General features: G+C 49.0%; 3 protein-coding genes across 21 annotated transcripts in view; 2 read left to right on the top strand and 1 right to left on the bottom strand.

Moving 5' to 3' along the window:
- Nucleotides 1–21,878: 21,878 nt before the first annotated feature.
- Nucleotides 21,879–30,213, bottom strand: PLAU (plasminogen activator, urokinase). Of its 4 annotated transcripts, none has more exons than XM_031652316.1 (11): nt 30,102–30,213; nt 27,790–27,877; nt 27,338–27,362; nt 27,085–27,192; nt 26,299–26,473; nt 26,016–26,107; nt 25,639–25,858; nt 25,267–25,415; nt 24,467–24,616; nt 23,984–24,132; nt 21,883–22,990 (listed from the first exon to the last, which is right to left on the bottom strand). In XM_031652316.1, the coding sequence occupies exons 2-11, from the start codon at nt 27,844–27,846 to the stop codon at nt 22,814–22,816; spliced, it is 1,302 nt and encodes a 433-aa protein (XP_031508176.1). In that variant the 5' UTR covers nt 27,847–27,877; nt 30,102–30,213; the 3' UTR covers nt 21,883–22,813. The 4 variants fall into 4 exon arrangements, with proteins under 4 accessions (XP_031508177.1, XP_031508176.1, XP_003903795.1 ...); XM_003903746.5 differs by lacking the exon at nt 30,102–30,213 and adding an exon at nt 28,182–28,317; XM_009214628.4 differs by lacking the exon at nt 30,102–30,213 and adding an exon at nt 28,182–28,317 and having other exon boundaries at nt 27,085–27,189.
- LOC101018959 (uncharacterized protein C10orf55) lies at nt 27,332–27,783 on the top strand. Its single transcript, XM_017962931.1, is given in 2 exon segments — nt 27,332–27,459; nt 27,461–27,783. Coding segments are annotated over 2 exon segments (378 nt in total). The 5' UTR covers nt 27,332–27,337; the 3' UTR covers nt 27,717–27,783.
- A 37,042-nt stretch (nt 30,214–67,255) lies between the features above and the next one.
- The window catches only part of LOC116269451 (calcium/calmodulin-dependent protein kinase type II subunit gamma-like), a 53,276-nt gene continuing 50,252 nt past the window's right edge, over nt 67,256–70,279 (top strand). For 11 of the 16 annotated variants that reach the window (XM_031652313.1, XM_031652312.1, XM_031652308.1 and 8 more), the window contains exons 1-2: nt 67,256–67,445; nt 68,759–68,853. In XM_031652313.1, the coding sequence (XP_031508173.1) occupies nt 67,381–67,445; nt 68,759–68,853 (160 nt within the window). In that variant the 5' untranslated portion in view covers nt 67,256–67,380. The remainder of the gene's footprint in view (nt 67,446–68,758; nt 68,854–70,279) is intronic. The other 5 variants (XM_031652301.1, XM_031652307.1, XM_031652310.1 and 2 more) reach the window with 5 other exon arrangements.

Here is a 70,279-nt window from a genome sequence, read left to right as displayed (position 1 = left end):
AAAATATTTGAAGAGATTTATTGTGAGCCAAATATGGGTGACCATAGCTTGTGACACAGCCCTCAGGAGACCCTGAGAACATGTGCCCAAGGTGATTGGGGCACAGCTTAGTTTTACACATTTTAGGGAGACATGAGACATCAATCAACACATTTAAGATGTACATTGGTTAGATCCAGAAAGCGGGGACAACTCAAAATGGGGAATGGGGGTACAGAGGGCTTCAAGGTTATAGGTAGATTAAAATTTTTTCTGGGCCCGGTGCAGTGGCTCATGCCTGTAATCCCAGCACTTTGGGAGGCTGAGGTGGGCAGATCACCTGAGATCAGGAGTTTGACACCAGCCTGGCCAACATGGCAAAACCCTGTCTCTACTAAAAAATTAAAAAATTAGCCAGGCATAGTGGCAGGCACCTGTAATCCTAGCTACTCGGGAGGCTGAGGCAGGAGAATCATTTGAAGCTGGGAGGCGGAGGTTGCAGTGAGCCAAGATTGCACCACTGCACTCAAACCTGCACTCAGGACCCCGTCTCAAACAAAAAAAATTCTCACTGGTCATGGTTAATAGAGTTATCAATAGAATGAAATATCTAGGTTATGATAAGAGGTTATGAGACCAAAGTTTTATCATGCAAATGAAGTCTCCAGGTAGCAGGCTTCAGGAGAGAATAGATTGTAAAGGTTTTTTTTATCAGACTTAAGGTCTATGTTGATGCTAATGCTGGTCAGCTTTTCCTGAATTCCAAAAGGCAGGAGGGCATTATAAGGCAGGTCCAACACCCACTTCCCCTCATGGCCTGAAACAGTTGTTCAGGTTAACTTTGGAGTGCCCTGGCCAAGAGGATGGAGTCTGTTCAGGTGGTGGGGGGTGCCTTAGATTTTTATTTTTGATTTACAGGAAACACACACACAGAGTCCCATACACACATGTGTATATATGCATATATAATGCAACGTAACAGAACAATTCACAAGCCATATGAAGATAATGAGTTTACAGCACACCATAGGGCTGGTAATGGGAGCAAGTTTAGGATGCGTATCTTCTGCTGATCCCGCAGAGCGAGGCTGAGTGTAGCTCTGACAGGTATGTGACCCCACACATTTAAGGTCTGTATCTGAGGCCCTACATAATCTGAGGCCTTAGCCAAATGCGCCCCCCTCCAGGCCACTGCCTACTCTCCACCCTCATTCTCATGGTCCAGGCCACCAAGCAATATTATACTCAATGAAGAGTGGAGAAGAAGCCGGGGAGTCCAAAGTTACTGGGCCTCTTCCTCCGGTTCCCAACCTGCCACCGCAGTGGAGAAAGACTCTCAGCTGGCTTGGGGAACACAGCTGGACAGTGAGGAGGCAGCTTCTCTATTCCTGGGCTGCTCTCTGTATCAGCCTCCACCCCAAAAGTCTCCACCTTGGTCCATTATCCCCTCTCCTTAGGCCCCAGAGCCTTTTCCTGTGTTTGTGTTGTTTTTGTCAGGGCAGGAAGTCTTCCTGGAAATCCACCAGAAATCCAATATCCTCCTCCTTCCCCAGGGGACCCTGGCCTTAGGCATACACCCCACCCCACCTCAGCTCTGGCTGAGGCACAAGGCCAGAATCACAAGAATCCATCTTCCCAGGAACCTGCCTTGCCCTCAGGCTCTGCGTCAGCCCCCGTCCTGCCTCCCCACACAGCAACACTAAGAGCAGCAACTCCCTGCAGTAGAAAACAGCAATAAGGGAGAACACGCTAATCATTTATAGAGGAAATGTGAAAAACACAGCAGTGTACACAGAAGAAAACCACCATAACCTGGATGTCCACCATGCCGCTCTTTTTGGTGTCCCTTTTCCACCAGAAGCTGACGGTTGAACCAGGACTCCCAACCACATCTGCAGACATGCACAGGCTTTCCAGCTTCTCCTCCTTGTTTGGCTGTCAGAATCTAGTCAGTGTGGGAGAGGATAAGGCTAAAGCGAGAATGACCGACTGTGTTCACTCTTCTGTGTTATAGACTAACAGCTCAGGGTGTCCTTGGAGTCCGTGAAATACCTGTCCTGCTAGATGCTCCTGGAAGAGGGAGTTCTGAGATCATCTATGTTGGGAACACCATCTACACGGCCCCATCCCGTATCCACCAGGTTGAAGTCCAAAAAGTGCTAAAAACTAAGTTTTTAAAAATAACAGTCTGGGTACAGTGGCTTATGCCTGTAATCCCAGTACTTTGGGAGGCCGAGGTGGATGGATCACTTGAGGTCGGAAGTTTGAGACCAGCCTGGCCAACGTGGTGAAACCCCATGTCTACTAAAAATACAAAAATTAGCTGGTTGTGGTGGGATGCGCCTATAATCCCAGTTACTTGGGAGGCTGAGACGGGAGAATCGCTTGAACCCAGGAGGCGAAGGTTGCAGTAAGCCGAGATCATGCCACTGCACTCCAGCCTGGGTGACAAAGCAAGACTCCGTCTCAAAAAACAAAACAAAATTTAGGGGTAAAACCTGACCTAAATTGATGTGGCTTTTCAGATTTTTTACTTAGCCTACTTAGTATGAAGATCAATACGTTTTGCTGCAGAAGTGTGGCTTGATTACAGGGCCTGCTGGCTCTTCTGGGTGCAATGGAATAATAGTGAAATAAATAGCATATTCACCATTAAACCTGAAATATTCTGAAATCCAAATACATCTGGTTCCAAGGGGTTTGGGTACTGGATTGTGAGCTGAATAAGTTCATTGTGTGGACGTTTAACCTGTTCAAAGCATATTAAGCCTTGTAGACAAGAAACTAACCTCACATAATATTCTCCAAATTTATTTGGCTACAAACCGCTGTGTTCCACTTGCTATCTACTATTAACATATCACAAAATTGCCATGTGGACCCTTGGGAAACATGGAATGTTTTGAAGACTTTAACTCTCTAATAGTGAGTTTTCAGATGTAGAAAAAGGGTAGATCTTCCACAGGGCTCTTAGATCCCAGGCCCTAAGACTGTGCAAGGTGAGAAGCTGGTATAGGGATGATTGAGGCAAGACTTCGATGGTTTACATGGGCCTGGGACAGGGCCATGACCTGCTGGAAAACCTAATTAAGACAGACACATATGTCAAACCAGAGAATCAAAGCAGAAAGTCAAACAAAAATCAGGAGGGAAACAGTTAAAAGTTGAGCTAAAGATCAGAAACTAGAACATTTTCAGGACTTAAAGCACTCGGGGCTCTACATTCCCAACAACAATGAATCTCTGAGACTAAGCCGACTTTTGCCCCATCCTGTGAGCTTTTATAAGCTTCCTGGAAACATCTGCACCCATTCTGTAGTTTACAGATAGAAAGAAAGCAAGAGCTCCTGGTTAGTGTGTTAAATCCCTGAAGAGGCAGCTGGGACCCACCTAATGTCCTCTCTTGACGCAGGCGAAGGAATTATATTCAGGCACGATATTGAGGGACTTGTGAGAAGAGCAGATTCAGGCAACAAGCATTTGAATCCATTCTTTGGGTCTCCGGTTTCTCAGCTGCTGATGTTACAATTCTTTGAAATCAGGCATTGACCAAACCTGTTGGGCTTGGGTCCTATGACTCAGCATGATCAGAGCTGGGTGCCCTGGCCTGGCAGAATATGCTGGTGAGGAGTTGGACATCTTGGCTGGTACCCTTTAACAGTCCTGGACTGAGAGGTGGCAGGAAACCCTTCAGCGTTAGTTCTGGGTAACTCTAGGGTAATTCATTAGCAGTTTCCTCCGAGCTCTTAAGGCTGATGCTTGGAAGCAGCACATCAGGAAAGGATGTGCTGTGTCCATCCCACACTTTGCTGGAACTAATTCCTGTCTCTTGCTGCTATAAGTACAGTATTTAAAAGGCCTTTAAAAAATGTCTCTTCCTGCCTGGGCATGGCAGCTCACACCCGTAATCCCAGCATTTTGGGAGGCTAAGGTGGGTAGACCACTTGAGCCTAGGAGTTTGAGATCAGCCTGGGCAACACAGTGAGACCCTATCTCTATTAAAAATATAAAAATTAGCCAGGCATGGTGGTACACACCTGTGGTCCTAGCTACTTAAGAGGCTGACATGGGAGAATTGCTCCAGTCCAGGAGATCGAGGCTGCAGTGAGCTATGACTGCAGCACTGCACTCCAGCCTGGGCAACAAACAGTCAAGATCCCATCTCAAAAAAGAAAAAACTCCCTTCCAAAATTCTTACGCTCACCACTTGGCTACCTCTCTGTGCCTGCCCTCTACACTTATTCTCTAGGATTTCTCAGCTGTGACACTGTTGATATTTTGAGCATCCTACATTGTAGGATATTAGCTACCTATGAGATGCCAGTAGCAGCTTCCCAGTTGTGACAACCAAAAATGTTTCCACACACTTTCAAATGTCTCCTGAGGGCAAAATCACCGCCCTCATTGACAACAACCACTGCCTTATCTGAATGGGGAGGTCACATGGCAGACAGTGCATATCTGGCTGAGATCTCCACTCTCCCTGGGCTAGCTGTGCCCCTAGACATTTATATTATTCCATTTGTGACCCTGTAAGATTTTCTGCTAAATTTAACCCCTTTGAGCCTCAGTTTCCTCACTTACAAAACATTAAATAGAAAAAAATGATAGTAGGCCAGGTGCGGTGGCTCACGCCTGTAATCCCAGCACTTTGGGAGGCAGGAGGATTACCTGAGGTCAGGAGTTCAAGACTAGCCTGGCCAACATGGTGAAACCCTGTCTCTACTAAATAAACAAAACATTAGCCGGGTGCAGTGGCACACACCTGTAATCCCAGCTACTCGGGAAGCTGAGGCAGGAGAATCGCTTGAACCCAAGAGGCAGAGGCTGTGGTGAGCTGAGTTAATGCCACTGCATTCCAGCCTGGGTGACAGAGTGAGACTTCATCTAAACAAAAAAAAAGAAAGAAAAACATGATAGTAAAAATCTCAGGCACTTTTTGGAAGTATTAAGTGAGCTAATGCATAAAAGGTTACAGTGCTTGGCACAACAGAGCACTCCAATACGGGTGGATTATTAACCCCTGTCCCCCAGGGCTCCACACCTGTTCAAGGTGACCACTAACTGACCTTACAGTAGCTTATAAAATACTCCATGGTCTGACCTTACCTCTGTGGCTTCATTCTTCCACACACCCTCTCCAAACTCAACACTCCAGACATGTTGACTGCTTGCAGTTCCAAGGAGGCAGTCAAGTTTATATGACTCCTGCACTCTTTGCGTATGTTGTGCTGTTCTCTGTGCCTGGAGCTCTCTTCCCCTCCGACTAACTCCTGGTCTCAGCTTAGATATCACTGGGTCCAGAAAGGTTTTGTCTCCCCAGGTCTAGGCAGAGGAGCCTCCTTTGCAATTCCCTGGCATCTGCACTTCTCATCATCACGCTTCTGACACTGCGTGGTCATTGCCTGCCTGTCTGTCTGAATTGCTCTCCCAACTGGGATCGCTGTGAGGCAAGGGATGCTATTTTGTGGATGCCGAGTCTCCAGAATTCAGCACAGCTCCTGACATCATCCTGTAGAGATTCCGCAATTCTTGTCCAGTTAATGACTAACTGTATGAAGTGCTTAGCACTAATATGGAAAAGGATTCTCTTTTTATCTTCCTTCCTAGGTAACCATGTTTTATTCTTTCCATTTGAGTAGATAGTACTTGCAAATGGAACACAATTTAAAAGTGATCAAAGGATATGTGGAAAACAGTAGTAGCAATTTTCCTTCCTGGAGGTCATTACATTTCTGGTTCTTCCGCAACCTTACAGAGAGAGTCCAACTGTGCATTTTATTTTTATTTTTATTTATTTATTTGAGATAGAGTCTCACTCTGTCACCCAGGCTGGAGTGCAGTGGCGTGATCTCAGCTCGCTGCAAACTCTGCCTCTTAAGTTCAAGTGATTCTCGTGTCTCAATTTCCTGAGTAGCTGGGATTACAGGTGCACACCACCACACCCAACTAATTTTTGTGTTTTTAGTAGAGACGGGTTTTGCCATGTTGGCCAGGCTGGTCTCTAACTCCTGGTCTCAAGGGATCCATCACCTAGGCCTCCCAGAATGCTGGGATTACAGGTGTGAGCCACCACGCCTAGCCCCAACTGTGCATTTTATTTTATTTTATTTATTTATTTTTTTTGAGACGGAGACGCTCTGCCGCCCAGGCTGGAGTGCAGTGGCTGGATCTCAGCTCACTGCAAGCTCCGCCTCCTGGGTTTACGGCATTCTCCTGCCTCAGCCTCCCGAGTAGCTGGGACTACAGGCGCCGCCACCATGCCCGGCTAGTTTTTTGTATTTTTTAGTAGAGACGGGGTTTCACCATGTTAGCCAGGATGGTCTCGATCTCCTGACCTCGTGATCCGCCCGTCTCGGCCTCCCAAAGTGCTGGGATTACAGGCTGGAGCCACCGCGCCCAGCCCAACTGTGCATTTTAAATGGAACTTTTGTGATCTAGCGACTGGACTCTCCTAAGCACTACACCACTGTCAGGTCTCCAGTCTAGGCAATCAGCAAAAGTCCTCCCTATTGCCCAAATCCCACCTTCCCTAGTCAAAAAGAAAAAAAAAAAAAAGAATTCACTGGGGCAAGAAATAAACTCTCAACTCTCCCTAAAGGGCAGCAGGGTAGCAAGTGGCAGGCAACAGGGGTGAAGGCCAGGGGAAGTCTTGTAGATTCCAGCATGCCTACCCTCAAGTGTCCTAGACTGTCTACACACACACACACACACACACACACACACACAGAGTGTAAAAGCAGAAGCTGTAGGAAGAAGATGCTCTAGCGGGAGACCCCACCCCGACTTTCTTTTTTTTGAGACGGAGTCTTGCTCTGTAGCCCAGACTGGAGTGGCGCAATGGCATGGTCTTGGCTGACTGCAACCTCCGCCTCCTGGTTCAGGTGATTCTCCTGCCTCAGCCTCCCAAGTAGCTGGGACTGCAGGTGCCCACCACCACACCCAGCAAGTTTTTGTATTTTTAGTAGACACGGGGTTTCACCATGTTGGCCAGGCAAAACTCCCCTGCAAATCCCCTTCCCCCCTCATTACCTTGAGAAATCAAAGAGGAGCGTCAGGCCCAGCTTTGGACTTCCTGCTCCCTCCCCAATGAGAGGAAGAGAACTTCAATGCTGAGTCATTTCCCATCGGGTTGGGCTTTACCTGGGAGTTTGAGTCACCATGCAGGTGTCTGGGAGGGAGAGGTGCTGCCCAGCATGACACATCTGCCTGCTCAGGAAGGAGGTTAGCCACTGGGGGTAAGGCATTGAGGGTTCCAGGGACCACTCCATGTCTGACCCTGAGGCTAAGAACCCCTGCTACTCTGTGAGGGGTTTTATAGTCCCAGGCCAAAACCAAGGCCTTAGGCGTGAAAATCAAGAGCCCAGGGCTCCTTTGCTTGTCTAACACCTCTTCCTTTCGCTCTGCTTTCTCCCCTCCAAGCCACAGGCACCCAGCCATCCTGGGGTGCATCTCCCAGCATCTCAGCTGGTGAAACCACAACCCTCCTGACAGGTCTTGGGTAAAGGCCCCACAGCTCCAGACACAATAAACAATGTCACTTCCCTTCTTCTCTCTGAGTTGCGAAGAAAATCCCAGACCTGAGGAACACCAATGAGAGTCTGATCCCAAGGCAGCTTCAGGGGCTGCCCAAACCTTGTAGCCACATCAGGGGCTTCCTGGGGCTGACCAGCCCAGCCCCAGGAAGCCGAACTCTAGACAGGGTATCTCCACCCGACTTTCTTTTTTTTAGAGACAGAGTCTCACTCTGTCACCCAGGCTGGAGTGGTGCAACGGCACAATCTCGGCTCACTGCAACCTCCACCTCCCGGTTCAAGCGATTCTCCTGCCTCCGCCTCCCAAGTAGCTGGGACTACGGGTGCCCACCACCACGCCAAACAAATTTTTGTATTTTTAGTAGGGGTGGGGTTTCATCATGTTGATCTCAAACTCCTGACCTCAGGTGATCTGCCCACCTTTTCTGCCCCAAGTGCTGGGATTACAGGTGTGGGCGAAAGATTACCTAGGTGCCAAGGCAGGAGATTGAAGGCACAAACTGTTTCAGTATAATAAAGAAAATAGTTAGAATAAGAATAGTCATAATATAAATTAGATATAGAGATGATCATGGACAATTATCAATCATTATTATAAACATTATTAATAATTAGCTTTTAATGTTACTCTTTGTTGCATTACTTATATAACCTAGGAATAACCAGCGGGTATAGGGTCAGGTGCTGAAGGGACATTGTGAGAAGTGACCTAGAAAGCAAGAGGTGAGCCTTCTGCCACGCCCGCATAAGGGCTGCTTGAGGGCTCCTTGGTCAAGTGCTAACGCCAGTGTCTGAGAAGGCACCCGTTACTTAGCAGACGGCGAAAGGGAGTCTCCTTTCCTTAGAGGAGTCAGGGAACACTCTGCTCCACCAGCTTCATGTGGAAGGCTGGATATTATCTAGGCCTGCCTGCAGTCATCTGGAGGCCTAAACTGCTCCCTATGGTGCTGTGCTTCAATGGTCACACTCCTTGTCCACTTTCATGCTCCTCCCGTACTCCTGGTTCCTCTTTGAAGTTCATAGTAGATAGCAGTAGAAGAAATAGTGAAAATCTTAAAGTCTTGATTTTTCTTACAAGTGCAGAGAAGAAAACGCTGACGTATGCTGCCTTTTCTCTCTGCTTCAGCTACCTAAAAGGGAAGGGCCCCATATCCTGTGATCATGTGACTTGCTTCACCTTGTCAATCACTTAGAAGATTCACCCTCCTCACCCTGTCCCCTTATCTTGTATGCAATAAATATCAGCGAGCCCAGCCATTCGGGGCCACTACCGGTCTCCACGTCTTGATGGTAGTGGTCCTCTGGGCCCAGCTGCTTTCTCTTTATCTCTTTTTCTTGCGTCTTTATTTATTACAATCTCTTGTCTCCACACATGGGGAGAACACCCGCTAAGCCCCATAGGGCTGAACCCTATATACAGGCATGAGCCACCTGGCCTTGTAGCTTTATTTTTAATTGACAAAAAATAAATATATATATTTATGGGGTACGATGTCATATTTCAATAATGCATATGTTGTAGAATGATTATGTCAGCCTAATTAGCATACTATCACCTCACCTCAAATATTATTTCTTTACGGCGATAACGTTTAAAATCCTGTTTTAGCTATTTTGAAATATACAATACCTTCTTACAAACTCTAGTCACTGTGCTGTGCAGTAGAACACAAGAGCTTTTCTTCCTATCTAACTGTAACTTTGACCTATTGACTGCCTCCCTTTTACCCTTCCACCCTTACTGCTTAACTTTCATGGTCCCTCCACTTTCCATTCTCGTTAGTTAAACCATGCGAACTGTGGAAGGCTAAATAATATCCTCCCAAAGATGTCCACATCCTAATCCCTGGGGCCAATGATTCTGTTCCCTTACATGGCAAAGATGACTGCAGATGTGATTAAGGATTTTTTGTTTGTTTGTTTGTTTTAGAGACAGAGTCTCTGTCATCCAGGCTGGAGTGCAGTGGCATGATCTCAGCTGACTGTAATCTCCACCTCCCAGGTTCAAGCAATTCTCCTGCCTCAGCCTCTCGGGTAGTTGGGACTACAGGTGTGCGCCACCACACCCAGCTAATTTTTTTTTTTTTTTTGTATTTTTAGTAGAGACAAGGTTTTACCTTGTTGTCCAGGCTGATTTCAAACTCCTGACCTCAGGCCCTCGCTGGCCTCCCAAAGCGCTGGGATTACAGGTTTAAGCCATCATACCTGGCCTAAGTTAAGGATCTTGAGATGGGAAGATTATCCTGATGGACCCAATGCAATCCTCAGGGTCCTTCTAAGAGGGAAACAGAAGGACCAGAGTGGGTGAAGAGGATGTCATGATGGAAGCAGAGGTCAGAGTGATGTGGGGTCATGAGCCAAGAAATGCAGGCAGCCTCTAGGCTAGAAAAGGCAGGGAAATGGATTCTTCCCTGGAGCCTTCGGAAGGAACCCAGTCCTGCTGACCCATTTTGCATTTCTGACCCGGAGAATTGTAAAATAATACATATGTTATTTTAAGCCATTAAGTTTGCTACAGTAGCAGCAGGAAATTAATACATTAACCTGTTTATACAGTAAGCTTTACACCTTCCAAGCCACCCTGCCCACTCTCCCAGCTGAGGCCCCTTCCACCTTCCCAATCAATCTCCCCTGGATTTCCCACGTGGAAACCATAATTAGCCTTGCCCTCAGGTTTCCACCAAATTGTTTCCTTGGCATTCCTTGCCTTCTCCTGTTTCCTGACCCTTCCCGGATCTGCATCTCCCTTTAACCTAATAGGTTTTTTGGTTTTTGTATCTTGTTTTGAGACAGACAGAGTCTTGCTCTGTTGCCCAGGCTGGAGTGCAGTGGCGCGATTTCAGCACACTACAACCTGCACTTCCCATGTTCAAGTGAAGCTTGTGCCTCAATCTCCCGCGTAACTGAGACTACAGGTATGCACCACCACACCCAGTTAATTTTTGTATTTTTAGTAGAGACAGGGTTTCACCATGTTGGCCAGACTGGTTTCAAACTCCTGGCCTCAAGTGATCCGTCTGCCCTGGCCTCCCAAAGTGCCGGGATTACACGCATGAACCACCATGCCCAGCCTAACCTGATAGGTTTTTTGTTTCATTTTGTTTTTTAAGAGCTCAGGCTGGAGTGGTCATAGCTCACTGCAACCTTGACCTCCTGGCCTCAAGCAATCCTCCTACCTCAGCCTCCCAAGTAGCTGGGACTACTGGCATGTACCACCGTACTCAGCTAATTTTTAAAACAATTTTTTTTTGTAGAAATGGGGGTCTCATTCTGTTGCCAAAGCTGGTCTCAACCTCCTGGACTCAAGAGATCCTCCCACCTCAGCTTCCCAAAGCCATGGGATTAAGGCATGACCCCCACATCCAACCAAACCTGATAGTTTTTAACTCTACCTATTAAAATAATCCGGTGTGAGACATTTAAAAAACATTTTAAAAAAACGTCGCAGCCCAGACCAATTCAGTCAGACTCTATGGAGATGGAGCTCAGGTTATCACATAATTTTATAAATCTCCTCAGGTGATTCTAATGTGCATCCAGCATTGAGAACACCTGCCAACGTGTTGCTCTGTGGTATGTGCACTTTAGTATACACAAGAATCACCTGGAAAACTCTGAATGTAGATGCCAGGACCCCACGCCCGGAGAGTCTGGGTCAATACCTCTGATGGGGGCTCAAGATCCTGCTTTTTCAACAAGCTCTCCAGAGGTTCAGATGCAGGTAACATTTGGAATGTTAAGAGACACTTCCATTGCCCTTCTGTCTGCTCCCTCTCTAGGAGACTCAGCTAATTAGAGAGTTCCTTAAATCAGTGATCCTCAATCTTCGATGAATATCAGAATCGTCTAGGGAGCTTACTAAAAATACAGTTGCCCAGACACCAGTCCAATTTGTTTTTTTTGTTTGTTTGTTTTTTTTTTTGAGACGGAGTCTCACTCTGTGGCCCAGGCTGGAGTGCAGTGGCCGGATCTCAGCTCACTGCAAGCTCCGCCTCCCGGGTTCACGCCATTCTCCTGCCTCAGCCTCCTGAGTAGCTGGGACTACAGGCGCCCGCCACCTCACCCGGCTAGTTTTTTGTATTTTTTAGTAGAGACGAGGTTTCACCGTGTTAGCCAGGATGGTCTCGATCTCCTGACCTCGTGATCCGCCCGTCTCGGCCTCCCAAAGTGCTGGGATTACAGGCTTGAGCCACCGCGCCCAGCCCGAGTCCAATTTGTTTAACCAGATCCTATATAACCAGCTGCCCCAGGCGTTAGGATGCATCCTGAAGTTTGAGAATCAACGCCTAGAACAGTGGTCCTCAAACCTGAGCAGGCCACGTAATCCCCTGGAGAGCTTGTAAAAACACAGATTGCTAGGCCCCACCTCTAGAATTTCTGATTCAATCTATCTGGGGTGGGGCCTGAGAATTTGCACTTCTAACAATATGCCAGGTAATACAGAATTGCTGCTTTGGGGACCCTAATTGCTTTAGATTGATGTACTAGGCTGGGTGCGGTGACTCACACCTGTAATCCCAGCACTTTGGGAGGCCAAGGTGGGCAGATCACTTGAGGTCAGGAGTTCGAGACCAGCCTGGCCAACATGGTGAAACCCCCGTCTGTACTAAAAATACAAAAATTTAGCTGGGCATGGTGATGCACACCTGTAATCCCAGCTACTTGGGAAGCTAAGGCAGGAGAACCACTTGAACTGGGAGACAGAAGTTGCAGTGAACAAAGATCACGCCACTACACTCCAGGCTGGGTGACAGAGCAAGACTCTGTCTCAAAAAAACAAAGATTGATGTTCTAAGCAAAGTGTTTATCCCACTCTGTTTCCAGTTCATCATTTCTCTTCATTCCCTCAGCCAGCACAGAATTCAGTTGAGGAGACAGAAAGGGCAGAGGGAAGTACTCAAAGGGGTCTTGACTTGAAGGGACTTTCAGAGGACTTCTGGTGAGCTCGCCACTAGGGAAACTGGCAAAATTCTAATAACTCTACAGCCAAAGATGGTGGCCAAATTCCAGTGGGAAATAGCTATTAACTTCACAGATACGTCCAGTTCCAATGGGACTCAAGAGCTTAGAGCTTCCCTGGCAGAAACTCTCAGCCTGTGGTGGTAAGGAGTGTGTAGGTATAGTGAGAAATCAGAGAAAGTTTGAGGCTGGGGAGCCAGGCATGGTGGCTTATGCCTGTAATCCTAGCACTTTGGGAGGCCGAGGCAGGCGGATCACAAGGTCAGGAGTTCGAGACCAGCCTGGCCAATATGGTGAAACCCCGTCTCTACTAAAAATACAAAAATTAGCTTGGTGTGGTGGCACGCGCCTGTAGTCCCAGCTACTCCGGAGGCTGAGGCAGAAGAATCGCTTGAACTCGGGAGGCAGAGGTTGCAGTGAGCCGAGATCATGCCACTGCACTCCAGCCTGGGTGACACAGAGAGACTCCGTCTCAAAAAAGAAAAAAAAGACAAGGAAAGGAAAAGAAAATTTGAGGCTGGGGCTGACACTTGTTACATTCATTCATTCATTCATTCATTCATTCATTTAAAAATAAGGTCTCACTGTGTTACCCAGGCTGGTTTTGAACTTCTGGCCTCAAGCAATCCTCATCCCTGAGCCTCCCAAGTAGGTGGGATTACAGGCGAGCACCACCATGGCTGGCTTCACCAAGACAATTAAATGGAAAAGCCAAGCTGGAGCTACAGAGTCCTCCCTCCAATGGCATTAACCCCAGCTTATACAGTGCCCTGGAGAGAGAGCTAAAAAGACAGTAGGGTGAGAATGGGAAGAGCCAGGTGAGGGAGAAAGTAATTTTCTTTCCTTTATATGAAAAGGGATTGAGAAATTAAGGGCAACTGAAGAACCACCAAAAAGAGGGAAGCAGAGACTGGGCTAGGAATCCCACCAGCGGGAGTCCTTACAAAATCTGCTCCATCACCACACCCTCGTGCCAGAACTTGGTGATGTGCTAAGGGCATGTGATCTGTTGAAACACCAGAAGTCACATTTTTAGGAAGTCAGAAGGCAGACAGCTAGATCCAGCATCTGCTGATTTCCTTACACATGCCATGAACCTATCCACTAACTCACTGCCAGTGCATCACATGACCAGGAGGTTCGGGAGAAATTCCAGGTGTTAGAACCATAGTCACGGGACTGAACCTGCCCGGGGTATTTAGGAAACAAGCATCAGCCTGTGCAGGCTTGGATATCAGCACTGCATGGTGATTATGGTGATAGGGAAGTTCTCCAGTTGGGTAGACAGAGTCAGGGAGGTCATTAGCAGGACTAGCTGCCCTGAGCTACTGATCCTCAAAGTTCTACAAGTGGTAACTCTAGCTTGGTCAGCTACCTACTCTAAATCTCTTATAGTGGAGCCTCAGTTTCTCACCTGTAAAATTATGCTGTTGCCTTATCTACCCGAAGGCAGGAGACTAAATCAAGTGATACCTCCTTTTGTTCCCACCCCCAGCCAGACACCAAGTCTATTCTATCCCCACCAATCTTCCACATCTATATCCTCTGCTCATATCCCGCTGCCATAGCCCTGGCTCAGACACTCTTCAGCTCCTACCTCGCTGATTGCAATAGTCTCCAAACTGATTTTTCCTGCTTGTAGTCTCACCCAGGCCCAAGAATCTTCTTTTGATCAATTTTTCACACTGCTCCAAAATCTTTAACCATTCCACATCACAAGAAAGTTCAAAGTCCTTCATGTGGCAGGCAGAGTCCTCTAGGCCCATAGGTTCCAGCTCTTGCCAATCCTTCCGCTCAAATCACTTCAATGCCAGCCCCTACCCCAGCGGCTCGAACCACCTGCAGTCCCTCCAGTGCCCTGGGCTTCCTCCTTCCTCTTCACGTCTGCATGTGCTGTTTCCTCTGTTTAGAGAAACATTTCTTCCTCCTGTATTTGCCCTTCAAGATTCTCCCCAAGGTCACCTCCTCCACCTTGCTGTCTTAGCCCTCCCTGCCCATCTTGTAAATCTTCCTCACCTGTACTCTATTCATTTGCAACGTGTCTCTTCCCCAACTTGACCCTTATCTCACTGAAGTTGAGACTGGGGCTCTCATCTTTATACCCAATACACAGCACAATTCCAGGCCCATGGCCGACTCCCAATAAGTGTTTGTTATATTAATGAGTGAAGGATGAATCAGTGAATAAATGAACATTTTGGGCTCTCTTCTAGCCCCGAATCCTCACCAACCTGTGCTAAGAGTGCCCTTCTTAGGCCAGCCATGGTGGCCCATGCTTATAATCTCAGCACATTGGAAAGCCAAGGTAGGAGGATCACTTGAACCCTGGAGTTTGAGACCAGCCAGCGTGGACAACATGGTAAGACCCTGTCTCTACAAAAGAATTAAAAAAAAAAAAATTAGCCAGGTGTGGTGGCGCATACCTGTAGTTCCAGTTACTTGGGAGGCTGAGGCAGGAGGATCATTTAAACCCAGGAGGTCAAGGCTGCAGTGAACTAGGATCATGCCACTGCACTCCAGCCTGGGCAACAGAGCAAGACTGTGTCTCAAAAAAGTGCTCTTCTTTTAGTGGTCCTTTGGTCCTTTTTTTTTTTTTTTTTGAGACTGAGTTTTGCTCTTGTCGCCCAGGCTGTAGTGCAGTGGCATCAAACTGGGAAGCTATTGTAGGGTAGACTGGGTTGAACTAATGGTGATGGTGGGGAGGGAGAGAAATGGATGACTTCAAGAGATATCAGTCAAATCCCCAGGATTTGGTGATGCAGGGGATGAAAGAAACCAGGAGAGAAGCATCAGGATGAACGAAACCAGGAGAGAAGCATCAGGATGAAAGAAACCAGGAGAGAAAACCAGGAGAGAAGCATCAGAAACCCCCAGGTTTCTGGCTTTCATAATTGAATGGATGTGGTGCCATCATCTGAGACAGAAAGTGATGGGAGATGTCTCCACACTGGGGCATGAAGACTGGGCCAGTTTGGGGCAGGTTGACTTTGAGGTCCCCTGTGAGTGACAACCGAAAGTGGTGTCAAGTAGACAACAGAAAATGAGTCTGGAGTGCAGAAGAGAGGTCTGGCTAGAGATCAGCTTTGTAAGTCATCTGTTTATTGGTGGTCATTTAAGCCTGGGTGCTAACGAGATCCAAAGGGAGAAAGCTTAGGGTGGGAATAGGAGGTTTAAGATCAGGCTTTGGGAAACTTAACATTTAAGACCGAGTAAAAGAGGTCGAGATTACAAAAGAAACCCAAGAAGCCAGAGATGTTAACAATGGCTGTGGAATGCTATGAAAGTATTTTACATTTGTAGCTACTTTTACAATTGAATAAAAATGTTTAGTTTAAAAACCAAACTTTTTATGGCTTCTATAACTTAATTCACTTTCTGGATTTTGAAAAATAGTGCCTGAGGGCAAGAGGTGATAGTCGAAATATTTAACTAGCAAGATACCCCAGTAGGACAATTTCACCTGAGCCAGCTGGACGGAAGATCTCAGAGGCCTTTGCTATGCCACAGGCATTAACCCTGTGGTTGCTGGATCATGAAGAAGTGGAGAGAGGCTGATGGCAGGGGCCACGTGGAGAGGATCTCAGGACAGCATCTGTTTAGTCATTGAGGAGAACCGGTGCCTGCTGCTGAGAATCAGTCCTGCTGCAGGGTCCTCACCAGGTAGATCCCACCAGATTCTTCCCCACCATCTCCACCTGCTCATTGTCCCCCAGAGTTCTCCACCACAGTGGACTATTCCTCATTTCCTGAGGACACCTCACCTTTTCATGCCTCCATGAACTTCCTTATGCCCTACAATGCCTTTCTTCTAGTTTGGCAAATTTCTGTGAATATTTGAAAGTCCAGGTAAAATATCACCTCTTCTGTAAAGTCGTCATTGACTTCCCCAGGCAGAATCAATTGCTTCTTCATTATTGTTCCATGCATTTTATGCAGACTTAGTATAGCACTTCGCAAAGTGGTAAGCTCCTTGAGGACTAGGACTGCCTCATTTGTATCTAAAATAATGTCCTGTGTATGGGTACTTTTAAAAAATGACAAAGGACCAGGGGCGGTGGCTCATGCCTGTAATCCCAGCTGAAGATTGGGAGGCTGAAGCAGGTGGATCACGAGGTCAGGAATTTAAGATCAGCCTGGCCAAGACGGTGAAACCCCATCTTATTGAAAATAGAAAAAAATCAGCAGGGCATGGTGGCAAGTGCCACCAATCCCAGCTGCTTGGGAGGCTGAGGTGGAGAATTGCTTGAACCTGGGAGGTGGAGATTGCGGTGAGCCGAGATCGCGCCACTGCACTTCAACCTGGGCGACAGAGTGACTCCATCTCAAAAAAAAAAAAAAAGGAAGAAGGAAGGAAGGAGGGAAGGAAGGAAAGGAAGGAAGGAAGGGAGGGAGGAAGGAAGGAAGGAAGGAAGGAAGGAAGGAAGGAAGGAAGGAAGGAAGGAAGGAAGGAAGGACAAAGATTGTTGAATGAATCTCAATGTGACTGCAACCTCAAAAAAGAGACCTAGAACTTTTTTGTTTTTGTTTTTGTTTTTTTTGAGATGGGGCCTCTCTGTTGCCCAAGCTGGTCTGGATCTTCTGAACTTAAGGGATCCTCCTGCTTTGGCCTCCCAAAGTGCTGGAATTTACAGATGTGAGCCACTGCACCTCACCTAGACCATCTTTTCCCTCAATTTGTTATTTAAAACTCAGCAACCTCATTGACACATGCTATGACATGGATAAAACTTGAAAACATCATGTTAAGTGAAAGAGGCCAGTCACAAAGAACCACATATTATAGGATTCTATTGATATGAAATGCCCAGAATTGGCAAACCCACAGAGAGGACAGAAAGTAAATTAGTAGGCCGGGCGCGGTGGCTCAAGCCTGTAATCCCAGCACTTTGGGAGGCCGAGACGGGCGGATCACGAGGTCAGGAGATCGAGACCATCCTGGCTAACACAGTGAAACCCCGTCTCTACTAAAAAATACAAAAAACTAGCCGGGCGAGGTGGCGGGCGCCTGTAGTCCCAGCTACTCAGGAGGCTGAGGCAGGAGAATGGCGTAAATCCGGGAGGCGGGGCTTGCAGTGAGCCGAGATCCAGCCACTGCACTCCAGCCTGGGCGACAGAGCGAGACTCTGCCTCAAAAAAAAAAAAAAAAGTAAATTAGTGATTGCCTAGGGCTGAGGGGGTTAGGGAGAAAAAGGGAGTGATTGTTAGTGGGTACAGGATTTCTTTGTGAGGTGATGAAGTGTTCTAAAATTGGTTATGATGTCTAACAATTCTGTGAATCTACTAAAAACCATTGCATTGTACACTTTAAATGGTGCCAGACATGGTGGTATGAGCCTGTAATCCCAGCTACTCAGGAGGCTGAGGTGGGAGGATCACTCTGGCCTAGGAGTTTACAATCAGCCTGGGGGAGAGAGCAAGACCCTGTCTCTAGAAAAGAGAAAGAATAAATGGGTAAGTTGTATGATATATGAATTATATCTCAATAGAACTGATTTTTTTTTTTCTTTAGAGACAGGGTCTTGCTCTGTCGCCCAGGCTGGAGTGCAGTAGTGCAATCATAGCTCACTGTAGCCTCGAGCTCCTGGGCTCAAGCAATCCTCCCGTCTAGGCCTCCCACAGTATTAGGATTACAGGTGTGAGTCACTGTACCTGGCCCAGAAATGATTTTTAAAAACACCTCAGCAACTCCTCTTACTTCATCTAATTCAAAGGGAGGGCTTAGTGTTTCCTGCTGGGAAGGATGGTGGACCCAATGGGAGTGAGTATGGAGGGGTATATGCCAGGGTGCAGCTGCTGCCAACTTGGGAAAGATAGGGCATACATGGAATGCAGGCTGAGTCCTGTTAATATAATGGTCTGAGAATACTTCAGAAAGAGGGGTTCTGGTGAAAACGGAAACCACTTCAATGAAACCAGGTTGCAGCAGAAATGCTGAGGTTACGGTGAGAACAGTGAAGTTTTACTTTGAAACCAGTGGCTGAGTGTGGTCTCCTCACCTGGTCTGGGAATCTTCTAGGAGGAAAGAATTGTTATCTAGGAGAGGGTTAAAATTCTGATAGACGAGGCTGGGTGCGGTGGCTCACGCCTGTAATCCCAGCACTTTGGGAGGCCAAGGTGGGTGAACCACGAGGTCAGGAGTTCGAGACCAGCCTGGCCAACATGGTGAGACCGCCCCCATCTCTACTAAAAATACAAAAATTATCCAGGTGTGGTGGTGCACGCCTGTAATCCCAGCTACTGAGGAGGCTGAGGCAGGAGAATCGCTTGAACCTGGGAGGCAGAGGTTGCAGTGAGCTGAGATTGAGCCACTGCACTCCAGCCTGGGCGACGGCGAGACTCCATCTCAAAAAAAAGAAAAGAAAAGAAAAAGCACAGTGCTTGATCATGGAGGCACTAGTAAGAGGCAGTCTCTGGAGTGAGAATCTGGAGCTGTGAAACTGGTTGCTGGAGAAGCGGCTGATGCCTGCTCGCCTGGGGTGAGATCTATTAGGCAAAGAGACAGCAGCTGACTGGGGGTCGGGGTGTTGGCTGGGAAATGGCCTGAAGATTGTTAACAGCCTCATTGCTTAACCCTGCCAGTAGGGCTCATACTTCCTGTTTTCAGTGTCTCTGAGCCCTGATGCTGGAGCTGCTCAAGTTTGAACAAGATCTTTCTTGGCCCCTTAGGGGAAGGCAGAAGCTGAGCGGCCACTCCGCCTGGGCAGCTTCCTAGCAAGTTTCCACTCCCACAAAATAGTGCAGTTCTGAGGTGGGAGAAGGGAGAGGGTTCCCATCTGATCTGATACTACAAGAATTTACTTAGCTTTGTAATAATAACCACCGTTTTTATGTTTTTTTTAGGTGCCAGTATTATGCTAAGGGACTTATGAACTCATGAATCCTTTTTGTTGTTGTTGTTGAGACGGAGTCTTGCTCTGTTGCCCAGGCTAGATTGCAGTGGTGTGATCTCTGCTCACTGCAAATTCCACCTCCCAGGTTCAAGTAATTCTCGTGCCTCAAACTCTCGAGTAGCTGGGATTACAGGCATGTGCCGCCACGCCCAGCTAATTCCCCCCCCCCCCCAGTAGAGACAGGGTTTCACCTTGTTGGTCAGGCTGGTCTCAAAATCCTGACCTCAGGTGATCCGCCTGCCTCGGCCTCGCAAAGCACTGGGATTACAGGCCTGAGCCACTGCATCCAGCCTTCATGAATCCTTATAAAAACCCAGGGAGGTAGATTGTATCATCTCTTTTGTACAGATGAGGAAACTGAGGTGCAGAGAGGCTAATAATTTTTCTGAAGTCACACAGCTGGTGTTAGATTCTAGTTCAGGCCACCGGACTCCAAAATCCATCCTCTGAACCACTGCATCAACCTGTGTAAAACAGCACACTAGATGATGGAGATCAAAAGTCGAATACTAATCCCAACACTTTGGGAGGCCGAGGCAGGCAGATCACCTGAGGTCAGGAGTTCGAGACCAGCCTGGCCAATATGGTGAAACCCTGTCTCTACCAAAAACACAAAAATGAGACAGGTAGTGGTGGTGCATGCTTATAATCCCAGCTACTTGGGAGGCTGACGCAGGAGAATCGCTTGAACCTGGGAGGCAGAAGCTGCAGTGAGCTGATATTGCGCCATTGTACTCCAGCCTGGTGACAGAGAGAGACCCTGCCTCAAAAAAAAGAAAAAGCCAATATTTGGAGTTCTTACCCTCTAAGGAAGCACGGTCCAGAAAGCCTCTAACCAGGGAATCCAGGAGACCTTGTGCCACCAAACCCTGCTCAGAAAACGGGCTGTTCATGCAGAAAACTCATGCTGACTATATCTGGAATTTTTCTGGGCCCTTCATGTATTCTGACCAATTGTCCCCCAAGGCTGTCAATCAGTGGTGCATGTCAGTAACACCCAGGGAGCTTTTCTAAAACCACGAGACCTGGCACCAGCCCTGACCTGAATCACAATCTCTACAGGTGGAGTGTAGGTGTGCATATTTTAAAAGGTCCTCAGCTGACTCGATTAAGAAACGCTGCCCAAACCCATTAACACAGCTTGGAAATTCTAATTTTTGATGCCCAATTATCTCTCAACCTGCCTTCTATACCCCAGTTTTTCAGAACTTGATGTTTTGTTCAAAATATATGGTCACCCCCATTAGGACATCATCCTGCTTTGAGATTCTGGGCCCCCTAATCATAGCATAGCAATGGCTGGTCACAAGCTCTGTCAACACACTGGGAAAATTCCAGCATCAGCCCCACACACAGATGATGGGGAATTATGTTTTCTATTTCCTGAATGCCACAGACTCAAGCTGGTATTCTGGATAAGCAATTTTCTTCCTTTCCCTTTCCTTCCTTCCTTCCTTCCTTCCTTCCTTCCTTCCCTTCCTTCTTTCTCTTTTCTTTTTTTTGAGGCAAAGTCTTCCCTCTGTCGCCCAGGCTGGAGTACAGTGGCGCGATCTTGGCTCACTGCAACCTCTGCCTCCGGGGGTTCAAATGATTCTCCTGCCTCAGCCTCAGCCTCAGCTCAGCCTGTAGCTGGGATTACAGGCGCCCACCACCACACCCAGCTAATTTTTTTGTATTTTTGGCAGAGATGGAGTTTCACCATGTTGGTCAGGCTGGTCTCAAACTCCTGACCTCAGGTGATCCACACACCTCGGCTTCCCAAAGTGCTGGATTACAGGCGTGAGCCACCGAGCCCAGCCAGCAATTTTCACTTACAGGTCATCTTCTTCTTCTTCTTTTTTTTTTTTGAAACAGGGTCTTGCTCTGTCGCCTAGGCTGGAGTGCAGTGGCACAATCATAGCTGACTGTAAACTTGAACTCCTTGGCTTATGATCCTCCTGCCTCAGCCTCCCAAGTAGCTAGGACTACAGATGTGTGATACCACACCTGGCTAATTTTTTTTATTTTTTGCAGAGACAGGGTCTCACTAAGTTTCCCAGGCTGGTCTCAAACTCCTGGGCTCAAGCAATTCTCCCACCTCAGCCTCTCAAAATGTTGGGATTACAGGCATTAGCCACTGCACCAAGGAGAACCAAGGTGTTCTCCTTGGTTGAGGTCAGCTCAAGGATTGTTGGGGGCAGAGTGAAGAGAATGTTGTGGAGTTAACCCTAAAGAAGACCACAATGTACAGCTGTACAAGATGTGCACTGCACAAAGGTATCAGGCTAAGGAGGCAATTGGGAGCTGACACTAAGCCTGCACACTACTTACACAGCCATGGGATTGTGGTTTGGGGAAACTTCGTATACCTTAAGTGCTGCGGTGGCCCTGCCCTACAGCTCTCCTAACTTGTACCTCCCAAAGCTCCATTAAGTCCAGAGATGAAGTCCCATAAGAAACTCTGGGGTGCAGTCCACTTTTGTTATTTTCTCCTTTTTATGTACTCCAACACCTTCCCATGCAAGCACCAGGGAGATTTGTCATCAGAAAAATCACATTTTATTGATCACTTTTATTTAAAATTACAAAAATATAAATAAAAATAGTGAAATATAAATATTCAGTGTACAGGAGTGGTCCTCACCCCACCCAGTGAGGATTGGATGAACTAGGCTAAAATGAAGGGATAACTGGCCAAGAAAGGGACATCTATGTGAAAGTGAAACTGAGACAGTGCTGGTCACAGGTCATACTGCAGAATAATACATTCCCAGGCACTATCATGTGGGGGACCCAAGAGGCCCCAGGAGTGACCTATTACCTCTCCAGACAGACCACTCTATGTGGCATCACAGTCCACACAATTTAAGGAAATATCTAGACTTGCAATCAGATACCAGCTCTTACTCACACTTACACTCACAGCACACACACAAGTGTGCAAACATACACACACATATATATTTCCTGATACATTCATGGAATGTCAGAGCCCTGCCCTGAAATCATTAGTGTCTCTACTCCCCAAACTGCTGCTCCCATATTGGCTAAGCGCCCTCAAGAGGCCTCAGCTGTTACACTTCCTAATTGGGAAATTATTCATTTCTCAATCATGGGCCTTATGAATGCCCACCATCAGGGGAGCTGGCTCTCCCTTCACCCATGCACAGGAGATGCCCTGCCTTTTTTAAGTCCTGCAGGCTTCAGTCCAGAAAAAGACAAGTTGCTGGTCAGTAACATCTTGAGTCAGGACCACCCCTCCATCCTGGCCAGAGGGGTCTGGGCGGCCAGCACCCAGGCCTATGCCTGAGGGTAAAGCTATTGTTGTTCGCCCTGGTGGGTGGCACAGGAAAATCCATCTGTGCAGAGCCTGTCTTCCCAGTCTCTTCTTACAGCTGATGGAGATGACTCTACTGCAAAAATGACAGCCAGCAAGAAAGCGGGTCATGCCCGTTTCCTCCCTGGGGACCCTCAGAGGGCTAGGCCATTCTGTTCCCTGGTGTGACTGTGAATCCAGGGCAAGAAGCGTGAGACTCTCGTGTAGACGCCTGGCTTGTCCTTTAGGGCACATCCACGGCCCCAGCTCACAATTCCAGTCAAAGTCATGTGGCCTTGGATGGAACAGACAAGGGGTCCCCCTGAGTCTCCCTGTGAAGCCAAAGACACAAAAGATGAGCCCTAGAGAAGTGAGGAGGGGGTTTCTGATCCCACCACCCAACCATACCTGAGAGAGGGAAGAGTTTCCCAGTCAAAGTCCTTAGTGACTTCCCATTTTCTTTCTTTTTTTGGGGGGCGGGGGGAACAATCTCCCTCTGTCGCCCAGGCTGGAGTGCAATGACACTGTCTCGGCTCACTGCAAACTTGCCTCCTGTGCTCATGCAATTCCCATGTCTCAGCCTCCTGATTAGCTGGGATTACAGGCATGTACCACCACACCTGGCTAGTTTTTTTTTTTGTATTTTTAGTACAGACAGGGTTTCACCATGTTGGCCAGGCTGGTCTCAAACTCCTGGCCTCAAGTGATCCACCCACCTCAGCCTCCCAAAGTGCTGGGATTACATGCATGAGCCACTGTGCCTGGCACAGCCCCATTTTCTACCACATCAAGTTTTAAATCCCCTGCTTGGTTTTAAAACCCCTGTCGTCTGCTGCTATTCCATCCATACTCCCAGACCCTACTTTTCCTCCCCACCCGGAATATGCCAGCCTCCTACTCAGTTTTGTATCTTTCAACTGAAACACCCTCCTTTCTTCCTTCTGCCTCTTCAAATGCCTATCAAGTCACATTTCCTTTAAAGCCTCCCCTCCCTGACCCTCAAGTTGACACTCACCTCCCTCTCCTGAACACCCGATCATTTATAGTTCACAACGCACCCTGGGCACTGAGTTACATTGTCTTTTACTGTTTCCTCTTTCTAGGATCTCGTGCCCCCAGTCTTAAGCGACTAGCACAGAGCTGGGATTTTTTTGGTAATGTTTGGTAAACACACAAGCATTGGTTTAAACCCTCAAAGACCTGAGCTCCTGATTCTGGCTACTTAGGGCTTTGGCTAGAGAGAGACACCCCAAAGCTGGCTGGGACAAGCCCAGGAGTTCTGGGGAGATATGGAAGAGATGGAGAGAGATGCTTAGAACTCTCACCTGGCAGGAATCTGTTTCCCACTGTGGGTCAGCAGCACACAGCATTTTGGTGGTGACTTCAGAGCCGTAGTAGTGGGGCTGCTGACACTTCTGGTGGGAAACCAGCTTCACAACAGTCATTTTCAGCTGCTCCGGATAGAGATAGTCGGCTAAGCGAAGAAAACAGGGAGGCGTTTGCGTCAAGATTTATCTGTCCACTGGGAGTCTGCCAGGGAGGGGAACCATAAAGTGTCTCTACCAGGGAAGGCCCTTATTCTTTTCCATGCAAATCTGAGCCTTTACTCCACCTATAGCCCCTACCATCTATTTACCTTTGCAGCCCATCACTCCCTAAACAACAGTCCTCATCCATCCCTGGACCCATCTGCCACCTCCTCAGTGCTCCCATCTCTAACTCTGCAGTCTTCCCTTGATCATGCTGGGCTTGCTTTCAGGTCAAAACACTCCCCAGGACCTCCTAAGTCAGTCCCAATTTTCACTTACTAGAATTCTCTTTTCCAAAGCCAGTGATCTCACAGCTTGTGCCAAAAGGGGGATCGTTAGGATCGTTATACATTGAGGGCAGGCAGATGGTCTGTATAGTCCGGGATGGCTGCGCACACCTGCCCTCCTTAGAACGGATCTTCAGCAAGGCTGGGGGAGGACAGAGGATGAGAGGAGAAAGATCACTACTGGTTAGGTGGTCCCCATCTGTCCCCTTCAAGTACCAAGGAAGTAGCTATGTCTATCCCTAGGTCAGTCATCCAGGGAGGTCTGCTGGTCGCTTATCACCTGGAAACCTCCCCTGCCCCATGCCCCAAGGGCTTTGTTACAGGTGTTGAAAAAGTCTTGGATGGCCAGAGCCACTGCATACACCTTTATAGGTAGTTTCTGCAAAAAGTCCCAGGTGAGGTAGTTAGGCTGGAATCCAGCCCAAAGCTCCACTCTCCAAGTTCTACATCCCAACACAGACAGAGGCTACATCCCACAAAGGAAGGGGCGTCTTTTTCTAATTCGTATAAACAGGGCATTCCCAGCCCAAGCCATATACCCACAGAGCCATTTCCACTCGCAAGAGGCTACTTGTTGGGGAAATTCAGGGTCTCTCCACAGGAGCACCGGACCCCTCAGACTTTATGGAACTCTTCCCCACCACCACTCCCTTTGTCATGTATATTGAGGCTTCAAGGTCCCCCACCCCACCCCTGCCCCACCAGCCAGCTTCAACCTCAGCTCCAGTCTCTTCCTGGGTCCCACTCTCCCCAAGCCATCATGGCCACAGCAGTCGCGGGGTTCCCCCTCACCAATGTCGTTGTGGTGAGCAAGCGTGTCAGCGCTGTAGTCCTCATGTAGGATGAGGTTTTCCACCTCAAACTTCATCTCCCCTTGCGTGTTGGAGTTAAGCCTTGAGCGACCCAGGTAGACGATGTAGTCCTCCTTCTTTGGGTAATTACTGTGGGAGAAGAAATCCATCAGACAGCCTAGTCCCATGAAATCCTGCCACTTCTTCCTTCCCTCCCTAGAGGCCTCAAAGCATGACTTGTCCCCAAGGCCATGGGCTGCAAGGAGAGGGGCAGACGAGGGAGAAATGAGGCGGAACCCTTTGCTGGGAAGGAGAAGAGGATGTGTTTGGGGTGGGGCAGAAGAGTCAAAGAGGAGAAACCCCAGGGTCGTACATGAAGCAGTGTGTGGCGCTGACCACCCAGCAAGGGCTGATGAGGCTGCCTCCACACACGTAGGTGACAGAGCCGCCCCGGTGCCTCCTGTAGATGGCTGCAAACCAGGGCTGGTTCTCGATGGTGGTGAATTCTCCCCCAACAATCTTAAAGCGGGGTCTCAGAGTCCTTTGGCCACACTGAAACTGTAATTCTTCTGGAGGAGAGGAGGGCTTTTTTCCTGGAGGACAAACAGAGGGATGTCTTGGGGAGGCGGTTAGGAGAAAACATCCCTCTTGGGCGCCCCTCACCTCCTCAGCCCTCCTGTGATGGAATAAGGGGACGTGCGAGTTTGTCCCCTTCCACCCCACTGTCATCAGCAGGTCAGTGATGCTCACCATCTGCACAGTTATGCACCATGCACTCTTGGACACGCTGCTTTAGGCCGACCTGCACATAGCACCAGGGTCGCCTCCGGTTGTCTGGGTTCCTGACAACACAGAAAGATAGGGAATGTCATTCCAACCCAGAGGGCCTTCCCTGTCTCCTCCCCTCAGGGAAGACTCAACCAGAGACTGCACTTCTCTCATGCTATGGCCGGCCCTCTGAGAGAAGGGGATGGTAACAAGGTTTCTGGGAAGCTGTGGGGAGGACTCTTGGTCCTTGTTGCCCCCACCTCACCTGCAGTAATTGTGCTTCCCCAGGCCCAGCTGAAGAGCATCAGATCTGTGGGCATGGTATGTTTGCTGAAGGACGGTGGCAGAGTTCCAGGCCAGGCAGGACCGGCCCATGGTGTCAGTGCTGGCCTTTCCTCGGTAAAAGTGACCATTCCCCTCATAGCAGGTTTTTGACTTATCTACGAGGGGACAGGAGGATGAGAGAATGTGAGAAAGAGAAGGACGTTCCAACGAGCTTTTTTTTTTTTTTGAGACGAAGTCTTGCTCCGTCGCCCAGCTGGAGTGCAGTGGTGTGATCTCAGCTCACTGCAACCTCTGCCTCCCAGGTTCAAGCGATTCTCCTGCCTCAGCCTCCCAAGCAGCTGGGACTACAGACATCCACCACCATGCCAGGCTGATTTTTGTATTTTTAGTAGAGGCAGGGTTACACCATGTTGGCCAGGCTGGTCTTGAACTCGTGACCTCAAATGATCCACTCACCTTGGCCTCCCAAAATGCTGGGATTACAAGCGTGAGCCACCACGCCCAGCTGCCAACGGACATTTTAAAGATGATGTGGTTTCAGACCTGCCAGAAGACTGGACAGGTTCTCCTTCCAACCGCACCTCACATTTGTGTGGCCATTGCTTCACAGGAGTGTGTGTGTTTATGCTTGTCACATAGGGATGAAGATGTCACCCACCCCACCTCCAGCTCCTAACTCCTGCCTGCTCTTGCCTCCCACCCATCCCTCCCTGTCCCCAAATTTTTGGTGCCCCCTAACTCCCAGTTGCAGTGGAGATCCCCATACCTATCTCACAGTGCTGCCCTCCGAATTTCTTTGGGCAGTTGCACCAGTGAATGCTGGAGAAGTACTTGTTGGACATACATGTTCCTCCATTTAGACAGCCACAGTCTGCTGGAGAGAACAAAGGTGGGGTAAGCGAGGGGGAGTGGAAGCCCTAAGGGCTGGGGCAGCCCTGCAGCAGGGGTAGGGAGGGGATGTCCCCAGAAGCTTTCCCAGGATGTCTGTACAGCCAATTGTTGTAGGGGTGGATACTCACATGGAACTTGAAGTTCACGGCTGCCCTGGAAGAGATTCGGGAGGAGGCTTCATCAAAGGTCCCATGCTCCAGGGACTCCAGGGTGAGGGTAAACTGGACCCAGTCCCAAAACCCACTCTTCCTTCCCTCTCGCCTCACCCTGTTCGTATCTAGTTCTCACATGGAAGACCATGGGTTTCCAGCAAGGAGAAATGGATTGACCCAAGCAAGCTTCATCTACCAGATGCCCGCAGGCTGGGGCAGTCCCGGCGGCTTCTTCCTCCCTTGCCGGTCAGTGCCAACCCCCGTGGTTCTCAAGCCTCCGCTGCCACCCTGTCCCATTTCCTGGGGAGAGCCTGGCCCTGCTATGGATGGAAGCGGGAGGACCCCCGCTCCCTGAGCAGCCCCCTCCTCTCCCTTGGTGCTGATCAGAGGTCCTCGGGCGGCATCGGTCAAAGCAAGGGAGCACTCACTTTGGAGTCGCTCACGACCAGGACGCAGAGAAGCAGGTGTGCCAGCAGGGCTCTCATGGTGGTGAGGTCGGGGCGCTAGACGGCGGTTCTGCAAAGGAAAGAGAAGTCAGGGCAAGAGGCGGAGGAGCGGGAAGGCGGGTCAGGCTGGCGACTGCAGCGCAAGGGAGGTGCCCGCGGTGACCAGGATCCCCAGCCCCGGCTGTCTCTCTCCTCTCTGGGCTCCGGACTCCCGGGCAGCCTGGACCGGCACCCGCGGGGGACGCCCGGGAGCGGCCGCGGTGACTCCGTGTAGCCGCCAGGGAGCCGGGGCAGCCCGGAGCTGGGGAGGCAGATGCTCCGGAACTGGGGCCGCCGCGCATCCGGCCCGGGGATCTCGATACCGCGACACTCACCGGTGGCTGCGGCAGGAAGGCGCGAGCCGGCGCTGCGGGGACAGGTGGACCCTGAGCTGGGGTCCGGGGCTGCAGTCTCCGCGGTGTCCTGCGACCCGCGGCGCCTGCTCTATATCATGGCCCGCCCCGGCGCCGCCCCGCCCTCTCCCGCCCAGCTCCCTCCCCTGCCCTGCAGCGCTCAGCGACCCGGACCCCGCGTGCTTCCGCAACGCTCACAAAGATTTGGGGGCAGCGCGATCTCCAGCGGAGGGGACCCAACAGCGTCTGTACTGAGGAATTGAGAGGCTTGTAAATTCTCCGTGCTTCCTCCCATGAACCTGGCCCGGGGCCTGCCCCAGTGCACGGAGTCCCCGAATTGCAGAGAGGAGAGAAGGCGCACGGGAGACTCTCTACCTCGCCCAGCTCTGAAGCCTCCTGGGGTCCCCTAATCAGTTCTTCTCCAACCTCTCCCTGCTGGGCCCCAACTTGCCTAAGAGGGCCTCAGACCCCCTTGCCCGCAGCTGATGGAGCTGTGAAGTCTTCATCAACGCGACAAATGTAGGAGGCACACTCTCCCAGAAACACAGAGACAAAAACCCCTGCCTGCAGGGCCTCCCTCTGTGCCTCTCTGTTCAGTGGCAGTCCCTAGATATCACCAACACAACCAGTGGATGGAACAAAGCCGGACTTACTGCTTTCGGCAGTAAGGGAGTTTGATGGTGCTATCAGAGAGGAGGAAAGGCAAGACCAGATTACTGAAAATTTGCAGTTTGATTTAAAGTCCGTTTTTGACAGGGCTTGATAAGGATTGGATTAGGTGTCCTGATAAGATGTTACAGGATTGTGGGAACAAAGTCCTACGGCATAAACTGTTGGTGCTTCCTATTGAAGTGTTAATGGGTCTTTTGGGAAGTTTTCATAATGAACAGTTCATTTATTTGTGCGGGCAAGAATAAAAGTAAAGACAATGGAAACATGTAGACAGTTAACTGTGGAGGTTCTGGAGGGTGTGGAAGTTCTGTTCTCACCTCTGAGTAGAGGAATTGGAAGACTGGAGGACAAAATAAGAGGAAGATTTATTTTTCACTGTATGTCCTTTTACACTCTTTACATTTTAAAAAACACATCCCTGTATAGCCCATTCCAAAGATAATTACACATTTTTAAATGCATGTGTATTTAGTGTTTTACTTCATCATAGAGCCTTGTTTATTCTATTTGGATAGAAACAATTGTTTATCAAATAAAATTGTCCTCCAGAAAAACAGACCATGTGTAAACGATTGCATGCACCCCTCCTGCCTAAGGATAAGCAGGCATTTGTGTATACACACACACACGCATCTTTGGGCACACTTGGAGGAGTATAGTAGGGATTCTGTGATTCTGTCACCCCCATCTCTTTCCCCTAGTGTCAGGAACCAGGGCTTGGGGTCATTTTGAACCCAGTAGGACTTGCTCTCTTAGTGGGAGGGAGGAGGCTGAGTCCCAGCAATCCACTAGGGGCCCAAGCTTTGGTCCCTTTCCCAGCCTAGGCCTGCAGCATTTTCCTGCCTTGCAAATCTGGACCTTGGGTCTGGGTCCACTTGAGAATGACAGAAGGCAGGCAGGGAGAGTGCCAGAAGGGTAGGAAGGAGGAAGGCTCCTTTGCTCCGCTGCAGCTGAGGGCTCAAGATGCCAGCTGGTAGCTGGGGAAAGTACAAGTTAGCCTTTCAGCTTTTGGGAGGCAGATGACCCACTGTCTTCTGGAGAGACTTCTGTGCTTGCTGAACTGCCAGCCTTCCAGGGGACACACTGAGTCAGAGATGCTATAGGTCTCAGAGCCAACCTTGCTACTTCCTCTAGAAGACTGTGGTCAGTTTTGTTTGGATTTGAGAACCCATTAATTGTAAATAAACGTGACCAGAATGTAAACAGAGATGTTGCAGCCTGAGGACTTACCCCGAAACTCCTAGGTTAGTTATCAGGAAATTCCCAGAGGCCGTCATGATTCATGCTGCTCCCCTAGCAGCTCTCATGACTCCGGATTACTTGGCTGGAGGCTGTCATGCTGATTGTTGAGAGCGGATGACTTCATTTCCTCCTGCACAAAGAGGTTTGGAGACCGTTATGAAGCCTGACACCCTTCCCCCTCTCTTTATCCATGCGCTCTTCTTTTTTTTTTTTTTTTTTTTTTTTTGAGACGGAGTCTCGCCAGGCTGGAGTGCAGGGGTGCGATCTGGGCTCTCTGCAAGCTCCGCCTCCCGGGTTCACGCCATTCTCCTGCCTCAGCCTCCCGAGTAGCTGGGCCTACAGAGCGCCATGCACCGCGCCCAGCTAATTTTTTGTGTTTAGTAGAGACAGGGGTTTCACCGTGTTAGCCAGGATGGTCTCCATCTTCTGACATTGTGATCCGCCCGCCTCGGCCTCCCAAAGTGCTGGGATTACGGCGTGAGCCACCGCGCCCGGCCAATGCGCTAATCTTTAGCACTCTCTGAAATATTTGTGCATAGCATGTGCTAGACTTTCAGTTCTTTTTTTTTTTTTCTTTAAAGACAAGGTTTTGCTGGGCTTCTGGGTTCAAGGGGTCTCCTACCTCATCCTTCCAAAGCGCTGAGATTACAGGCATGAGCCACCACACCCAGCCATATATTTTATATTGTATTTCTGTCTTGTGCTTAAAGGCACATTAATGTAAACCATTTCTCTTTAAACTCATAACTGCTTGTGATATAGACTGGTACTGTTGTTCCCATTTTGCAGATATGGAAAATGAAATGGAGAGAAGATACACAGTTGATGAGCAGCAAAGCCAGCACTAAAACCCAGCATCTTCTGATCCTTGTTCCTATGTGCTATACCTCACTGTCTTCATGAAAGACAGAACGCTGTGAAGGGAGGGGCCAGTGAGCTAAGATGATCCAGCTCCGGGGAGCCCTCTTCCTGACTTTGGAGACCTCCTTCCAGAAAGACTGCTCGGACTATGGACTCTGAGCTCTTAAGTTGCACCCGCTGTAATACAAGTTCGTTGCTTGCCTGAATTCCAAGAACTGCCTCTGTGGTCTAGGCTGTCTGAAATTTCTACTGAGGGTAAGAGAATAAGGAACTGAATGTGTATGAGTTCATTCTTTTCCTGACTCCTAGAGTGAAGCCACCAACCCCTGCCTCTGTGTCTCAAGGGTACCGAGCTCCTGAGTCAGATGTGGCAACAGAGACTGATGGAGAAGCCCTTTCCAGGAGATTCTCATAAAAGGGAAGGCAGATGCCAGATGCGCAGGGAGGGGCAGGGTATCCAAACCTGGCCCTGAGACTAAGTCCAGGAAACTCAGCCCCTAAGGACTTTCTGACCCAAAAGGAAGTTCCCATGGAGTCATAGGATGCAGTTCTGTGTTGTATAGAAAGAATGCTCATCATGGCACTATAGAAAGACCACAGTGTCTAGCCTTGAGTCTGCTACGTCAGAGTTGAATGATCTTAGGCAAGTTGCTTAACTTTTTTTTTTTTTTGACAAGGAGTCTAGCTCTTGTCACCCAGGCTGGAGTGCAATGGTACCATCTCAGCTCACTGCACCCTCTGCCTTCTGGGTTCAAGCAATTCTCCTGCCTTAGTCTCCCAAGTAGCTGGGATTACAGGTGTCTGCCACTATGCTTGGCTAATTTTGTATTTTTAGTAGAGATGGTGTTTCACCATGTTGGCCAGGCTGGTCTCGAACTCCTGACCTCAAGTGATCTGCCCACCTCAGCCTCCCAAAGTGCTGGGATTATCCTTAACTCTTTTATCTAGTTCTCCCATCTGCAAAATGAAGCAACACCTGTCCAGCCTGTGCCTCGCTCTGCAGATTGGCTGAGATCATGCTTGCATGTGAAAGTATTCATTCATTCCATATTCATCATGGACCTACTATGTGCTGGGCACAGTTCTGGATGCTAGAGATAGGAAGAAGAACTGTGTAAACTATAATTCCTACACCGAGTGCCTGCCTCCCCTTTTTGACTGCAGTTGGATTGACTCAGAAGACCAAGTCAGGCTGGAGTCCATTCCAGGATTCCAGGCCAATGGGGATGCTGTATCCTTGGCCAGCAGTTCCCAGCAACCAGGCAGCTGGGCCCACAGCTGCATGTGCTGTTCACTCCCACATTCCCTATGCTCACTCCCTCTCCCTCTTGTCTGTGTTCCTGTGTGGCTCAAAGCGCCTCTTTCCCTCCTACACATGGGGCAGACGGACTCTTCAACAGTTCTGGGAAGGAGACATGGAATGCTGGTCACACAGCTTCCTTGAGTCTAAGGACCCCTTCTTCCTGAGTGTCTAGTGTGAGGGGTGAAGCCGGCCGGCAACCTCAGGCACTGAAAGCCGCTTCTGGGCCTGTAACATGATAGGGGGATTGCTGCAGCTGCAGGCCCCCAGCAGGCTGTGGAAGGGGTGGAGGGAGGCAGCATTCTTGCTTCCTTACTCATGGAAAGCAAAGAGCCCAGGGGTTGAACACTGAGGTTACACTGTGTCAGTAGCACCACGAAAGGGGAACTAAAGCTGGTCCCTCCAGCATCAGGCTATGACCCCCCTAACCTTCCTCACTCTTTTTCTGCCTTACCAGCTCTGGCCTGCTTCCTAGGCCTACCTAGGCCAGTCAGCTCAGACTTCTGCATGTATGTCATGAGTCTTGGCCAAATTTTTCTTTGTCCTCCCTGACCCAAACCCAATTATTACCTAAGTCAGGAACTTAACTGCTCTAAAGGAGTTTGCCGGGCGCGGCGGCTCACGCCTGTAATCCCAGCACTTTGGGAGGCTGAGGCGGGTGGATCACTTGCGGTCAGGAGTTCAAGACTGGCCTGGCTAACGTGGTGAAACCCCATCTCTACTAAAAATACAAAACTTAGCCAGCGTGGTGTTGCGTGCCTGTAATCCCAGCTCCTCAGGAGACTGAGGTGGAAGAATCGCTTGAACCCGGGAGGCAGAGGGTGCAGTGAGCCGAGATCAGGCCACTGCTCTCCAGCCTGGGTGACTAAGCGAGACTCCATTAAAAAAAAAAAAAAAAAAGTAGTGTTGGTCATGGCTTACCAGACCTTCTGGATTCTGAGCCCCTCACCAGGAACCAAAGTTAGGCCCTGGTCCTAAAACTTCTGCTCAGAGTTCCGGTTACCATGTTGGGTGGCAACAGATGCTTCACTAGAAGCAAAGGGGCATGCCCAGGAACAAAGGACTGGGATGACTAACCAGCAATTGGTGGGCTTGCTGAAGACTGCCAAAACATCAATCATGTTTAGGGATATATGTTCAGCCAGAAGCTGAAATACTGAAAAAATCCTATTCAGAAGAAAACTAACATAATATTCATAACCCATATGATGTCTAATTCCACATGCTCATAGCTCTCCCAAGCTGGATTCTATATGCCGGATTCTATATGCATCTTTGTCTTCAAAGCAAGCACTTCCCCTTCCATTACACAGAGAGGAAAATAGAGGCTAATGAAGGGAAGTGAATCATCTGAGTTCATTCACTAAAAATGATGAGATTCAGGATTCACAGATTTTGAGGAACTTCATGACACATTTCCACCCTCTCCTTTCTTATTCCGAATCCTCAGCTCCTCCCTTTCCCCGATCACCATCCATCCCCGTACTCAAATCTGTCTTGCCTACCCTTCTGCAGAAGGTGCCTCTTTTCTCTGGTTTGCTGAGCCTCTGAGGAGGGTTTGGAGGCAACCAAGTCCTGCAGAGGGGACAGTCTCCTTTGAGAAGGCTGCTAGAGGACTAAATGTGTGAATATCTATGGGAAGAGGGAGCAGGGATCCCGGGAGGCAGGTATGTGTGCAGAGTGAGTGGGAGGAACAGTATATGGATAATCTCCTACATGGGCGTTCCTTGTTTACTCTGGAGACAGTGATGGTGGGGAATGTGGCAGGGACTAAAGGAAAGGAAGAGTACCAGATGCAGCGGCTCACACCTGTAATCCCAACATTTTGGGAGGCCAAGGCGGGAGGATGGCTTGAGCCCAGGAGTATCAGACCAGTTTGGACAACATAGTGAGACCTTATCTCTATAAAATATTTTTTAAAAATTAGCCAGACATGGTGGCACACACCTGTGGTCCCAGCTACTCAGGAGGCTGAGGTGGGAGGACTGCTTGAGCTTGGGAGATTGAGGTGGCGATGAACCTTGATCACACCACTGCACTCCAGCCTGGGCAATGAGACTCTGTCTCAAAAAATAAAAATAAAAAAGACATCTGTTGTCTCCAAGGGAACAATACAATCTTACAATCTATCCCTTGTTAAAGATAGATAATAATAATAATAACCAACTTTTATTTGCATTACATTCATTTTCTTTTTACATCTTAACACTTTAAGGAAGGTACTATTAATGTCACCATTTTATGGATGAGAAAATGAAGGCTCACTGGGCTTAAGCAATTTCCACAAGGTTAAACTCCAGGGAAATGGAAGCACTGAGACTCACATGCAGACCTGGTTAACTCCAGAGATAGTTGGAGAACTATCTCTGAGGCAGTATCAAACTCAATCAGGCAAGTGGAGGTGCTTATCCCTATAACTGGGAATCTTCCTACATCTAACCCATGGTGACATCCCAGGATAGCTCTAGCTGTCCGTCCAAGTCATGTCTGCCTTGGTTCCTGCCTGCCCACCTTGAACCAGACTTTGATTAAAGTGTTCTTCCTTTTGTCTAATGTAGCCAGCCACAGTTGTGTCTGCTGGGTCTAGTCAGAGAAGTGATCACTGGGCCTTCTGGCTGTGCTTATATATCTGTGTGGACCCCTGGAACCACCCATAGCCAGTCTTTCTTTTCCACAATTATTCACCCATATTTATATGATGGAGATACTCTAGGGTTCTTCTATGGGGAAATAACAATAGCATCTATTTATTGGCCATGCCTTTTATTTAGCAGGCACTGGGCTAACAGTTCTGTATGCATTATCTCATTTGATCCTCACTGAAGGAGATGCAATATCATCCCCACTTTATGGATAAAGAAACTGAAGCACTGAGAGGTTAAATAACTTGTCCAAGATCACACAGCCTGGCAGGTCAAACCCAGGTTTCCTGCTCCAAAGCCTGTGTTGATAATCATCACTAAGATGGCATTGTCTCTTTACCCTTCCCTAAAGGGGAGGGGGGGAAGGCCCTGTTGGGTAGATGCCCAGGTATCTGAAATAATAAATATTCACTAATGTTATCTTTGCCAAACTTGTCTGATGATAAGAGTCACCTAGCTTGAAGGTTGAAGAAGTACAGATTTTCAGGTTACCCCTTTGTAAATTCTGATTCTTTAGATGGGGCCTAGAAATCTGATTTTTTTAAAAGAGAGACAGGGTGTCAGTCTGTTACCCAGACTAGAGCGCAGTGATGCAATCATGCCTTACTGTAGCCTTAAACCCCTAGGCTCAAGCAGTCCTCCTACCTCAGCCTCCCTAGTAGCTGGGACCACAGGTATGCACCATTATGCCCTGTTAATTTAATTTTTGTAGAGATGGGGGTTTCTCTATGTTGTCCAGGCTAGTCTTGAACTCCTGGCCTCAAGTGAAGGAATCTGATAGGAGGGAATCTGAAGGAATCTTAATAGGGCCCCAGAGGATTCTCATCACCAAACAAGTTTGGGGAAAATGTCAGCCAATGCATCATACATCTAGAGAGTGTTGTTTTATTTTTTTCACCCAACTAAACTACAAACTTTCTATCTACTGGGGCTTCTACTTCAACCCATCCTTTGAGATGGGGGCTGGAGGAGAACACAGGTGGGGAAGGCCTGGGACTACAAGGCAGGTCTTTGGGCAGCATTTCCCAGGCAGGGATGAATCAAGGAAAGGGATGTACACCTGAGAGCCTTGTGCCAACCAAGCCACCCTGAGGCGACTTTTCTAGAGAATCTGTTCTCAGAAAGTGAATTGCTTCAGCACTTTTGTACTTGTTCTTTTTTTAGGTTCCTAGTGATAGTTTTATTTTTTAAATGCCAAACAAATGGTTAAATGGAGGGACTTTTCCATATAGACTAAAAGAGCTTGGAGGCCAGGTGCAGTGGCTCAACTGTAATCCTAGCACTTTGGGAGGCCAAGGCAGAGGGATCGCCTGAGCTCAAGAGTTCAAGACTGCCTGGGCAACATGGTGAAACCCTGTCTCCACTAACTCTAAAAAAAAAAAATCAGCTGGGCATGGTGGTATGTGTCTGTGGTCCCAGCTACTCAGGAGGCTGAGGCACAAGAATTGCTTGAACCCGGGAGGCAGAGGTTGCAGTGAGCCAAGAGCACGCCACTGCACTCTAGCCTGGGTGACACAGACTGTGTCTCCAAAAAAAAAAAAAAAAAAAAGAGGAATTGGAAACTCAGAGGAGCCCTCAAAGTCATGTCAGTGAATAAAACATTGGCTCCCCAAGACCATGGGAAAATGAAGGGAAATTAAGTAGCGGTTAGAACAAAGCAGAGTTGAGAATAGCTGTACCTAGTAGTACCTGTCTCTCTGTGATGCTTCCTCTCAGTTCCTGTACTGGCCCTCTTCTCAGCTTCTCAAGGTCAGTTTTTGGTTTTGTTTTTATTTCTAAGGTCTTCTGGTTCTACCTGCATAGAATTGGGTTTCCAGAGCATTATGCTTTGCAGGGAGAGTAGACCCAGTAGCTTGTGTGATGACCACGATATTGCATCTTCAGTCAAAGAGGAAGTGACAGTGACACTGTCCCCAAGCAGACTTCGCTCCACAGTGCAGCAGTGTCCTGAAGATTCGTTCAGTCTGTATCATAGCAGTCAGCTTGTTCTGTTTGTAAAGGGAATTCTACCCTAAGTTCTCAAAAGGATTAAGCTCAACTCAAACTGTTCATTTCATCCAATCAACCAGAAAGGACTTTCAGACACCTAAGGACATGCCTCACACTGTGCTAGGCACTGAGTGTACACAGGAGAACAGGGCGAGATTCCTGCCCTGAAGACACCTGAAATCTGACAGGAAGACAAAATGAATTTACATGAAACAATGAAAAAGCCTTTAAACAGGATGGTAACACTAAAGAAAAAAAATTATAGAAAATAACAAGTGTTGGTGATGATGTGGAGAGAGTGGAATCCTTGTGTACTGTTGGTGGGATTGTAAAATTGTGCAGCTGCTATATGGCAGTTCCTCAAAAAATCAGAACTACCAAATGATCCAGCAACTCCACTTCTCGATATAGAAGTAAAAGCAGGGTCTTGATGAAATATTTGCATACCCTTGTTTGTAGCAGCACTGTTCACAATAGCCAAGAGGGGGAAGCAACCCAAATGTCGATGCAGATAAATGGATAAACCAAATGCAGCATATATACACAATGGAATATTAGTCAGCCTTCAAAAGGAAGGGAATCCTATCACATGCTAAAACTTCAGTAAACCCTGAAGACAGTAGAGTAAGTGAAATAAGCCAGTCACGAAAAGGCAAATACTGTATGATTCCACTTAAATCGACTTATATTTTATATAATAGTCAAATTCATAGAAACAGAAAGTAGAATGGTGGTTGCCAGAGGCTGAGGAAGGGGGAAATGATGAGTTGTTATTCAGTTTTGCAAAACGTAAAAGTTCTGGACCAGACGCGGTGGCTCACGCCTGTAATCCTAGCACTTTGGGAGGCCGAGTGAGACCCCGTCTTAAAAAAAAGTTCTGGAGATTGGTTGCACAACAAGCGAAATGTACTAAACACTACTGAACTGCACACATAAAAAATTGTAAAGATGGTAACTATTATGTTATGTAATTTTTACCAAGATTTTTGTAAAAGTTGTTAATCATTAAGCAGCCTGACTATCAGTCATAAACGCAGCAGAAGATTAGAGACTGGAGACACTAAAGTTAGAAATTTCCTGGACTAATCTTTTTTGTTGGGGAGGAGGACAGGGTCTCACACTGTCACCCAGGTTGGTGTGCAATGGCGCAATCTTGGCTCACTGCAACCTCTGCCTCCCAGGATCAAGCAATTCTCCTGCTCAGCCTCTTGAGTAGCTGGGACTACAGGCACCCACCACCACACCTGGCTAGTTTTTGTATTTTTGGTAGAGACCAAGGGGTTTCACCATGTTGCCCAGGCTGGTCTTGAACTCCTGAGTTCAAGCAATCTGCCCACCTTGGCCTCTCAAAGTGCTGGGATTACAGGCATGAGCCACCGTGCCTGGCCTCCTGAACAAATCTTTTTGTTTTTTTTGAGAGAGAGTCTTGCTCTGTCACCCAGGCTGCAGTGCTTGATCTCAGCTCACTGCAACCTCTGCCTCCCAGGTTCAAGCATTTATCCTGCCTCAGCCTCCCAACTAGCTGGAATTATAGACTCATATCACCACATCCAGCCAATTTTTGTATTTTTAGTAGAGACAGGGGTTTCACCATGTTGGCCAGGCTGGTCTCAAACTCCTGACCTCAAGTAATCCACCCACCTCAGCCTCCCAAAGTGCTGGGATTACAGGCGTGAGCTATCGCACTCACCCATGAACAAATCTTAAAAGATGGGTGAGGTTGGGATTGGCAGAGGGCAGGAAACAAGAATTGCAGGTAAGACTCCTGGAAAGAGACAGGAGCTAGGAATAAACATTTTTACATGTTGTGGAGAATAAACCTGAATGTATTTAAGTGCGTGCATGTGTGTGTGTGTGTGTGTGTGTGTAGATGTATGCACAAGCAGTGAGAAGTCTGGGTTGATTAGGGAAGGTTTACATTGCATGAGAGCTAAGTACAAATAGTTAGAGCGAGGTCAGATTATAAAAGGTCTTATTGCAGCTAGAAGTGTGCACTTGATTCCATAGACTCCAGAAAGGTACTGCAGGTTCTTGAGCAAGGGTATGCATAAGTTTAGTAAAGCTGAAAATCCCCATCAATCTCAGTTGAAATATAGGAAGCGAAAAACTGATTTGAAATTTGTCTGTGCTTGGGCTGTCGGGGGAATAAACCCCAGAAGCTTGGTGCAGTAGGCTGGGCGCGGTGGCTCAAGCCTGTAATCCCAGCACTTTGGGAGGCTGAGACAGGCAGATCATGAGGTCAGGAGATCGAGACCATCCTGGCTAACACGGTGAAACCCTGTCTCTACTAAAAAATATAAAAAACTAGCCGGGCAAGGTGGCAGGCGCCTGTAGTCCCAGCTACTTGGGAGGCTGAGGCAGGAGAACGGCGTGAACCCGGGAGGCGGAGCTTGCAGTGAGGTGAGATCTGGCCACTGCACTCCAGCCTGGGCAACAGAGAGAGACTCCGTCTCAAAAAAAAAAAAAAAAGAAGCTTGGTGCAGTAATGGAATTGGGAATTGAAATGAGAGGACTCTGAGAGAGGAAGTGAGAGTGCAAGTCAAGGCATGAGGACTTGTATAGCTGTCATCTTTCCTATCTTTAGTGGCTTTGATTTTCCAAACTTGGAAAGTCATGTGCTCTGCTTTAGAAAGAGTCTTTGAGGCCAGGCGCGGTGGCTCACACCTATAATCCCAGCACTGTGGGAGGCCAAGGCGGGAAGATCACCTGAGGTCAGGAGCTCGAGACCAGCCTGACCAACATGGTGAAACCCCGTCTCTACTAAAAATACAAAAAATTAGCTGGCTGTGGTGGCGGGTGCCTGTAGTCCCAGCTACTCAGGAGGCTGAGGCATGAGAATCACTTGAAACGGGGAGGCAGAGGTTGCAGTGAGCTGAGATGGTACCACTGCACTCCAGCCTGGGAAACAGAGCAAGACTCTGTCTCAAAAAAAAAAAAAGAAGAGTCTTAGAAAGTTCCTTTAAAGGGCTGTACCATGAAATCCATATTTGAAGGCCAGAGTAGTCTCCTGGATTGGAGTAGGAAGAGCCGGGGGTAGAAAACCCCGTCCAATGCCAGCAGCACCTGTTGAGTCCAAAGGCCATATCTGCGAGCATGAGCTGAAGCTTCCTCTTGAGGAAAGGAGTGACTGCCGTGGTGAAGGCTGTGGTTTCAGAGTCAGAGGATAGAGCCCCATTCCTGGCTTGGTAGCTGACTCCATCCATGAACCTGGCTGAGTCACTTCCCTCCATATGCCTGTTTTCCCTTCTGTGGAATGCAGCAGAACGTCTTTTCCACCTGCTTTCACAGAAGACAGAATCAGCTAAAAGAGAAAGAAATTTTCCTCAGGTACCTGTAAGCAAAGGGGTGAGGCCTGGGCTGAAGAAAAACCTGGGACGTCTGTAGCCCATGGGGGCCATGTTTGACGTGGACATGGGGGCCAGGTTTGACGTGGCCTGCTCTTGACATCAGAAGGCCATGGAGAGGATGTAACTATTAAACAACATAAACAAATGTTACCCCAGAGAGCCTGAGTTCTGGGAATATGAACAGGGACTCCTGACCAAAATTCCAGGTCTCCAAGTTCCCCTTGAGGAGTCATGAGGATCAGACAGGGTGAATCACCACACCCAGTGTCTGTCTTGGAGACCTAAACCCAGATATGAGCTTCAGCAAAGGACGGGGCTGATTCAAATAGCATGGGGATTGTAGCCAGAGCAATATAAGATGTTCCCCTGGGTCCTGATGGGACCAAGAAACAGTTTTGCCCAAGACTTTGGATGTTGTTCTAGTTCTGAGGTCAGTGGCAGGTCAAAGCCATAGCCAGCCCCCATGGAGTCAGCACAGTTGCCTCTGGTCTGGAAGACTATGTGGAAAAAGAAGCTCAGAAGACTGTGGGCTCAGAAATGGAGTTAGTATTCTCCCTAGAGCCTGTATTATTTCTCAGTCCAACTCTACATAAATGAAAGGCAGAGAGATGGCCAGTTCTTCAGAGCTTGGAAGAAACCAGAGGGTGCAGGAGAAAGAAGCATGTTGGCTGTTCAGCTGCAAGGGTGGTTCTCCCACCACAGGTAAATGCCACATCTCAGAGCTAGGAGAGGTGGGGTCTCAGGGGGAGGAGCAGACCCTGGAGCCTGAAACACTCAGACATCTGGAGTATTGTGTTCAAAAACTATCTCACATGTGATCTCACACCCATTAGGATGGCGATTATCAAAAGAAAAAAGAAAAGAAAAAGTGTTGGTGGTCAGGCTTAGTGGCTCACACCTGTAATCCCAGTACTTTATTTTATTTTTGAGACAGAGTCTCGCTCTGTCACCCAGGCTGGAGTGCAGTGGCACAATCTCAGCTAATCGGAACCTCCAGCTCCCAGGATCAAGTGATTCTCATGCCTCAGCCTCCGAAGTAGCTGGGATTACAGATGTGCACCACCACACCCAGCTAATTTTTTGATTTTTAGTAGAGACGGGGTTTCACCATGTTGGCCAGGCTGGTCTTGAGCTCCTGACCTCAGGTGATCTGCCCACCTTGACCTCCCAAAGTGCTGGGATTACAGGTGTGCGCCACTGCACCTGGCCCCAATCCCAGTACTTAAGGAGGCCAAGGTGGGAGGATCGCTTGAGCCTAGGAGTTTGAAGCTGCAGTGAACTATGAACGTGCCACTGCACTCCAACTTGGGTGACAGAGTGAGACCCCCATCTCAAAAAAAAAAAAGGGCGCTGGTGAGGATGTGGAGTAATTGGAACTCTTGTGCATTGCTGGTGGGAATGTAAAATAATGCAGCCACTGTTGAAAACATTTTGGTTGTTTCTAAAAAAGTTAAACATAGAATTACCATATGATCAAGCAATTCTGCTTCTAGTTATCTACCCAAAAGAACTGAAAGCAGGAACCGAAAGAGATACTTGTATACCCATGTTCATAGCAGCATTATTCACAACAGCCAAAAGGTGGAAGCAACCCAAGTGTCCATCGATGGATGAATGGATAAGTAAAATGTGACACATACATACAAGGAATATTATTTAGTCTTAAAAAGGAAGGAAATTCTGGGCTGGGCACAGTGGCTCATGCCTGTAATTCCAATACTTTGGGAAGCCAAGGCAGGCGGATCACTTGAGGTCAGGAGTTCAAGACCAGCCTGGCCAACATGGTAAAACCCCGTCTCTACCGAAAATACAAAAATTAGCCGGGCGTGGTGGTGCACACCTGTAATCCCAGCTATTTGGGAGGCAGAGGCAGGAGAACCACTTGAACCTGGGAGGCAGAGGTTGCAGTGAGCCAAGATCACGCTACTGCACTTCAGTCTGGGTGACAGAGCAAGACTCTGTCTCAAAAAACAAACAACAACAACAACAGAAAAAACAGGAAATTCTGATACCTGCTGATACCTGCTACAACGTGGATTACCCTTGAAAACATTATGCTAAGTGCAATAAGCCAGACACAGAAGGCCACGTATTGTATAATTCCACTTACATGAGATAATTAACATAGGCAAATTTATAGAGACAGAAAATAAAATGGTAGTTAGAGGGGATGAGGATGAAGGGAATGGAAGTTATTATTTACAGGTAGAGGTTCTGTTTGGGATAATGAAAAAATTCTGGAAATGTATACCAGTGATTGTTACACAACAGTGTGAATGTATTTAATGTCACTGAACTATACATTCAAAAATAGTTAAAAAGGTAATAGTTTAAAAGGTAAATTTTGGCTAGGTGTGGTGGCTTACATACGTAATCCCAGCACTTTGGGAGGCTGAGATGGGAGGATTGCTTGAGGCCATGAGTTCAAAAGCAGCCTGGGCAACATAGTGAGCAAAATCCTGTCTTTACAAAAAATTTTAAAAATTAGCCAGATGTGGAGGATTGTTTGAGCTCAGGAGTTTTTGTTTGTTTGGTTGGTTGGTTGGTGTTTGTTTTGTTTTGTTTTGTTTTTGAGACAGCGTCTCATTCTGTAGCCCAAGCTGGAGTGCAGTGGCATGATCTCGTCTCACTACAACCTCCACCTCCTGGGCTCAAGCAATTCTCGTGCCTCAGCCTCCCGAGTAGCTGGGACTACAGGCACATGCCACCATGCCCAGCTAATTTTTTGTATTTTAGTAGAGAAATACATGTTTCACCATGTTGCCCAGGGTGATCTCGAACTCCTGTGCTCAGGCGATCCACCTGCCTTGGCCTCCCAAAGTGCTAGGATTACAGGTGTGAGCCACTGTGACCAGCCAAGCCCAGGAGTTTGAGGCTTGATTGCACCACTGCACTCCAGCCTAGGCAACAGAGTGAGATCCTGTCTAAAAAATAATAATAATAATTAATAAATAAAAAGCAGGGCAGGGTGGGTGGCAGGCACAGTGGCTCATCCCTATAATCCCAGCACTTTGGGAGGCTGAGGTAGGTGGGTTGCTTGAGCCCAGGAGTTCGAGACCAGCCTGGGCAACATAGTGAAACCCCATTTCTACAAAAAATTAACCAGGCATGGTGCACATGCCTGTGGTCCCAGCTACCCAGGAGACTGAAGTGGGAGGATCACTTGACCTCTGGAGGTTGAGGCTTCAGTGAGCCATGATCATGGCATCGCACTCCAGCCTGGATGACAGAGTGAGAACCTGTCTGAAAAAAAGTAAATTTTATGTTGTGTATAAAAGCCGAGATCGCGCCACTGCACTCCAGCCTGGGAGACACAGTGAGACTCCGTCTCAAAAAAAAAAAAAAAAAAAAAAATCAAAAAAAAATAAAATAAAATAAAATAAATAATAATTTTTAAAATGGTAAATTTTGGCTGGGCACAATGGCTCACACCTGTAATCCCAGCACTTTGGGAGGCCGAGGTGGGTGGATCACCTAAGGTCAGGAGTTCAAGACTAGCCTGGCCAACATGGTGAAACCCTGTCTCTACTAAAAATACAAAAATTAGCCAAGCGTGGTGGTGGATGCCTGTAATTCCAGCTACTTGGGAGGCTGAGGCAGGAGAATCGCTTGAACCTGGGAGGCGGAGGTTGCAGTGAGTCAAGATGGTGTCACTGTGCTCCAGCCTGGGTGACAGTGCGTGAGACTTCATCTCAAAAAATAAAAATAAAATAAAACAAAATGGTAAATTTTATGTTGCATATATTTTGCTACAAAAAAAAGTTGCCCAAAACAAAAGGATCCCACAACAGAAGGATCTAGCAGACTCTGAGACTGAGACTCAGAGACATGAGAAGACAGCAGCAATGACATTCAGTGATGTGAACTGAGATGGGGGTGGGGACTGGGATGAAGATAAAGAACCTGCCGGCAAGGGACAAGGATCAAGTGTGAGTGTCAGAGATGAAAGAGAAGTTGACCCAGCTGGGCATGATGGCTCACACCTGTAATCCCAGCACTTTGGGAGGCCAAGATGGGCGGATCACGAGGTCAGGAGATCGAGACCATCCTGGCTAACACAGTGAAACCCTGTCTCTACTTAAAATACAAAAAATTAGCCAGGCATGGTGGCAGGTGCCTGTAGTCCCAGCTACTCGGAGGTTGAACCAGGAGAATGGCGTGAACCCGGGAGGCGGAGCTTGCAGTGAGCTGAGATTGCACCACTGCATTCCAGCCTGGAGGACAAAACAAGACTTCGTCTCAAAAAAAAAAAAAAAAAGAAAGAAGAGAAGTTGACTCCAATGGAGTTCTGCTGGGGATAGTGCTGACAATTTTAACCTTTTTTCATAATTGCATTCTCTCTCTCCTGCCCTCTCCACACGGGGTGGCCATATGTATGCACCTCGTTTAAATTATTTTTTCCTTAACAATTTGAAAGCAAGACATTGAGACGCTTCACCCCAAACACTTCAGTTTATATCTGTTAAGAACAAAAAATTTCACGTAAATAACACAAAACTATTACATCTAATACAATTTAACACTGAGTATGGAGAAAGAAATGGCGACTGGCAGGTCTAATTTTAAAAATGAACTTTGAGTCTGAGTCTTTTTTCTTTGGCAGGCACGTGGATTTCTGTGTTTATCGCCCACAGGGCTTGCGGTAGGATGCTTCTGAGACCTTCATCCACTGGCTACTGGTCAGCCCGCAGTTGCCCTCTGAGGCTTCCTGTCTCCTTTTAGAGCTGACAGACACCACAGTGAGTCAGTTCTGCCAAGGCTTGACTCATTTTTAACCCAGTTTTGGTGATCAAACACAATACCCTGGAATTTGGCACTACAGCTCAAAAGGTATGGCGGGCCCATGGTTAGAAGACCGGGCTCCAGCTGCTTCCTGTTGCCCCATCCCATTTCTTTATAAAGATTGGAGTGAACTGCAATTAAAGTCAGAGAAACTTGGGTTGAAGCTCTGGCTCAAACTCTTGTTAGCTGTGCCACCTTAAGCAAGTGATTTAACCTCCATAAGCCATGGTTTCCTCTGTGAGATGGTGCTTCTGAGCTCCATAGCATTGCTGTGGGGGATTAGATAGCTAGTGCATGAAGAGCTTCTTGGCACTCTGCTTGTCACAAAGGAATTCCCCAGTAAGCTAAGGTTATTGTTATCACCACTACTATTAGGATCCTGAGATCCTTGGTTTTGCTCACTCTGTTACCCATGCTGGTTTTGAACTCATGGCTTCACAAGGGCAATGGAGACCTATATGGGGAGCTTCAGCCCCCCAGTCTCCTCTAGTGCTGGATTTAAAGCTAGAAGACCTGAATCTGATCTAGGTTCCCCCATTTACTAGCTGTGCGGCCTTGGGCATTTTTCACGAGTCTCAGTTTTCTCATGTATAAAATGGTATGATTATGTAAAGTTGTAAATGTCAAATGAAATAATGTGTGCTAAAGCTTTATAAATAGCCAAAAATAGTAATTAAAAAAGGCATAGATGCACAGATGTACAAGGTACTCAGGATCAGAAGAAAAGACATACCTGGGCCAAGGTTAGGGTCAAGATGGGAATCAAAGCCAGGCATGGTGGCACATCTGTAGTCCCAGCTACTCAGAAGGCTGAGGCAGGAGGATCACTTGAGGACAGGAGTTTGAGACTGGCCTGAGCAACATAGCAAGATCCAGTTTCTAAACATTTTTTGAAAATATGTATGTATAAGAATCAAGGTTGGGGGCCGGGCGCGGTGGCTCAAGCCTGTAATCCCAGCACTTTGGGAGGCCGAGATGGGCGGATCACGAGGTCAGGAGATCGAGACCATCCTGGCTAACACGGTGAAACCCCGTCTCTACTAAGAAATACAAAAAATAGCCGGGCGAGGTGGCAGCGCCTGTAGTCCCAGCTACTCGGGAGGCTGAGGCCGGAGAATGGCGTGAACCCGGGAGGCAGAGCTTGCAGTGAGCTGAGATCCGGCCACTGCACTCCAGCCTGGGCGACAGCGCAAGACTCCGTCTCAAAAAAAAAAAAAAAAAAAAAAGAATCAAGGTTGGGATTGCTGGGATTGGCACCAGGGCTGTAAAAGCAATTGTGATCAAGATCGGGGTTGGCACTGGGGTCAAACAAAGCTTTGGGTGAGGACAGGGAAAGTATAAGGAGCAAGGTCACAGCAGGGGGTTGGGTGGGGTTTTTGGGTCAGGATAGGAATCTGAGCTGGGAGGTGCACACTGTCTGAGCCTTGAGGGGGTACAGGAGTGCTGTGCAGTGACTCAGAGGCGGCTCCACTGCCTTGGTTAAGGCTCTAATCCAATGATCTTAGTTTGGGGGAAAGTAGAGCGTGGGATTTAAAAAAATCCTTGGAGATCTGCAAAAGTACAGGCCTTTGGCAAGTCAGTTCCATTGGAGTAGTGCAACCATCTCATCTCCTTCATCCTCCTTCCCCACCCCCAGTAGTTAAGTTGGATTAAGTATTAGCCTATCTCCAGGGACATCCTGCACTGTGCTGGTCCTCATGGCTCTGACCATCCCTCTTCCATCCATCATCCATCATCCACCTAGCATCATTTATCCATCAACCCACGATGTACTGAGTACTTGCTATGTGTTCAGCACTGTGCTAGACCCTGGGGATCCAGCAATGATAGAGGCAAGCCCATAACCTGTCCTCGTGGAGCTTCAATCCAGAGGGGAGACAGATAATACAATGGATTTCCACCTTCTGCATTTATGGGAATAGTGGCAGATTCTAAAATCTGTCTGGGAGATGAAGATTGCCAACTTATTCTTGAAAATCCCTTACATTACCAGGACCTAGGCATTCAGAAGCACAAAAGCCGAGAAATAACATCTATTTCTCTTTGTACTTTGGTTGTGACGCTGGGGCAGTAGCTGTCAAGATCTGGCTTTAATGGTGGCATGTGACTTTAAATAAAGGAATTTCTTTGTTTCGGGCTTTTTCAGCTGAGTGTGTGGTAGGGTTTGAGTAAGTGAACTGCATTCATGATGGAACCACAGTGTAAATACAAATTAAACCAATATGTAAGTAATGATTGTGAATATGTTAAGAAGGAATACAATGGCCTGTGTGAATGTACAGCACAGGGACATAACTTGGTGAGGGGCGGAGGAGTGGATGAAGTGAAAGACCCCACTGAGGAGATAACATTGACACTGAATCCTGAAGAATGGCCATGAGGGAGCCTGTCGTAAGGGGAAAAAGAACTTCCCGGCCGGGCGCGGTGGCTCAAGCCTGTAATCCCAGCACTTTAGGAGGCCAAGACGAGGCCAGGAGGCCGAGAGAGACCACCATCCTGGCTAACACAGTGAAACCCGTCTCTACTAAAAAAGAAATACAAAAACTAGCGGAGAGTGGCGGAAGCCTGTAGTCCCAAACTTCTCGGGAGGCCCCTGAGGCAGGAGAATGGAGTGTAAACCGGAGGCAGAGCTTGCAGTGAGCTGAGATCCGAGCCACTGCACCCCAGCCTGGTGACAGAAGCGAGACCTCGATCTCAAAAAAATAAAAGAACTTCAGGCAAAGGAGTTGACATGAAGGCAGAAAAGGAACATAGAGCATCGTAGGGACAGAGAAGCCAGTCAGGTACAAGACATCAAAAGAGAGAGATAATGAAGGGTCTCCCTCATCAGTCCTCAAAGTGAGGATCCTGGCTACATGCTCTGACACAGTGCACTTAACTGCAATGGGGAGAGTCTGATATTCAGGGAGTTAAATATGTAATTCAGTTTGCAGAATACAGAGAGCAGAAATGTCAGTCAATATTTTTTCTTTTTTTTTTTTTTTTTGGAGACAGGGTCTCACTGTGTCATCCAGGCTAGAGTGCAATCTAGCCTGTTGATAACAGACCATCAGTTTGGGATTCTGACATAAACTAAGATTTCATCTGTCTTTCTCATAAAGTAACCACTGGCAAAGGGAACACCATTACTGCAGCCTCGACCTCCCCAGGCAGGTGATCCTCCCACCTCAGCTTCCCGTGTAGCTGGGACTGCAAGGCAGCACCACTATGTCTGGCTAGTTTTTGTATTTTTTTCTTCTTCTAATATGCTTTTGTAGAGATGGGTTTTCACCACATTGCCCAGGCTGGTCTTGAACTCCTGGACTCAAGCAATCCTCGAATTAGCCTCCCAAAGTACTGGGATTTGAGGCATGAGCCACCCGTGCCCAGCAAGTCCAACATCTTTTGGATCACTGGGCTAGCTATATCATGTAATGCATAGAAGAATAGAAACAAACTATTGGAAATAGAGACAGTGGGATTCAAGAGCTGTAATGGGTAGACTACACACAGACATAAACCAGGCGTGGTGTTGAACATGAGTAGCACCCATGACTATATAGGTAACATAAAGGAAAACAGGCTGAGTGCAGTTCTTGCCTTTTCCTAAAAGGGCAACTGCTGCTCAGCTCCCACTGTTCAAGTACCCGCGTGGGGAACTGAAGACCAGTTTTGCTAGATCTTCTGTATTGTAGCGGATCCTGTCCAGTGCCAGCTTCCTCCTGACCTCTGGGCCTCTTCCCTCCCTACACAGTAGCCTGGAAGTCTCCAGGGCACCACTGCCATTACCCTTCCCCTCCCCTGCACCACATCAGCCCAACCAGTGACTGATGGAGTTTGGTGGATAAATACCCTAATGCCCTTGCCTCTCAGGTGAGAAAACTTTTGAGATACATGTTGGACACTTCCCAGAGTTCTCCAGGAGAATTAAGCTCCAGTTGCCCATATATATAGTACTTCCTTGAAACCTCACCCTTGTTGTGGTCTCAATTCCTTTCTGTATTTTTTTTTTTTTTTCTTGAGATGGAGTCTTGCTCTGTCATCCCAGACTGGGAGTGCAGTGGTGTGATCTCTCAGCTTGCTCACCCACCTCCATCTCCCTGATTCGAGGCAATTAACCTGACTCAGCCTCCAGAAGCTGGGATTACAGGTGCCCACCACCAGAGCCTGGCTGCTTTGTGTATTTTTTGTAGAGACAATGTTGCCATGTTGGCTGGGCTGCTCTCAAACTCCGGCCTCAAATGGTCTGCCCACCTTGGTGCTCCCAAAGGGTGCTGAGGTATGACAGGAGTGAGCCACCGCACTTGGCCTTTGTTTTTTTCTTTTGGGGCACGTTCTCACTCTGTTGCCCAAGCTGGAGTGCAGTGGGGGCAATCACCCAGCTCCCAGGCTCAAGCAATTCTCCTACCTCAGTCTCCTAAGTAGCTGGAACTACAAGCATGTGCTACCACACCCAGCTAATTTTAAATATTTTTTGTAGAGACAGGGTCACTATGTTGCCAGCTGGTCTCAAACTCCTGGGCTCCAAGCGTCCTCCTGCCTTGGCCTCTCAAAGTGTGAGGATTATAGGCATGAACCTCTGCGCCCAGCTCCTGCTTCTTTTTCTCTGTCTCACTTCCCCACTTCCTTACTGCAGTTTCCTGGAATTAACTCCCAAATAAACTGCTTGGTACTAAGAGAAGCCTTATAGCAGGGTCTGCTTCTGAGAAAAACCAACCTAAGGACACCAAATGTTAAGATATTTGAAATCTAGGTTTGTTTTGTTTTGGTTTTACCCAGTTTTGTTGTTAGAGTGAGGGGCTCACTCTGTCACGAAGGCTGGAATGTAGTGTAGCACAATCACAGCTTACTGTAGCCTTAACCTCCTGGTTCAGGGATGCTCACTCCCAAAGTAGCTAAATTATAGGCACACACACTACTGTACTTGACTAATTTTGTTTTTTTTAGTAGAGGGAGTCTTGCTATATTGCCCAGGCTGGTCTTGAACTCCTCCTCAAGCAATATTTCTGCCTGGAAGCCCCAGCGTGCTGGAAGTGCAGGCAGGAGCTGCCATGCCCAGCTGAAGCCTGGATTTTTTTTGAGCCGGGTCTGGCTCTAGCCAGAGCTGGAGTGCAGTGGCGGGATCTCCAGCTCACTGCACAAGCTCCGCCTCCCGGGTTCCAGCCATTCTCGGCCTCCAGCCTCCCGAGTAGCTGGGACTACGAAGCCCGCCACCTCGCCCGGCTATTTTTTGTATTTCTTAAAGTAGAGGCGGGGTTCACCGTGTTGATAGCCAGGATGGTCTCGATCTCCTGACCTCGTGATCCAGCCCATCTCGGCCTCCCAAAGTGCTGGGATTACAGGCTTGAGCTACAGCGCCCGGCCAGCCTGGATTTTTAGTATTAAATTTTTCCCAATTAAAATAGTACATATTAGCAAAATCAGGTCACCAGGGACTACATTTGACCAACAGACCATCAGTTTGGGTTGGCACAGCTAGACTTCATCTATCTTTTCTTATAGTAACCACCCAACAAAGGAACACACATACTAAAGAAAGTGTTTTAGAAGAGCTGGAGGAGGCGGGTGCTGTGGCTCCGCCAGTAATCCCAACAATTTGGGGACCGAGGTGGATGGATCATCTGAGGTCAGGAGTTGAGAGACCAGCAGCCAACATGGTGAAACCGCTACTAAAAAATACAAATGTGGCGTTAGTGGTGGTGGTGGGCGCCTGTAGTCCCTAGCTACTCCAGAGGCTGAGGCATGAGAATCGCTTGAGCCTGGGGAAGAGGGATCAATCGATCGACGGCACGAGCGGCGGCAGGCGACACTCTGGATCACTCAAATAATCGTCATCGGAGGATCGTCAAGGTCAGAGTTCAGACCAGCCAGCCAGGTGAAATCAAAATAAATCAGCCAGGCATGGTGGCGCATGCCATAATCGCGCCGTGAGAGTCAAAATCACTTATGAACCCTGGGAGGTTGGATGCTCAGGTCGATACATTCAGTCGACAGTGAGATAAAGTCCGCAGAAGAGAAAAGGATAGACGAAAGTTCTTTGAATGGATCCAGCATTGAACTGGGTCACAGTAGCGGATCTCAACTACCAACTCCGCCTCCCAGGTTCACATCATTCTCCTGCCTCAGCCTCCCGAGTAGCTGGGACTGCAGCCCACCACCTCACCCGGCTAGTTTTTTTTTGTATTTTTAGTAGAGCCGAGGGGTTTCACTGTGATGTAGGATGGTCTCGATCTCTGACCTTGTGATCCACTCCGTCGGCCTCCCCAAAGTGCTGAGATGAAACTTCTCTGGCCAAGATAAAGATAGAGACTCGTGCCACATGCAAATGGCGGCTTAACATCGGGTCAGTTAGAGAAGGGCTCAGCAATGATGAGTGTTCCTGCTAGAACAGCATTTCTTGCCCATGGCTCCCTGCTGCAAGCTTCCTCATTTGAATCAGGCCTTGGCAGCCACCACTCCCACCAGGGTAAGTCATATGAAGGCCCCATGGGAAATCCCAGAGCCTAGCCAGGCCCAGTGGCCCACAGGCAGGCACTCCAGCAGCTGCACACCAAACTGGTTCTATAGCTACAGTGACAAGCCAGGGCCTGCTGGCCACAGGGTCCTCAGAATCAGACTTTTCCAGTACCCAGTCCACAACTTTCCCTGGGGCCACAGTTGCAGCTGCTGTTCCCTGTGATATTAGCTCAGCTCACCTGGCCTCTTGGCACGAGGGAAGTTCCCAAGAGCGCACGGGTGAGGACCTGGTTGAGGGAGCAGTAAGCCCCCTCCTCTGGCACCTCTAGCCAAGCCAGCTTTCTAGGTAGTCATCCAATTCAGCCACCCAAAGTGCTGACAGGAGGAACTGTCATCCTGGGGCTGCATAAAGGAAGACAGTCCAGACCCTGGAGGGCAGAGGGCTGCACCTGGATGGGATGCCCAGACAGGCCCATGGGTGACAGACAGCACCTTATGCCCCAAGCCCAGTTTCTAGCGGTGTTTTCACAGCCTGTGCTATTTTAGGTTTCTTTGTCATCGCTGCAGGCAAACTGGGCTGGAGGAGTCTGATTAGAAGAGAAAGAACCGGTTTAACAGAGCTAGGGTGATGGGGGTTGCTTCCCGGAGCTGGCACCATAGCACCAGACAGAAGAGCGGGTGTCAATGCTTCCGAGGCTCACAGCTAGGTTAAGATTACGGCACTGGGTTTCAGAGCAACTTGTCAGAATAAACGAGGAAAAGAGGGGGACTTTGAGCTTCAGGAGCCAGAGGCTATAATTTCTGTCTCAGGAATAATGATGACAACAATAATACCCTTATTATAAATGTGCTTTATAATATGCAAGATACCTTCATAGACATTATCTCATTTGATCCTTACTGCAGCCCTATGAGGCAGGCAGATATTCTTCACCGCACTTTAAATATAAGGAATCTAAATCTCATCCAAGTAAGTGACTTGTCCAAGGTCAGTCTTAAGAAAGTGGCAATGGCAGGGCCTGCGTCAACGTAGAAGGGGGTTTGGGGAACCTAGACCTGCATAGCTAGAGGTCTTTGCAGGAAGAAAGGAACTCAGAGAATGAATGGGGAGCCCTGACCTTCTGCTGATGGCCCTGGGAAATATGGGGCTTCATGGCTCTGTGGCATGAGAAGTGACCCCATACACAGAGCCTGCTGGTGGTCTGGGCATACAGGGCCATCACAGCGGGCCCCTGGGCAGCTTCATCTCCTCTCTTGGCTGGCGAGTGGGAAGGGTTTTTCTGTTCCCCTTATGCCGCCCCCTGAGTCAGCTCTCTGGCATTGCCCTGGCATGTCCTGGGCCCCACGCCCAGGCAGTGAGGAGGCACTGGCAGATTGCCCAGGGAATGCTGCTGTCTTAACTTAAGCCAAATCCTAATTACGACCCCCTTCCCGGAGGCAACCCGATAATAGCTGCATTGGGGGCTGCAACTTGTAGGCACAAGGTGAGTCTCCCCTGCCCCTTGGGCTTTCTGGCACAGGTGTCACTGGGCACCCACCTTTACCTGACGGCTGCAGCCCTGGAGGGAATGCAGGGAACAAATCCATTTTGTAGTCTTTGGCTGAGCCAGGCTCCCACCCCAGGGCCCTGCTTGGGTTTCTGGTCACATCCAAATAGCTACGGAGGGAGTTGCTTTTGGACAGAATGGAGGAAAACAGAGCCAAGACTCCAGCCTGAAGCCGCCTCAGCTGTTTCTGGGGCTCTGACTCAGAAGCTGCTTCTCAGGAATGTGGAGCACTGGGGCCTCTGAGACCCTTGTCCAGGCACAGTGGAATGAACAACTGGGTGGAGGGGATGTTTCACTCTTCTCTGTCTTTTCTGAAAACACCCACACACAGAAATCCACCACTGGGCAGGCTGAGAGCTCCTCCAGGAAGGAAGCCTTCCCAGACCCCCTCAGACCCCAGGGATCTATCCCTAGAAATGGCCACGGGCAGCCACAACTTGCACTTACAAAAATGCTGCACTGCATGGGAGTTTGTCTCTCTCTCTATATATCTTGTCTCCCCAGCTCTGTTGTGACTTCCTTGACCTCATGCTTCTGAGCGAAAAAGAGTGCCCTGAATATCACAGTCATTTGACAAACATATTGACTGACAGATAATCTGAGAAAAAGGAAGAAATAAATAAACAAAAAGAGACAAAGAGAAATCAGTGAGAAAGCAAGCAGGCAGATCGCAACCCAAAGTCTGGGGAATCTGCTTCCCTTTCCAAGCAAAGCTCCCAGGCCACCTGGAGAAGGGAGAGCAGGAAGGCTGTGTTGAGGTGGCCTGGTGCTTCCTCGTCCCTAGTACCCGCTCCAGCCCCAGATGCCCTCAGATCTACCAGAAGACACTGGAGATCCTTCTACCTCCAGAAAGGAGGGGTTCTGCAGTGATTCTCCAAATGTGGATGATTTTCTTTTCTCTGCTTCTGGCCTTACTTCCTTGCCCTAAAGCAAATAGGTGTCCCATGGGATAATTCAGTGAAATGAGACATAGAGAGAACTAACCCTGGAGGAGAAATCATGTCAGCAGTTTATCACGCAATGCATTGATTTTAGGTTTGTCTGTGTACGTCATTAGATCATAAGAGCTGGGAGGGTAGGAAGGGAGCTCTTGTTCACCAAGCTAGTCCCAGAGTATAGTATCCTGCCTAGTACACAGAAGGTGCTCAGTTGGGTGCCCCATATATATTTGTTGATTTGGCTCATCAAGGGGCACCTGGAACCTGCCAGAACACTCCTGTTATCTAGCTGGCATCAGCAACTTTTATTCTGGAGCTCATTCCATGTCTGAGATGTAGTGATCTACTGGAAGAAACCAAAGCTGGAGGCACCAATAGACTGTGGGGCCTTGGGTGCTAAGACAGACTTGGTGCTGGAAATGACTCCTGGGGTGGAGTGGGCTGAGTAATCTGGCGGCTCGCTGGCTCTCTAAAACTGGGTCTAAGGCGGCCTCTAGTGGACAAGCAGAATCACTGCCCGTTTGGAGTGGAGGCCCAGCCTCCTCACTTCTTTTTCTTTTTTTTTTTTAAATAGCATTTCCTCCTTTTTTTTTTTTTTTTTTTAAAATTTATGCTTTATGTTCTAGGGTACATGTGCACAACGTGCAGGTTTGTTACATGTGCCATGTTGGTGTGCTGCACCCATTAACTCATCATTTACATTAGGTACATCTCCTAATGCTATCCCTCCCCCAGCCCCCCATCCCACAACAGGCCCCGGTGTGTGATGTTCCCCTTCCTGTGTCCAGGTGTTCTCATTGTTCAATTCCCACCTATGAGTGAGAACATGTGGTGTTTGGTTTTCTGTTCTTGTGATAGTTTGCTGAGAATGATGGTTTCCAGCTGCATCCATGTCCCTACAAAGGACAGGAACTCATCATCCTTTTTTACGGTTGCATAGTATTCTACGGTGTATATGTGCCACATTTTCTTAATCCAGTCTGTCATTGATGGACATTTGGGTTGGTTCCAAGTCTTTGCTGTTGTGAATAGTGCTGCAATAAACATATGTGTGCATATGTCTTTATAGCAGCATGATTTATAATGCTTTGGGTTTATACCCAGTAATGGGATGGCTGGGTCGAATGGTATTTCTAGTTCTAGATCCTTGAGGAATCGCCACACTGTCTTCCACAGTGGTATACCATCTCACACCAGTTAGAATGGCGATCATTAAAAAGTTAGGAAACGCCAGGCACGGTGGCTCACGCCTGTAATCCCAACACTTTGGGAGGCCGAGGTGGGCGGATCACGAGGTCAGGAGATCGAGACTATGGTAAAACCCTGTCTCTACTAAAAAAATACAAAAAATTAGCCGAGCGTGGTGGCAGGCGCCTGTAGTCCCAGCTACTCAGGAGGCTGAGGCAGGAGAATGGCGTGAACCTGGAAGGCGGAGTTTGCAGTGAGCTGAGATCACGCCACTGCACTCCAGCCTGGGCTACAGAGTGAGACTCCGTCTTGTTTGTTGTTGTTGTTTTTTGAGATGGAGTCTAGCTCTGTCACCCAGGCTGGAGTGCAGTGGCGCAATCTCAGCTCACTGCAGCTTCTGCCTCCAGGGTTCAAGCAATTCTCCTGCCTCAGCCTCCCAAGTAGCTGGGATTACAGGCACATGCCACCATGCCCAGCAAACTTCTTTTCCTTTTTCTTTTCTTTCTTTTTTTTTTTTTTTTTGAGACGGAGTCTAGCTGTGTCACCAGGCTGGAATGCAGTGTTGCAATCTCGGCTCACTGTAACCTCCGCCTCCCGTGTTCAAGCTATTCTCCTGCCTCAGCCTCCCAAGTAACCGGGATTACAGGCATAAGCTACCATGCCTGGCTAATTTTTATGTTTTTAGTAGAGACGAGGTTTCACCATGTTGGCCAGGATGGTGTCAATCTCTTGGCCTCGTGATCCGCCCACCTTGGCCTCCCAAAGTGCTGATTACAGGTGTGAGCCACCGCGCCCGGCGGCTAATTTTCATATCTTTAGTAGAGATGGGGTTTCACCGTGTTGGCAAGGCTGGTCTCAAACTCCTGACCTCAAGTGCTGGGACCTCAAGTGCCTCCCAAAGTGCTGGGATTACAGGCATGAGTCACTGCACCCGGACTCAACATAAGAAATTTAGAAAGCACATTTAAGGAAGAAAAAAAGTTCACATTGATACCACTATCAGAGATAGGAACTATTAACCTAATGATGCACATCCTTCAGCATGTGGAGCCTGTCCACAAAAGCAGGGCAGTGTGGGAGTTGAGCAAAACCACAAGACTGACCAGAACTATGCAGGTTCCGGAGAGTTCTACATGGGCATTCGTACTTAATGCTGAAGGAAACAGCATTTCAGCAAAGAAGTAGCCTATTGAAAGTGATCTTATTTTCTGCAGATCTCTGCCTATGTGTTCATTTCAGCAGAGGGGCTTTCCCTGACCACGTTATATCAAATAGCACCCCTCTGCCACTCTATCCCTTTCCCTGCTTTAATTTTTTGGTAAGACTTATCACCACCTGATGTATTAAATATTTATTTGTTCATTTGTTTATTGTTTGTTCCTCTCACCAGAAGGTAGGCTTCCTGAGGGCAGAGACATCATCTCTTTTTTTCACTACCTTTTTTTTTTTTTTTGAGACAGAGTCTTGCTCTATCACCCAGGCTGGAGTGCACTGGTGTGATCTCTGCTCACTGCAACTTCCACCTCCTGGGTTCAAGCAATTCTCCTGTCTCAGCCTCCCGAGTAGCTGGGACTACAGGCGCGTGCCACCATACCTGGCTACTTTTTGTATTTTTAGTAGAGATGGGGTTTCACTATATTGGTCAGGGTGGTCTTAAACTCCTGACCCCAGGTGATCCACCTGCCTCGGCCTCCTAAAGTGCTGGAATTACAGGGGTGAGCCACCGCGACCGGCCTTGTTCACTACTATATACCCAACACTGAGACAATGTCCCATTAATATTTCTTTTTTTTTTTTTTTTTTTTTTGAGACAGGGTTTTGCTCTTCTTGCCCAAGCTGGAGTGCAATGGCGCAATCTCAGCTCACTGCAACCTCCGCCTCCCGGGTTCAAGCGATTCTCCTGCCTCAGCCTTCTGAGTAACTGAGATTACAGGCATGCACTACCATGCCCGGCTAATTTTGTATTTTTAGTAGAGACTAAATATAAATATATAGACACATATAAATATAAATATAAATATAAAGACACATTAGTAGAGGGTTTCTCCATGTTGGTCAGGCTGGTCTTGAACTCCCGACCTCAGGTGATCCACCCACCTTGGCCTCCCAAAGTGCTGGGATTACAGGCATGAGCCACTGCGCTTGGCCAATATTTCTTAGAAAGAAAAAGAGATAGAGAAGGAAGGAAGGAAGGAAGGAAGGAAGGAAGGAAGGAAGGAAGGAAGGAAGGGGAAGGGAAGGAAGGAAAGGAGGGAAGGAGGGAGGGAGGGAGGGAGGAAGGAAAGAAAAAAAGGTAGAGAAAGAAAGAGAAAAAGAAAGAAAGAGGAAAATAAATAAAATGGGTCAGCAAAGTTAGAAGGAGGGCTACTGCAGAAACTCAGGAGGCTGAGGAAGGCCTAGTCCAGGATGGTGGGAGGGAAATAAAAAAGAAGAGATGGATACAAGGACATGTAAAGGGAAAATATATGGGTGTCAGTTCCTAGTGATATACAGGATGATAATAATAACAAGTACCATTTATTTAGCATCAGGCATCGAGCCATTCACCTACAAATACTATCATTAAATTATTATAACAACCCTACAGTGAAAGTTACAACATCTTTATTTTACCAATGAGGAACACGAAGCTCAGGGAGCTTAAGTACCTTGCCCAAGGTTGCACAAGTATTAATAGTAAGCAGCAATCCCAGAATTCAAACCCAGCTCTGTCCCCTAAGCGAGATAAGGGATGAATCAAGATTGACTCCAAGATTCTCAACCTAAGTCATTGGCAGACTAGTCATGTCACTGTCAGAGCCAAGGGATCCTGAGAAGAAAACCAGTCAAGGGTGGCAAGAGGTATATAGTTCTAATGGCTAATATTTATTGAGCCCTGACTATTCCAGGCACTGTTTTGCCCTTCACTTATACTGATAATTTATTCCTCATAAAATCCTATCAATAGCTAGGAGGAATAAGTTCAAGAGAACTATCAGGAGATATAGCACTGTGATTGGCCGGGTGCAGTGGCCTGTAATCCCAGCATTTTGGGAGGCTGGGGTGGGTGGATCACTTGAGATCAGGAGTTTGAGACCAGCCTGGCCAACATGGCAAAACCCTGTCTCCACTAAAATTACAAACATAAATAAATAAATAAATAAAAATTAGCTAGGTCTGGTGGCACGTACCTGTAATACCAACTTGAACATGGGAGGCCGAGGTTGCAGTGAGCTGAGATCATGCCACTGCACCCCATCCTGGGCGACAGAGTGGGTCCTTGTCTCAAAAAAAAGAGTTAGCATGGTGACTATAGTTAATAACAATGTACTGTATTCTTGAAAATAACTAAGAAAGTTGATTTTAAAGTGTTCTCAACACAAAAAAACAGTATGTGAGATAATGCATATGTTAATCAGCTGGATTTAGCCATTCCATAATGTATACATATTTCAAAACAACATGTTGTATATGATAAATATATACATTTTTTTGGCCAGTGAAAATAAATAAGATGCTAATTAAAAAAAAAAAAAAGTCTATGAAGTGAGTACTATTATTATTCCTATTTTGCCAGTAAGAAAACTGAGGCACAGACAAGTCATAAAACACAGGCCACGCGCGGTAGTTCACGCCTGTAATCCCAGCACTTTGGGAGGCCAAGGCGGACAGATCACTGAGGTCAGGAGTTTGAGACCAGCCTGGGCAACATGGTGAAACTCCATCTCTACAAAAAATACAAAAAGAAAATAGCTGGGCATGGTGGCGCACACCTGTAAAACCAGTTACTCAGGAGGCCGAGATAGGTGGATAGATTGAGCTTGGGAAGTCTAGGCTGCAGTGAGCTGTGATTGCACCACCACACTCCAGCCTGGGCAACAGAACGAGATAATGTCTCAAAAACAAAAAACAAAAGAAATGCTCACAGGCTCCCACAGCTAGTGTGTTCTCAACCATCATGTTATCCAGCCTCTCAGTGTGGTTAATTTGGAGAAGGATCATGTCGAATTTGGGTGGATAGTATGACATTCAAGTGCGAATGTCTGGAAGGAGATCATCTGTAGCTCAGGTCTGGGACCTAGCAGCCTCTGGACCCTGCCTGGAGTCCAGAGAGTTGGACATGGGTCCTTCCTTTTTTTTTTTTTTTTTTTTTTGAGATGGAGTCTCACTCTGTCACCCAGGCTAAAGGGCACTGGCACGATCTTGGCCCACTGCAACCTTCGCCTTCCAGGTTCAAGTGATTCTCCTGTCTCAGCCTCCCAAGTAGCTGGGATTACAGGCGTGCACTTGCACGCCTGGCTAATTTTTGTATTTTTGGTACAGACAGGGTTTCGCCATATTGGTCTCGAACTCCTGACCTCTCAGGTGATCCTCCTGCCTTGGCCTCCCAAAGTGTTGGGATTACAGGCGTGAGCCACTGTGCCCAGCCTGACATGGGTCCTTCCTGAGGCACATCCCTGCCTGGCCTGTTAGCCCACCCACAGCCAGGCATGATTTCCACGTGGCTGGTCCCAGCTTTATGGCCTGTTTCTCCCCTCTTCACACCTTCCCCTCCTTTTCTCCTGACCACCCTGTGTCCCAAACACCTGTCAAGCCCTCAGCACCTCAACACTGTGTTTTCCACTGGCATTGCCACCTCAATTCCACTTCTATCCACCAACATCCTTCCTCTCTTTCCTTTCTGTTAAGTCACTTCTGATGGTTCCAACTGATTTCATTACTCCCATTTACACCATGCTTTGCTTTTACTTTCTAAGCATTTGTTGAATACCTACTACAGCCGAGTCACTTTAGATCCTGGGGATGCCAGGATGAACATAAACAGGCATAGATCCTACCCTCTTGAGGCCTGTAGTCATAGAAACACCTGTATACACTTGGGACGAGTGCTTTGAAGAAGTGGCAGATGGTACTTTTGGGGCTGTCAAGACACGAATTTGATCTGGTCAAGAGGCCAGGGAAAGTTACCCTGAGAAAATGCTGCTTGGGCAGAGAACGGGAGGACAGACAGGCAAAGAGGGGAGGGAAGAGTGAGTCAGGCAGCCACTTGTGCAAAGACCCAGAGGCTGCCTGTGGTGCTAATCTTGGGGTTTGTATCCTTGTTTTATTATCATGTTTATCTTCTTGTCCCCGGTGAGTAAAGCTCTTTAAGGCAGGGCCTATTTCTGGCCTCTTGCTGTCCTCTGCAGGGGTTAAGACTAAAGCTTGCCCAGGGCAGGGAGACAGTTGTTTGAATGGACTAAGTGGACACTGTCTGTTTCTGCAGAGACCCCCAGTGCACCACCTCCAGAACCCCTGGAGTGCAGACAGGTCATCCTGTGGCCATCTCTACCACCCTTCTTTGTGGTGGCCAAGGGCCAAGAAACAGCGTCACTTCTAGCTCCAGACCCAGATTTATGTCTGTCCTTGATGAAGGTGTCTTCTTGCACTGAACTGGGATTTCAGGTCTCCTTTGTTTGTGAGCATGGAGGTAGCCTGCCCCTGTGGGCTCCCTGCGAGTTATGACCACAGAAGGAACGTCAGGGTGGTTGTACCAGGATGGTGGGGTTTATTAGGGCCTCTGGGCCCTATTCTCCCACTGCTGCCCCCTGGCCCACTCTGGCCACACCAGTCTTCTTTCCACCCCTCAAATACTCCATGACCTTTTTTTAAAATTTTATTTTATTTGAGACAGGGTCTCGCTTTGTTGTCCAGGCTGGAGTGCAGTGGCATGATCACGGCTCACTGCATCCTCTGCCTCCCAGGCTTAAGTGATCCTCAGGCCTCAGTCTTCCGAGTAGCTGGGACCATGACCGCTTTTTATCTCAGGACTTTGTCACTGCCCCTTCCACCAGGAATGCTCGTTTGGATCTTCAAACAACTACCTCCTTATCATCATTTCTAAATGTTATTCCTAAATGTCTCCCTTAAAAGTTGCGTTCAAACAGCACCCAGGTCTGAGTACCTCGGTTAAAGGCGCCCTCTATGTTCCCTACCCCATCACTCTCTATCCTCATTACTTGATTTTACTTTCTCTGTAGTAGGACCTAACTTCAGTCCAAAATGACCTCTTTCCAGGTACACTGCCTGCCTACAGGGATGTAAGCGCCAAGAGGCAGAGTTTTGCTGGATTCTTCTCTTCTGTTTCCTAAATGACTGGAACAGAGGAGCTACTCAATAAAATGAATGAATGAATGAATGAACGAACGAACGAACGAACAAATGTCCCCTGTGGGTACATGCCTGGATTCAGGGGGCTGGGACTAGATTGAGATAAATCCACACTGAGTTTAAGATTCCAACCTAGATGGTAGTAGTGGTGTGAGCCTGTCTGAATTGGCCCCCATTCAATTTACAGGCCCCCCCATCTCTTTCTATTCACTGCCCTTCAATCATATTCTCCCAGCTCCACCATAAACTGTGTTAGCTATTTGCCCTGGGGCATGCTACTTTACCTTTCTAAACTTCAGTTTCCTCCTCTAAACTTTCATACTTGCAGGGTGATGGTGAGAGTTAAATGGAGTAGATTATTTAGAGTGCTTAGTGCATGAGCCTTGCAAGTAGCAAGCCTTCTCTAGACGTTAGCTTCCCTGGTGAGTTTTATCATCCTCACCACACCTCGCTTTGTCATTTTTTTTTTTTTTTTTTTGACGCTCCCCTTCCCATCCCTCCCTGTGCGCCTCACGTTTGCCCACCAGGGGGCCCCACATGCCGCTCTTCCTGCTCAGGTCGTCCACACTGATGCATGCCGCCCGCCTGTCATGGCATCAGTACCTTGCTTGTGCCTCTGATGACAGCTCTGTCACTGTCTCTGATGACAGATTTGTCTGCTGGTTCTGCCTCTTCATTCCAAGTATCTCAGTCCCTTGCACCCAATACTTCATTCATTCCAAATGACTGAGCACCTACTATGTGCCAGGCTTCAATGGTAGGTGTTGGGGATACAAGGAGAAAGATCAGCCATGCCCTCCCTTCAAGAAGCTCACAGTCTATAGGAGGATGGCAGAGGGGTCAAGAGGCAGAGGGGGCCACGCCCTGGACTGGATGGATGAGAAGGCCAGGATCACATTGCTCTTTGGAACTAACCCGCTGGCTGGAAAACGTGCGGAAGCTCCCTGCCATCAGGCCCTCAGCTCCTCACGTTACATATTTCTACACTTACCTGAATTTCTCAGCTCAGCTCTTCATCCCTAGTGCCTCAAACCCTATTCCAGACACCTCAGTTCCTTACACCAGATGCTGCAGCCCTTGCCTCAAACACCTCAGCCTCTCATTCCAAAATCTCCTATGTCCCAAACTTCAGGAGCTCAGCCATTCACCTCAAATATCTCAGCCCCTCCTCTAAGAAATACTGCAGTCAGGCCAGGTGTGGTGGCTCATGCCTGTAACCCCAGCACTTAGGGAGGCTGAGGCAGGAGGGCTGCTTGGGTTCAGGAGTTCAAGACCAGCTCAGGCAACATAGCAAGACCTTGTCTCTACTAAAAATTAAAAAAATTAGCTGGACATGGTGGCTCGTGCTTGTAGTCCCAGCTACTCAGGAGACTGAAGTGGGAGGATGGCCTGAGCCCAGGAGATAGAAGCTGCAGTGAGCTGGGATCACTTCACTGCACTTCAGTCTAGGCGACATGGTGAGACGCTATCTTAAAAAAAAAAAAAAAAAAAAAGAAGGAGAAGAAGAAAAACAAAATGCTGTAGTCATTGACATAATCTGTGGTTCTCAGTCCCTTTTTTTTTTTTTTTCAGCTTTTAGATTCAGGAGGGATGGGAAAAAGTAGTGATTTGGAGAAGCCCACTGGTAGGCTTTTTCTGATGTGTCTTCCAGGGCAGAGGGGGGCATCCTTCACTCCCTCCCAGTGTGAGGATTGCTTATTTAAATATTGTGTTTGCAGTGACTCATGCCTGTAATCACAGCACTTTGAGAGGCCAAAGCAGGAGGACAGCCTGAAATCAGGAGTTCAAGACCAGCCTGGGTAACATAGCAAGACCCTCATTTCTACCAAAAAAAAATTAAGCTGGGTATAGTGGCACGGACCTGTAGTCCCAGCCATTCCGGAGGCTGAGGCAGGAGAGCGGCTTGAGCGCAGGAGTTCAAGGCTGCAGTGAATTAGGATCGCACCACTGCACCCCAGCCTGGGTGACAGAGTGAGACACTGTCTCAGAACAAATGTATTTGCTTTCTCACTCTTTCCTATCTCCATGATCACATCTTCTCTCCAGTTTTAAATGCCTCACCATTAATAATTCTCTCAGAGTTCCTTGGAGAGAGGTCATGATCTCATCACTCCTAATTCTCCAAAACTAATCATAGAATCTCAGAGTTGGAAAGGACCCAGAAGTCCAATGGGTTCCAAACTTCTTTTTAGTTAGGGAGTCTTAACTGCAACCAAATCTTATGTGGAACATCAATATATATGTTGACTAGCTGTTGGAGCCTGGCCATGTAACCCAATGGATTCTGCTTAGAATATGGATTAAAAACCCCTCATGGACATGAGACTTTGCAGGCTTCAAAGAGAAAGATCTGAATGATGGAGGGTCCCACCCAGTGGGTGCCTCTGGTGATTATCAGGGTATTGACAACTTTGTCATTCCCTGTTCTCCGAGCTCTGAGCACAGCCTGAGTGCTGGTGCTGCCCAGGGGACTGACTGCAACCGGAGCAACCCAGCCCCAAGACCCCAGGAGGTTGCCATAGATACTGAGGTGAAGGGAGCTGGTGAGCTTGTTATTATTTGTGTGCATCTTCCCTCTAATTGCTGTGGGGTAGCTGGATGCTGTGTGGGCGCTACATCAGTGGGGATAGAGGAGGGTGTATGTGCGAGGGTGTGTGTTTGTGTGTGCACACAGAAGTATCTATAGGCTCCAAACCACCACTATGGATGTGTCAGAGGCTGCGCTGTTGAGAGAAGTAGTGAGGGAGGAAGGGAGAAGTGAGGTAGAGATACAAAGGAAAAAGGAGGCTGGACAAGGTGGCTCATGCCTGTAATCCCAGCACTTTGGGAGGCCAAGACAGGATGATTGCTTGAGTCTAGGAGTTTGAGACCAGCCTGGTCAAAATTGTGAGACCTCATCTCCACAAAAAAATTTAAAACTAGCTGAGTGTGGTGGCACATGCCTGTAGTCCTAACTACTTGGGAGGCTGAAGCTGCAGTGAGCCGTGACGGCACCACTGTACTCCAGCCTGGGCGACAGAGCGAGACCCTGTCTCAGGGGGAAAATTTAAAAAAAAGACAATGGATTAAGTTTTCTTCTAATTGTGTGAATTCTAATTTTCTACTTTATTTGGATGTTTCAAAAAGTAAAAGGCAGTGGCAAACCTGTGGTAGGGAGTGATATTTGTTGAAAAGCAGCTAGCTCCACTTATGTAGTACTGTGAGTCACCCCTGAGGCTTCACCCCAATATTTTTCTCATCACTTTACCTTTTAGAGATACAGTGCAAAATGCTTTATATGGTTACCCCGAAACACCTAGTGTTGAACCCTCCCCTTAGTCGGGATGATGTTCCTCTCCCAGCAGGCATGTGAGACTGGTCAGGGTTGTAGTCCTGTTTTACATTTGCCCAGGGATACTCCTAGGGGACCCCATGGCAGCCCTCTTCTGTGCTTGTTCTGACCTCTCTTCCTCTCCTCATTCCACCTTCCATTCATGAATAGAAAGTTTCAAGTATCAGCCTGGAGGTCAGGAAGCAAGTTGCCTTGAGCACTTGGGAAGGGCACATTGATGATCAACTGATATTCGTGGTTGCTTCTGCTTTGAAGATGGATGACAGAAACTCAACACTTACTGGCATCTCCATGTACGCAATCTCATTGCCCTACCCCACACTGAGACTTGGGACCTGGCTCTCACCCAGGTGCTTTGAGATAGGAAGTGGCCTAACTCTCCACTTTACTTCCTGTTGCCCTGGGGAGGGGTGGGGCATGGTGTTCTGGCACTGCTACCCTTTCCCTTGGCCCTCTCTACCCTTCTCCCTAGAGAACTGCTAATGCTTTTGCTTTAGGGCTTCACGCCCTCCCATTCCCTAATCACCCCTACTGGGTAGTCTGGTTCCCAAAGCAGCTGTCAGGGCTGTTGGGTCAGGACAGGAGGGGAGCACTCCTGGAGAGCTCTGCCCCACTCACCCCTCAGGGAGGCAGCTTGGGAGGCTGGGACACCTCTCAGCCCCCTACTCTGGCAGAGCGAGCCTGCTCGAGACGGAGGCCCAACTCCCAGTGGGCATCCTGCTGTAATCAAGACTGTGCGGCAGCCTCTGGCTGAGCTCCACCCTGCCCAGTTAGGGCTGGCCTCAGCCTCAGGGGACAGCTGCCCAGGCAGGTCAGGAACCTGCCCAGCCAGTTTGTCCCCCATCGAGACGGTTATGTGCCTCTGTCCCACCAACTTGTGATAGTGGGGACAGGAGAAGGGGTGGTATCTCCCTCTGTCATCCCACAAATATTTACTGAGGGTCTGGGGCTGAGAGTACAATGGTGAACAAAAGGTGCAGAGGCCCCACCTTATTGGAGCCTACAATTCAGTGGGAAGGCAAATATTAAAGAAATAATAACAGTAAACATAGTTCTTTCTTTTCTTTTCTTTTTTTGAGATGAAGTCTCATCCTATGGAGTGTAGGCTAGAGTGCAATGGTGCAATCTCGGCTCACTGCAACCTCCGCCTCCTGGGTTCAAGTGATTCTCCTGCCTCAGCCTCCCGAGTAGTTGGGATTATGGGCGCGCGCCTCCACGCCCAGCTAATTTTCATATTTTCAGTAGAGACGGGGCTTCACTATGTTAACCAGGCTGGTCTCAAACTCCTGACCTCGTGATCCACCCGCCTCAGCCTCCCAAAGTGCTGGGATTACAGGCATGAGCCACCGCACCCGGCCCAGCAAACATAGTTCTAATTAGGTACCAAGTACTATTCTAAGTGCCTTAGCCCATTTAGTGCTCACAGGCCTGTGAGGTAGGTAATATTATTATTCCCAGCCGGGCGAAGTGGCTCACGCCTGTAATCCCAGCACTTTGGGAGGCTGAGGCGGGTGGATCACGAGGTCAGGCGTTCAAGACCAGCCTGGTCAACATAGTGAAGCCCCATCTCTACTAAAAATACGTGGTGGCGGGTGCCCGTAATCCCAGCTACTCGGGAGGCTGAGGCAGGAGAATCACTTGAACCCAGGAGGTGGAGGCTGCAGTGAGCCAAGATTGCGCCACTGCACTCCAGCCCGGGCCACAGTGCAAGACTCCGTCTAAAAAAAAAAAAAAAAAAAGATTAAGTGACTTACCCAAGGTCACGGAGCTCATCAGTGAGTTGCCCAGAAATCCAAGCCAGGCAGTTTGATGCAAGTTCACTCTTACACAGCTATGAGATAGCTCTACTGCCCCTCATACCAGTCAATGCCTCATTACAAAATGTGGTAGGTGCCAGAAAATAAAAGTACGAGGGTGCCTTGCAAGAAAATGGGGATTTCCCCTTTCTTCCACTTTCTCTTCTAGCCCCCACTGCACAAAGCAAAACTTTCTGAGTCTTTCCACTTCACCCCTTTCACTGCTGGCCGGATAGAGAATACTCTTTCATCTCTGCAGTTATGATGCAGGGACGCAGAGTCCTACCTGTATCCTTGTACCTGGCCTGGTCTCCCTGATCAACCCGCGCCTGAAGGGTTTCTTTCTAATAATGGTCCTGGTGGTTGCGCAAGTCTAGACTGTCAGCTCCCGGAGGGAAGGCGGCTGGCAGCTGGCTCTGCGCAGACTGGGGGCGCCTCCCGGGCATGCAACCTGGCACAGGCTCCTTGACCTTGGCTCTCTCCCCACATGCTAGGAGCCCGGTTGGGGGCTCGGGACCCGCGTGTGGGTCCCGTCCAGAGAGCTCAGTGGTCCAGACCCCTACACTCCTAACACACGCACCCTCGCATGCACATTCCCGAGCCTGCGCGGGGTCCGTCCCGGGACAAGCCCATAAGTCGCGAACCTTCCAGCTCGGTCTGCCCGGACGGGTGGACCGGATCAGGCACCCCCTCCCCTCGGCTACCCAGCGCGCCTGGCCCAGCGCGGGCGGCTCCGGGGCGGGGCGGGGCCGGCGGCGGGAGGCCCCTCCCCGGGGGCGGGCCGGGGGCCGGCGGGGCTGGGGGCGGGGCGGGGCGGGCGGGCGGCGCGGGGGTGTCCCTCCCTCCCTCGCTCTCCCCGGTAAAGTCTCGCGGTGCTGCCGGGCTCAGCCCCGTCTCCTCCTCTTGCTCCCTCGGCCGGGCGGCGGTGACTGTGCACCGACGTCGGCGCGGGCTGCACCGCCGCGTCCGCCCGCCCGCCAGCATGGCCACCACCGCCACCTGCACCCGCTTCACCGACGACTACCAGCTCTTCGAGGAGCTTGGCAAGTACGGCCAGCCCGCCGCGGTCCCCGCCTGCCCTGCCGCCCGGGCGCTATGCGGCTTCTCGCCCCGCCCCCCGGCCCTGCACCGGCCGCTGCGGCGCCCCCTCGGCCGCCCCACCCCCGCCTTTCCCGCCTGCTGCCTCTGGGCCCCGCGCCCCCCGCGCCCTGCCCTGCATCCCCCTTGGCGCCCTGCAGCAGCTGGCGGGGCCGCTGCTCCCCGCGCGCCGCCGCGGACACCGCAGCCCCCGGACCTTTCCCGGGTGCCCTCCAGCCCCGCCCCTCTGCACCCTTCATGCGCCCCGCTCCCGACCACCTCCCAACGCTGCCAGGTTGCTCACTCCGCACCCTGAACCCAGGTCCCACGCGCCTCGCACTCAGGACCCTCGCCGGCCCTGCAGCCCTAGCCCCGCTGCGGAGCCCGGGCGTGGGGGGGCTGTTTGGCGCCCGGCCCCGCCCCCCGCGAGTGCCGCTCCAGGCTCCCAGCCCCTCGGCTGGGCAGTGCTGCGGCACCCCCGTCCCCTCCCCCCATCCCTGCAGTGGTCCCGGGAGCCGCGCCGCAGCCGCAGCATCCCCCTCCCCTCCGCACTGAGCTGGCCGCTGCAGCAGCCCCGGCCCCCCACCCCCACCCGCGGCATCGAGCCCGGCCACTGCAGCCCCCGCCCCGCCCGCCCCCCTAGACGTTTCCAGAGCTGAGAGTGCGAGCTCCCATTGGGGGGGGGACGTCAAGGAAAATAACATGGGAAGGGGAGTTCTTGATGTCTGACTGTGTCCTCTTTTCCCTTGCTGTCAGTTGAGCCGGGATGCAGTGAGATGAAGCCGGCTGTGGGAGAGGAGGGGGGGGGTTGAGCCTCACTTTGCCCCATGGTTGAGGGAGATTTCTCTTTCAGGGGATGATACCCTCTTTTTAATCTCTCCTTCCCCAACCCTCAACTGTTCCTGGTGAGAGAAGGGCAGGGTCTGTCTGCTCCCTTCTGCCCTGGTTCTCTTGGCCGGGACCGCAGGGCTGTCTGAGATGCAGCAGGTGTGTGTTTTCAGCGTCGCCCACCCGCTCCTGATGTGCAGCCTGAGGTGGAGGCTGTTGCCTTGCCCAGGGACTGGATGAGGGGGTGGGAGCGCGGCACACCACCCACATCTGTTCAGTGACCTGCGGTGGCCGCGTCCTTCTGCCTCACGTTGGATAGTGGTGGTCGCAGCCCCGGTGTGTGTGCGTGTGACTAGAGGTCTGGTGGTGGGAGCATCATCGTCCCCAGACTTGAAGTGTGTCTGTGTCACTCTGCCCTGCTCCGTGTCCCAGTTCTTTCCCCCTTCTCCCTCCAGGGGTGCTTTCTCTGTGGTCCGCAGGTGTGTGAAGAAAACCTCCACGCAGGAGTATGCAGCAAAAATCATCAATACCAAGAAGTTGTCTGCCCGGGGTGAGTGTTCCCTGTCTTGACCTCTTCCTGAGGATGCCTCCAGGGGCTATGGTTTCTTCTGAAGGAGCCCCAGAAATTGGGGGTTGTGCGTTTTAGCACTTGGAGAGGAGTTGGAATTTCAGACTGATTGGACTTTGTGTCAGGCTGAAGCCAGAAAAGGAGTTGCATGGGGGACTGGAAGTGCCCAGGTACAAAAGAATGAAGGAAGAGATGCAGGTAGCTGCAGTGGCCCCCAAAGGCTCGAGGGAGTTCAGTCTTCAGGGAGGTGGAGGATATGGGGGTAGTGGGTGGTACAGAATGGGGAGCTCTTAATTTGGGGCATTTGGAGCCCTCTCCCTTTGGGGCAGTGGTGGCTACTGCAGGCCTTTCCTGGTCCCTGTGCCCCAGTGGTGACTTAGGATGGAAATGCAGTAAGTGAGCAGCTCTGACAAAGCCAGCCTCCCCTGCCCACCAGGCGGCAGAACAGACTCCCAAGGGAAGGGAATCTGTAAACATCAGGGGAGGCTGCTACTGGCGAGGGCTTCTTAGGAACAAATTCTGCCAGATGAACTTGATTGCTTTTTTGATCAAATTACAAAGTTGATGGTGCAGCAGCAGATGTAGTCTGTCCTGGGTGGAGGGTGATGCCTCATGGTCTAGAAATCCCAAAGGCCTGGTTTGGGCAGGAACTGCACTGCCTCCAAGTCTGAGGAGCATAAAGGCCAAGGCTTATGGGGCCTCACTTGCGAGATCCTCCCAAGTACCTGAGGCTAGGAGGGTCAGGGCCTGTCTTTCACACCTTGAACCTACACTCTCTGAACCTCCTATTGGGTGCTTGCCAAACTCACCTCATCTGATAGGTGTAGACCCAGCATTGTGTGAAGTGCTCTGTAAACAGGTCTGGTGAGTACAGAGGTCAGATCTTGGAGGGCTGCAGGGTGCAGTTGGGGAACAAAGGTTGTGAGACTCAGAGAATGGAATTAGGGCTGGGCAGTAGGATGCCATAAATGTATTAGGAGCCAGGACACATGCCCTGGGGAAGACATGGGCCTTGGCCAATAATGACCCGGGTTTCTCTGGGATAAGAGACGTAATAGATGTCCCAAATGCTCAGAGAAGCTCTACAATTTCACGGAGATGACATTGGGCTTCTATCATGTTGGCAGTTGTTCTGGGACCTGTTTAGCAGGGCCTTGTCCACCACCTGGCTGGGGACTCTCTCTCCATCCCCCTAGTAGAGCACTAATTTCTGACTCCCATCCAGCTCCACCTCTTGCTGTTCGTGTGTATTGCCTATAAAGTTGGACTTGTTTGTTTTCTTTTTCTCTGGGTACCTTGAGTCTGAGGATGGTTGCCATAGAGATATGTGGGCAGTCAGATGCCCTCCTTCCCTGGAGTAGGGGTGGGGGGGGACAACAGGGGCTGGGATCTCTGGCAGACATCCTCT

Source organism: Papio anubis, chromosome 11 (assembly GCF_008728515.1).
Source record: "Papio anubis isolate 15944 chromosome 11, Panubis1.0, whole genome shotgun sequence".
Taxonomy (NCBI): domain Eukaryota; kingdom Metazoa; phylum Chordata; class Mammalia; order Primates; family Cercopithecidae; genus Papio; species Papio anubis.
The sequence above is the reverse complement of the archived record's forward strand: the minus strand, read 5'-3'. Positions and strand labels throughout refer to the sequence as shown.

Coding starts and splice junctions, on each gene's coding strand:
- PLAU (XM_031652316.1), bottom strand. CDS start 27,846: ATGAGAGCCCTGCTGGCACACCTGCTTCTCTGCGTCCTGGTCGTGAGC. Junction 26,108..26,298: donor GGGAAGCACAATTACTGCAG/GTGAGGTGGGGG, acceptor CTGTGTTGTCAG/GAACCCAGACAACCGGAGGC. Junction 24,133..24,466: donor CTTTGGAAAAGAGAATTCTA/GTAAGTGAAAAT, acceptor TTCTTCGCTTAG/CCGACTATCTCTATCCGGAG.